We start from the raw sequence: 72,089 nt of genomic DNA on the forward strand, positions 1-72,089 counted from the left end.
TTGAAGGTTAGTGCTCATCTCACTAATATACCATTTCCTAACCTTTCTCAAGAAATGTTTTAATGAGTCACTCACATAAAAGTTACCCCCATTAGACTGAACTACACAATCGGTTTGTGTAAAAAGTCACAGGGATGAATACACCTATGTGAGCATCCTTTGCCCCCCAAACTGGCAGCTTGTCTGATGCAATTGCCTGTGGGCCTGTGACATCTTATGGCGAGCGTCAGATTAGCTGCTGAAGTCCCCTCTTTCTGCTTTTGAGGCTCAATACTGTAGTTGGTTTCATCCATTTTCAGTTGCGACGAGGCATGCATTCCTTAGGAGAAAAGGTTGCTTCTCCCTGTTCCTATTTAATTCTTTGCCTACTTTAAGTTGCCTGCAAGATGATGTGCTGTTGCCCCTCAGTGCAATATAGAATATTCTTTATCAATCAACAATAATATGCACAATGTTTTGTGGGTTGTCATGACGGGACTTTGGGATCTTGCTAGCATTGTCTTCCATCTTCTTCACAGGGTTTTTTCTGCTGTTGCAGACTCTCAGGTAGTCTTTATCTTTCTGAATACAGTAGGGCACTTTGTCAAAATATTTTCTTTTAATTTTACATGAAAAGAAGGCCAGGGAAAAAAGGATGTTGCTATTTATGCCTATGGAGAAAATAAAGTCCAGGAAGCTAGTGCTCACAGGCCAGATGAATTTGTTGGCCCTCTTTGAGACACACTTGGATAGACGCATTGGGGTCCACTTTGACACATACAAGAGGCATTCAGCATTTATTGCACTATCATTGTTAAAATGATCCCCTTCAGAAATATCTTTACTGTAGGCTATTAATGGGAGGGGGGGGCTCCTAAAACAATGGAGCTTTATCCTTGCCACCTTCATAAACACTCAATTGTAGCATTATGCAAAGCCTTAAACTATAGTTGAGCATGCATGGAATGAATACGTGGCCCCCTGACTGAATACAAGCTATAAGTGAATTGAAGAAGTTTGTTGATGTCACAAACCATGTAAACTTGGCTCATGAGATTTACGGACTGAATCAAACTCATAGGATTAAACTACTGACTTGATAATTAACCTGGGATTCAATTCTGTTGTGTGTGATATTAAGCAAATAACCATAGCCTGTTTAAATGAGTTTGCATGCTCTCTTCCATGCCTGGGAGCCCGGTGAAACATTTCCAAGAGCTATCTTTTGCCCACATAGGAGAAAGCTTGAGGGGAAATGAGAACACCATCTGCCAAGGTTTTACTCACAATCATTTCACATATGTGTAAAATACAGCATTGCAGAGCCTTCGAACACAAGAAGTAATGCTTGCACACATTGCAGTAGCAAAAACAGAGCAGAATGATGGTCTTGTGACCTGAGACTTGATTGACCTGGGTTTAGTTCCTGGTATTATCTACCTATGTGACCTTGATTGAATCAATTAATCTCTGTGTTCTGTTCCTTTGCTTTTTCTTGTTTCTTCAGTTTATAAACTCTCTGAGGCAGGGATATCTCTTACCAGATATTTATGTATTGCCTAGGACAAGGGAGCTCTGATTTTGGTTGCAACCTTTAGGTGTTAGTGTAATATATACAATAATAATAAAAGAAATGGAAGACAAGTGGCTACAGGAAAAGGTGTGTACACGACAGGGTCAGCTCTATTAGTCTTCAAAGGGAAGGCTGGCACATTCTCTGGTGTTTGGGTTGAGTGGGCTGTCAGCCTTGTGCTGCAATATACATTTAGATGTTATCTGCTAAGATCTTTGTCTTGGGCCATGCACAATTCCACACGTGTGACACCGTTATTGCCGCATAAACCAAGTCCAGCATTTCAAAGCAACCCGTCTTATCTGAAGAAAGAAGATAACGAGCTGGGATTGAAATTCTTCCAAGACTTTGAAATTCTGCTTCACGCTGCTGTAGTACAGACTCACAGCCAGGATCAGCACTAAACAAAGCGAAATCCACAGGAGCAAGGGCAATCCAGCTGATGGCCTGTCATGTGCTGGGAGAGGTTGGGGAGAGAAAAGAAAGAAGCATTATTTTAGTGTTGTCTGCAACAGCTCCCAAATTTGACCCCCCACTGCTGCCTTTGTCCTGGTTTTCTGGAAACAGCAGGTTAAGCAGTGCCCTGGTTGTGAGTGCTTCTATATGCATCAGTTAAATGGCAGCGAGTCACACCTCCCTACAGAGGCTACTGAATATAAAAGATGTAATCTAATGGAGCATTACAAGGGTTTAATTATCTACAATAAGAACAGGATTACCATAGTTAATGCATGTTCTCAAATTTCCTCACAGCAATTATTTTTTATACATTTAAGCAAAACACTAGGTTAAATACTAGAGAATATTAAGCAACCACGACTAATTATTTAATGCTCACAAATGTTCCATAAAGAGAGAGGAAGTAGATTACTTGCCTTTTCCCTGTAACATTAACTTGTTACAGGTCTTGCTAATTAAAATAAGAAGGAGATGAGGATGTGTCAACTGAGCAGCGCATTTACAATGCTTTCACAGGGCCAGTCTGTCTCTCAATGTTAAACTTGCTAATCACACTGGAATGTTCACTGTGCTTAATCATAAAAAGGAATATATTGTAAACATTTCTTCTTGCTTGTAAAAATAATCTGAGACATTTCAGATCACAGGGGGTCAGGCATACTACGAAATCATTGGGCTACATTTTACAGCTTGGGTGCCATTCTGCTGTCTATTATAGCCGGGTTATGCCATTGCAACGTTCTCAAAGGGTTTGGTCAGGAATAACAGGGGCAAATAGATATTTAGATATGAGAATGCACCTTTAGTGAATCTTTCTGTTACCCTGTCATGATGCGAGAAATTAGCCAGTTTTTAGGGTCCTGCCGGTTATTTCCACTAAGATGAGAAATTGATGATGGAACCAGATATTTCTTTGGGGCAATCCTGTTTATTTAAGAATATACAAAGTCCAGTTTCCCTGAACACAGCAGGAGATAATTTCTTTGCTTCTAGTTCTAAGCCTCTTTTCTACAGCACTCTGCCCAAAAAGCTCTCTCACCCCTTTCTCAGGGCCACATCCCTAGTGCTTGTTCTGCTGTCCCCTTGGGTTTCTTCTCCTTCTCTATGTCTGGTATATGGTGTTTCTCTCTTACACAGGCACACAAGCCACCAATCACTGCCCCAGCACCTACATTTGCTATATCAGTCAGGCAAACTCCTTGGGGTCACATAGTTCAACTTCTACTCAAGCCTTGCCATGTGGCTGTGTTCTGGGTGGTTCTGTTGTTTCCACTTTCTGGTTCCAAAAAGGAGCTCATTTGTTTTGTACACTTATCCTGAGTGACACCCACCAGTTTCAATGAAGTTTAACCTCACCCATAACTTTTCCATGGTGTATCCTATCACTACCATGACAACAGCTCAGGAACTAATGGGGGCATAACCCCCTTCCATCCAACCAGTTGGGGGCCATTGGGCATAATTGCTTTCCTTCCAACCAGTTGGGGGCTAATAAGAGAGGTGGCATCACAGCATTCCTATCCCACTGGAAGATACACCCAGATAGAAGGAATTCTACACTGGCCAGTTAAGCTGGCACTACAGCAACTTTGCACCACTAGTCTAAGGGCTAGGATCTGGCATCAAGTGTCTAGAGTTCCCCGACTTCTGAGGATAGGTGCTTCTCATTGCTTAAGACACCTGTGCAATAGATTTGCACTGTGCTCCTGCGCTGTATCCCACCTGGAGGAATAGGCTGCCATAAAAAGGATGGAGAAAAGTTGTTCTCTCTTGCCACAGAGGGCAGGACAATATGGGTTCAAACTACAGCATAGCCGATTTAGGTTAAATCTCCGGGAAAAACTGCCCATCTGTAAAAAGAGTGGGACAATGGAACAAACTAGCTAGAGAAGAAGAAGCTCCTTCACTGGAGGCTTTCAAAAGGAGGCTGGATAACCATCTGTCTGGTATGGTTTAGACACACTGAATCCTGGATTTTGGCATTACGACCCTTGGAGTCCTTTCTAACCATATGGTTCTATGATTCTAGAGAGCAGCACAACAAAGTGGGAAGGAATTGTGCATGCTCCCTGCTGCAGCACGGGTCAGTGCAGCGTATGCAGGTCATGCTGTGTATGGCGGAGGTTCTCAGCAGTAAAAGGAAGCTGAGAACACAGACACGGGCAGTGATTTAAAGTAGATCAGAACAAGAGGGGGATCTGGCCAGTTCTGTTGGGTGGTTATCACAGGTGTTGACGTTAGGTGGCAGATCCTCAGCTGGTGTAATTTGGTTGAATTACCTTGAATGCGGGATTGTTACTATTCTACATGTCGGCATTTCTATGGTGGGCATCTGGGTAAACTCTGCCTGCCTGACAAGCTGAGACTTGCAATGCCCCAGTGGATCAGAGAAGGGTCAGCCTCATGATACAGGCAAAGAAACAGGCACACCAGGATTAGAGCTAGACTCTAACCATACAGTCTTCTTTGAGTAAGGGGCAATGCATAGGGTACTTCCCAGCTCCTCCCCACTGCTCTGGGGTAGGAGTAAGTTACTTCACACCCTCTCCTGGAACAGCTCATTACTCCCTGTGTGCCTGGTCATCTACTGTGGATGGCAGGTTGTGGGGGCTGTCTTGCTACTTCCCATCCCTTTCCCTGACTCCCCTGATCATTTGCCAATGACAGGGAGTACGGGGCTCTCCTCATTGCAGCCAGAGTTGTAGTCTGAGCAATGGAGTAAGCCAGAGGGCATGTTATTCCTGTCTTCTTCTCTGCACTGAAATTACAAAAGCTTATATGTAGCAACTAAATTAGGTTTATTTAAAGATTACAGCATTCTAATGACAGAAATCAGGGCCTGGTGACCACTGCAGCCTGCCGCTCACCTGGTTGTATCCCTGCAGCCCAGAGCCCCATCCTTCACTATCAAAGGTGACCCCTTTCTGCCTCTGCAGCCGCACCCCATATCCTGCCACAACAGCAGCTGCACCAGCCTCCCTCTCCTTTCCTTGCCCAGCCGAATAAGAGCTGTGGCAATCTACTCACACAGAAACCTGTGATATATTTCCACTCTCTTAATTCCCAGGCTTGTGTTTAGCCACAAACCATCCATCTTTTACCCCTAAACAGCATATATGAGCTATTTCTGAGAGCGTAATGGGTGTTCTGTTGGTCTGCATGGTCATTGCAGTCAGTATTATTTTATAAAGCACTCCAAGTATTAAATGTGCTCTCGAAAACCAAATTCATGCCTGAATAAAAAGCGAGAGTGTGCAACTATTTGCCTGGCATATGCACATAATCAATAAGAAGATAAAGATGTGGTGTGTATTGTTATGGGTAAAGGACTGACATTAGCTGTAGCGTATTTAAATTAGCTTCTATTACCAACCCTGGAATACATAGCAGTCAATTAAGCTGTCATACAGATGTACATAAAGGAAGGTAAAAGTCATAAAATCAAGCAACAAGCACATAATAATGTATCAAAAAGTGTGCGGGGAGAAGGTAGAATGTTAATAGCAATCATTTGAAAGCTCACCAGAAGCCAAATCGATGCTCTATAATAGAGTTGGGTGAATTATTTGCAGCAAATAATTTCTTCATTTGAATGTAGCCCTTCTTTCTGCTTGCAGATTATCTGTGAATAGGCTTCGATTTTTATTAATTTGTCTGTTATTTGGAATTATTCTACAAAAGGTTTATGTGAACGTATTTTAGCCTGTGGATTGCTCACCAGCTCTTTCCAGTGAAACTATGTGCTGTTCGATATTTCCAATGTGTGATTTGTCTCTCGAATCACCTGATATTGTTCCTTGTTCTTAACTGGGTGACAGACTTCAATAAAAAGGTCACAGTTAGTCTTATAGTAGTGAAAATGATTTGGGAACTGATCGTGTGAATTGAGAATCACATTTTGATTCAGGCCTTTTTATTCCCTCTCCTCTGACATTCTTGCAGAGGGTTTATAAATCACACAAACGTTGCTCTCTGCATGGTTTACAAGGGATTCACACTTCAGATATAAATGTAGATATTTGTTAGTCCCCATTCATGGTGGAAATGCTCACTCCCTGCTTATAAAGTTTCAATGAGGGAACAGAAAAAATTACAGTTGAGGATATGTCTGTACTTTGAGCTCGGGGAGTAATTCCCCACTCAAGGAGGCATACCCATGTGCTTGAACTAGTGTGCTAAGAATAAAGCATTGCTACAGGGGACATGTGAAGTGGGAAGGGCTACGCCCCTGTCTGAGATGCTAGGCATGTACTCAGGTCAGCTAGCCTTTCCTGCCGTTCACTCTATTTGTAGCATGGTAGCTCGATTAGAGCTAGCGCTGGTATGTCTTCTGTAGCTGGGAATAACCACCACCAGCCTGAGATCAACAATCAGATCCTATGAATAATGAACAGTGCACAGGTATAGTGGAAGTGAATTCTGATAATTGAAAACAACCTTCAGGCTTAACGATGTTTGTTGTACAATTGCAAATAAATTCTTTTAAAAAATCAGTCTGCTCATGTCTAATTTGGAAACAGAAAAAAGGGCTAAATTCTTCAACTGGTTGGTGAAACTTCAAAGGAGTTATTTTCCATCAGCATATGTAGTTCAGTTTAAATCAAAAAGCTTGGTGAAAATAGGTACATTTTTCCAGAATTTTGTTGTTAAAAATGAAAAAAGAAAGTCATTTTTGAATGAAATGTTTCAATTTTTTGTTTTGAAATTAAATTCTCATTTCAAAACAGTTTATTTTGTATTATTATCATCTATACAACAGAAGAAGTTTAAAGTGGGATTTGACAACTAGACATTCTGAGTTTGTTGAAACACAACATTTCGAACAACTCAGAATGAATTTTTTTTCTGGAATTTTCCTTCATGGAGAATTATGTACCGGGTAATTTTCAGTTTTCACTGCAATTTGTAACCAAGCCAGATTTCAAAATTGAAAAATCCTTTGTGTAGTGGAACTTCCGTCCTCCACACGGCTCCGTTAACCCTATTAGCTGAACTGTTTGTTACAAATAATAAAGAGGCAGCTGGTCTGTGATAGAGGTACAAGACTGGCTCACAGAAGCTCAGGATTCAATTCCTGGCTTTGATACAGATGTTCTGCGTGACTGGGGGCAAATCACTCGTAACCAGCTCAGCTGATTTAGACCAGCTGAGGATCTGATGCAGCATGTCGATGAGTCTCAGGTCCTCATCTGTAAAATGGGGATACTAATCCTTTCTTCTCCCTTTTTTTCTAACTTGTCTATTTAGACCATGGGCTCTTCAGAACAGGAAGATCTGTAACTAGGTATGTGTACAGCACCTGGCACAGTGGGTCCCAGTGAGGGTTGCCAACTTCCTAATTGCACAAAACTGAACATCCTTGCCCTGCCCTCTTCCCCATTTCAATCCTCTGCCCCATCCCTTCTCTGAGGCCCTGCCCCTAGTCGCTCCATCCCCCCTCCTTCTGTTGCTGGCTCTCCCCCTCCCTCCCTCACTCATTTTCACCAGACTGGGACAGGTGCTTGGGCTGCAGGAGGGGGTGTGGGCTCCGGGGTGGGGCCAGAAATGAGGGGTTCAGAGTGTGGGAGGGGGCTGAGGCAGGGGGTTGGGGTGCAGGAGGGGGCTCAGGCCTGGAGCAGGGGGTTGGGATGTGCGAGGTGATGTGGGTTCTGGCTGGGGGTGCAGGCTCTGGGGTGGGACCAGGGATGAAGGGATGTGGGTGCGGGCGCCGAGAGGGAGTTTGGGTATGGGAGGGAGCTCAGGGCTGGGGCAGGAGCTTGGGATGGCGAGGGGGGATGCAGGCTCCAGCTGGGATGCAGGCTCTGGAGTGGGACCAGGGATGAGGGGTTTAGGGTGCAGGAGGGGGTTCAGGCCTGGGGCAAGGAGTTGGGGTCTGGGAGGGGGTGTGGGCGGCACTTACCTTGGGGGGCTTCCTGGAACCAGTGACATGTCCCTCTGGCTCCTAGGTGGAGGCGCGGCCAGGCGGCTCTGTGTGGTGCATGCTCGCTGCCTCCGCCCATAGGCACAGCTCCCATTGGCTGTGGTTCCTGGCCAATGGGAGCTGCAGAGCTTGCACTCGGGACAGGGGCAGCACATAAAGCCCCCCAAGCCATCCCTCCGCCTTGGAGCCGAGGAGCATGTCACCGCTTCCGGGGAGCCACACGGAGCCGGGTAGGGAGTCTGCCAGTCCCACCAATAAGACTTTTATTGGCCCAGTCTGCAGTGCTGACAGGAGCCACCAGGGTCCCTTTTTGACCAGGCGTTCTGATCGAAAACCAGACTCCTAGCAACCCTAGTCCCAGTCTTGGTTTTGGGAGGGCCTCCAGATCTTCCTGTAATATAGTCAATAACACTTGCACACAGATTTCCTGGAGTGTTTCTGCAACTTTTGTTTGCCTTGAATATTCTTGCACACACAAGAAGAGAAAACAGATTATTTTAATTATTTCCTCCACATCACCACTGTGTTAATGAACTGCATATTCACCACGGGTAGAAGTCAGCCGAGAGAACGTCAGCTTAGCTTACGGGGGCTTCACTTTCCCTATCTCCGTGAAAAACCTGGACCCATTTTATTGCCATAAAATGTATTAATTATGTTTAAATTAAACCTGGCTCCAGGGACTGAATTCTTGTTTTCTCTATTTGTCTTACCTTCTGTTGGTTTAAAATACTGGAGCAGAACTGATCACATATTGTGCTTCATGCACACACAAAACCACTGACAGCATGAAACAATTCCTATTCATGGAGTATCGCTGCACAATTAATCGCAGCAGCAGGTAGGCAATCTCAGGGTAGTGCCAGGGATGGCCCACAGTTATAATGTAAAACTTCAACTTACCAACTCTGTAGTCCCAGCAGGAAATGTCTAGAAAAGAGAATGAAAATGTTCTTACACGCTAACAAAGGCTGCCTCAGGGTAGCAGAGTGAAATAGGAGCTAGGAGGCCTGATGAGAATCTGGGCCCTCTGGCCCACTAAGTGAAAGTTGCTACCTAAAAATGGCAAGTGTGAAAAGGTAGAAGCATTTCAGGAAGAAATGGAAAACAGACAGTGATGGAGCAGGAATGTAAGAACCAGCGACTGCTGCTGTTGTGATTGGGAAGAGAGGTTTTGTAGCTGTTGCCAAGAAGGAACGCCTCATCTGAATAATTTCCAACATGAGAATGAGACAGACCAGCAGGCTGAGGTAGGAAGTTAAGTTTAAAACAAACACTATTGTAACATGGATTCCTCATCTAACAATACCCCGGAATGGTGCCTATTTGGCAAGGAGAGCTCGAGTACAACCCAGCATGAAAATACAGCGAATGGAAAAATGTCAGTGGCGCCAACAAGCTTTTGCTTACCAGCCTCTAACTGAATTGTATTAATAGCACTGTATGGACAAGCAGCAAGGGAGGCTTAATCACAGGCTGTTTGCAATAAAGAAAATTAGTTATGGCTCTTGAAGCGAAAGACTGGGAATTTTTCATGTCTTAAAAAAACCTGGGGCTGATTCTCCTCTCAATTACACTTCATTGTGAGTCAGGAGTAATACGATGGGATAGTTTGCAGCAAGGGAGATTTAGGTTAGATATCAGGGAAAACCTTCCAACAATAGGGATAGTTAAGCCCTGGACCAGGTTACCTAGGAGGTTGTGGAATCCCTGACAGAACAGAATAAACAAACACCTCTCAGGGATGGGCTAGGTATACCTAATCCTGCCTCAGAGCAGGGAGGACAGACTAGAATCAGCGGTTCTCAAACTTTTGTACTGGTGACCCCTTTCACATAGCAAGCTTCGGAGTGTGACCCCCCCTATAAATTAAAAACACTTTAAATATATTTAACACCATTATAAATGCTGGAGGCAAAGCGGGGTTTGGGGTGGAGGCTGACAGCTCACGACCCTCCATGTAATAATCTTGCGACTCCCCCCTGAGGGGTCCCGACCCCCAGTTTGAGAACCCCTGGACTAGATAACCTCTTGAGGTTCCTTCTAGTCCTACATTTCTAGGATTCAGTGGAAACCAGCATAAGCAATAATATTTACAAATTCATGGATGACAGGAGAGGTCCTGGAAGACTGGAGAAGGGCTAATGTAGTGTCCATCTTTAAAAAAGGAGAAAGGGAAAGGAGGAGCTGGGGAACTATAGATCAGTCAGCCTAATTTTGATATCTGGGAAGCTACTACAGCATGTAGAAAATATTCAATTTGTGAATACCTGGATGATGAAAGGGTAATTACTAGCAACCAGTATTGATTTACCAACAACAAATCATGCCAAGCCAGCTTGATTTCCTTCGATAGGGTAACTGGTTTGGTGGACAGGGGGAAGCAGTGGACATAATATACCTGGACTTCAGCAAGACTTTTGACACAGTTCCACATGACATTCTGATAAGTAAGCTGGAGAAATGCCGGCTTGTCAGAACTTCCATTAAGTGGACACATAATTGGTTAAGCAATTGCAAACAAAGAGTAACTATTAATGGAATGATGTCAGATTGGAGGGAGGTCTCAAGTGGGGCTCCACAGGGATCTGTTTTGAGTCCAGTGTTGTTTAATATCATTATTAATTACTTGGATGTAGATAGAGAGAGCAAACTGATCCAATCTGCACATGACACAAAGCTGGGGGAGTTGCCAACACTTTAGAGGATGGAGCTAAAATTCAGAGGAATCTTGATAAATTGGAGAACTGGGCTATGGACAACAAAATGAAATTCAACAAAGACAAATATAAGGTGCTACACTTAGGGAAGAAAAAAACAAATGCACAAATACAGAATGAGGGAAAGCTGGTTTAACAGCAGCACATCTGGGAGTTCTGGTGGATTACAACCTCAACATGAGTCTGCAATGAGATAACGTTGGGAAAAAAAAAAGCAAATGTAGTTTTAGGTTGAATTAACAGAGGCATAGCATGTAAGTCACAGGAGGTGACAGTACCAGTCTACTCAGCATGGGTTAGGCCTCAGCTGGAATAATGTGTTCAGTTTTGCTCATCAATGTATAGAAAGGATGTAGAGAAACTGGAAATGATCCAGAGGCGAGTGACAAAGATGATCAAAGGGATGGAATGCAAGCCATACAAACAAAGGCTGAAAGAACTGGATATGTTTACTTTGGAAAAGAGGAGATTAAGGGGAACATGATAGTGGTCTTCAGATACTTGAAATGCTGCCATAAAAATGGAGAACAGTTTTCTCTTGTCACAGATGGCAGAACAAGAGGCAATGGATTCAAACTACAGCATAGCAGATTTAGATTAAATCTCAGGGTAAACTTCCTAACTGTAAGAACAGTAAGACAATGGAACAGACCGCCTAGGGAGGTTGTGGAAGGGCCTTCATTGGAGGTTTTCAAAAGGAGGTTGGAGAGCCATCTGTCTTTAGACACAACAAACCCTGCATTTTGGCAGGGAGTTAGACTGGGTGACCTTTCTGGTCCCTTCTAACCCTGTGGTTCTATGGTTCTAAATGAGAGGAGAATCAGATCCTTTATAATTCCATTCCACATCTCCCAACTTGCACTAGAGAGAGATTCTTGCACTTGTTACTGTTGATATGGACATAAATGCTGGGAGTGAGATGTGGAAGAATAATTTCTCCTCAGACATGTGGTGGTAAGCATGCAAGCAGACATCCACAGAATTTAGGGTCAACTTACTGGATCCTTTCATGTGCCAAATTCTGAATGACTAGAAAGGCCCACAGATAACGTGATCCTGGCCAAAGTCCATTGAAGTCCCTGGCTAAATCCCTTTTGCTTCAGAGTGACATAAACAGCACATAAATCTGTCCTAAAGGGCCACCACCTCCATCCCTGGTCCACAGAGGGGGTGTTCTGGGATGGGATGAGATGGGGTGAAAAGGGACATGACCAGAACCTATTGCTCTGTCAATCATGAGCTGTTAGAATGCTCCTTTAGGGGACTGTTCCAGGAGGTCAGTGAAAATAGCTGTGTGGTTGTTTTAACTTGTGCCAGGGCCTATTTTGCCACTAGGGAAGGCAGAAAGGTGGATCACATCCACCTGTGCTGAAGACTGAGCTGAAGGATTGTACCCCAAGAAACTGGCCCGATTTACACAGATAACACAATGAATTGTGGTAACAGACATTGGAGAGGAGGGGGATCTGAAAAGATGTGGAAACACTGGAAAGAGAATGCCACTCTTGGGAGAGTATAAATAGTTTAAATATCTTAAACATACCATATCCAGTGATCTCTGGCTCACGAAATCGAACCCTTCTCTCTGCTTTTCGCTTTTCACTCACAGCTTGGTTCACGGGTGGCCTTTTTCTCAGTATCGAAGGCGGACATTTACTACAATTCGTCTAGATAATTGATCAAAGCACAAAATGCCATTGTTCAAACTGGAGTAATGCCTTTTGAATGAAAGCTTTGAACTTGCTTTGGTTATATAGTATTTGTATGGTGTCCTTCAAAAGACATGATCTGAAACACACTTGTTGCAACATTGTTGAGACTCAGATCATTGCAGTATTTACAGTGAAGTAACACTGTGCTTGCTTTCAGAGTCATAGATCTGGAGTTCACTAGAACTTGTCATCACCAGAAGGCATGACAGAACAGAACTTGGTTAAAACATAAAAATGCAAGAATTGTTATTTTTGGAACAAACTGATTTAATTCAAAAAGGGATTTTTCTTAATCTGAAAGTACGTGGCGCTTAAAAAAGCGGCATAGTCCTAATAGGATAGAAAAAACACAAACACGATATCAAATATTATAGGGATGTCTTCCAAACTATTCTTCCAAGTTAAGCAGTTCCATGGTGGATGAGCACATATCATTGTAGCGACTGGTATGACACACTAGTCTCATGTTTGTGTATCATCCTGATGTGTATGTTATGGTAACTCATATGCTTCTTAAAACTTAGATATACTTATATTGTCTTTCTCACTTTTGCTTGAAAACAACATTCAATCTTAGATCATAGAATCAGATTATTATGGATCCTGCGGGCAAACGACAAACAAAATAAAATTAAAAATCCCTGTTTCCTCTTAAAAATGAACTTTATCATGATGTGGTCAAAGTCTATAAGTGAGTCCCAGGCAGATGAGTTAAGAACTGTGCACTGCACACATGCACCCAGTGAAAGTGGGCAAAGCAGACGTACCATTCTATATTTTGACAAGGCCTAACTGTGGTGATGGGAGTTTTCCCTGCTACATTATTACTTTGTGATCGAAATCCAGTGATGAGGATAAATATATCTGCTCACAGGTGTCCATCCTCCCTCCCTGGACAACCTGCTGGGCACGGTGAAGGTAGCGCCTACCACAATGGGGTCCTGGTCTATGACTAGGGCTCTTAGGGTCTATGGTAACACTAATAAAAATTAATATTGGTTGATGCTGTTTCCACTGTTGTAACCTCCCTCTCCTGTTTCATCACTTTGGCCTCTCCATCTTATGTTCCTTTCATCCCCATCAACCCACTCTGTTCTATCCCCTCTTCTTTCCCTAGTTTAATCTTTCTACTCCTTACTGCCTGTTCCTTCTGCCCATTCACACAGATCAAATGCCTCTCACCCACCCAACTACACACACGTATCAGGCTGCAGACACTGGATTAAGACATACTACATCATGTGCAGGGCTGTGCCAACTGCCCTCCCAGCTAACTCTGTCTCCCAAAGTAGAGGGGACATGTATCACACCAGGCTTCACTGGCTTCCACTTCAATCAAAATCCCATATCAACAAATGGAAAAAGACAAACTCTGTATGTGTGAACATATATGGGTAGAGTTCAGCATCCCTGTCCAAACTGCACAAATCAGGGGAACAATGTTCATGTGGAATGATTCTTTTGGGGGCTAGAAAGGAGGGGAAAAAGGGCTATAAACTTGCAACCAAATCTTGCCACCAAGTCTTTAATCAGGCCTAACTCAGGTCTTGATTCAGCAAAGCACTTAAGTGCATATTTAATTCCCTGTGATGTCAGGAGGACTTGTGCGGAATTAATACTTGAGTAAGGTCTATGATAGGACCTCAGGATTGGACACCAGGGCATATCATTCCGGACATGAATCTACCCTTGGATCATACCAGGATCTAGGGAAAAGTCCTATTCACATTATGGGGAGGGAATAATAAAATAAGGGGTCATGATCTGAATGGGCTAAAGATAAAATGTAGAAGTGTTACCTAGAGAAGATCCTTCTCATAGGCTCATAGGAATCACCATATCCGATCAGACTAGTGGTCCATCTAGTTCAATAGCCTGACTGTGACAGTGGCCACTACCGGATGCTTCTGAGGAAGATCCAAGAAATCCAGCAGTAGGAATAATCTTCACACAGGGGAAAATCTCACAGATTCATAAATGTTAAGACCAGAAGGAACAAGCCTGATATGCAGGCAGTCAGACTGGATGATCATAATGGTCTTCCTCCTGCATAACACAGGCCATAGAGCCTAGCAATTCCTGCATAAAGCCCATAACTTCTGTTTGAGCTACAGCCTCTCTTTCAGAAAAGTATCAAGACTTGATTTAAAGACTTCAAATGATCTAGACTACACATCATCTCTAGGTAAATTGTTCCAATAGTTTTCTTCCCACCCTTCATTTGTCAGACTAACTTAAGTCCTGAAGCATGAAGGCTCATATGTATTTTCCAAAATTCTTGAAGTTTTTTCCCCCACAATCTTTTCTATTATAACTGTGCATGTTCTTGGTGACTATATAAATGTCCAGTCCTTTCTTTGGAATCTTGCTGAGCAAATGGCCTCAGAGATCTATCACAGCAATGAGTTCCACTGAATAGATATGAATATGAAAAAGTATTTCCTTTTATCAGTTTTAAACTCACTGCCCTTCTACTTCATTGCATGTTCTCCAAGAGAACCACCAGCAAGTGATAGACATGCAGGAAAAGTGGCTGGAGTAGGTAATAAGTGAATTTAAGATAAGTATGGACATATCCAACAATTCTACTTTAGTGATATTATTGGATAGGCAACTGAAAAGTGAGGTTTTTCTGCTAAAGGGAAAGGAGTTAGATGGATTAGATCACAGACAAATGTTTCTACATCCATGTATGTAAATGAGGCTGTGTTTTTCATAATGATAGTTGCATTTCTATGATCATTTTGGGCTTTCTTTTTAGAAACCATTCCCAATCTCAAACTCTTGCAAATAGCTCAGCTCTTAATCTTCCTTCTGTTGATAATATGTGGGCGAAAGTCATCAGGAAATGATATAGCTGTAGTGGGATCACATATATCTCTCTCCAATACAGTTATGGCCTCACTTTACACGTTCCATTATTATAGTAATAAAGTGGGATTTTAACATTAGAATTTTCTACAGATATTATAATAAAATCATTGATAGAATTTTAGTTGGGAAGAGATGTGATTCACTCTCAAAGGAGCTTTAACAGCCCCTTGTCAAACCGTGAAGGCCAGTCATAATTAAATATACATTTTTCCATCAAAAACCCCAGTGCTGATCATTGAAATATGATATTTTATTGTTTTACTGCATAAATAGCATAAGCAAAGCTTAGTGTTTTGTTTTCCCGGGGCTATTTATCCATGATGGCATGCCTACCTAGTCTGCTTTTCTGCTCTTCCATAGGACTTGGTGAAATCCCCACAAATGCTCCTTAAACATGGGGCAAATGTATTACCGCGTGGGATGAGTGGGCTTAGTTCTGCTATCATTTACACTGTTTTGATAACGAATCTCAACAGGGGAGAATGGGGCATATGTTGTCCTCTTGTTACCCACCTCACCAACTGGGAGAAGAAGAACAGCCTCTGTGGAGCTGCTATTCGCCTTTCTGCACATTGTAGCAGGCAAGAGTGGGAAATGGACAGAGTCTTGGCCCTCTCCATCCAATGCACTGGCCAGCGTGAATGAGCCGACATACCAGGTGAAGAAATCTGTGCTGGGGCTAGGGCTGGTGTTCACATTTTTCACTGAAGATAAAGCTCTGTTGACATGCACCAGCTGAGGACCTGCCAAATGTCTGCACCATTCATATAACTATAAACCGTGGGCTAAAAGCATGACAGTGTAATGAACTTTGCTTTTCACTTGCAGACAGGAAAGCAGCATTCAGATTAGGATGGCAGCTAGTTTTTGATAAACTGGGATTCTCCACTGTAAGCTGCATGTAAATAGAGCAGTTTGAAGTAACTCAACTATTCACCTTACCTTCTCCTTCCTGTGCATTGGAGAGACTGAAGACTCTTCCTCATGCTGCAACAGGCTAACAGCTGCCGGGCTTCTAAAACTCTGGCAATCCACTCTCTGATGCCTCTTGCAAGGATTTCACTGTGTCTGGAAGTCCTCAACTGCGCTGTGTCAACACATTCTTTAGTGGGGGAAATTTCTTTCTTATAACTGTTCATATGAGACCCTATGCAGGCAGGTTGCTGAGGGCTTCCTGGTTCAAGGGCCCTCAATTACCAGGCACTTCCTTGGGAGATGAAGTTACCCAGGAGCTCCCTGGAGGCCCTCAGCACATCTGAGGATCTAGTATGTAGGATTTTTACATGAAATTTTAACAGATGCCCAAATCAGTATGAAGCCATATGGCTAGGGTCTGACTTGAGGCACAGCCCTGAACAAGGAAGGGTGCATAAGCTGCATTGTCCCAGAAGTACTACATCACAATTCCTTCCTTGGTTCCTCCTTGCCCCAAACAGATAGTAATTTGCTGCTGGTCTATACCAGCACCCATATGCTGACTAAGCTACTCTGCTCAGCAAGTACGGAGGTGAAGCCAAATAGCCACCCATTCCCCACCCACCTGCCCCAGGATGGTAATAAGCAGGGGAATATCCTCTCTTACCTCTATACCCCTATACTAATGTAGCCCATGTAGATGTGTAAGGGTGGGGTATCTTTTATTCCAGCTTATTCTCGTGCACAGCTGCATAGGTCAAGCCGCAATCTAGCCGTAGACATTAGAACTGTGGGTAATGATTTCTTTCCCCATCAAAAAATTCAGTGAAAACAAAACTCTTTTCATTATTTACAAAATTTGTTTTTGATTTTTTGTGTGGGGGGGGTGTCTTCAAAAAAGTTAAAACTAAACATTTTTTGGTTTTCAGTAAATGAAAACTGACAGTTTTAGGTTGGGAGGAAAAGGTTTTAATGTTCTCAAAAAATGAAAAAGCAATAACCAGTTTGACCCCCCCCCTTCAATTTTAACAAAAAGAAATTTTATTGGCAACAATAAAGCAACAATTTACTTGAAAAGCCATTGTCCATCAAAAAAAATAGTATGGTTGCAAAATTGCCAATCAGCTCTAAGAAAGGATCATTTAAAATTGCCACTTTAACTATTCACCTTTAGATGCTTATAACATGGACAGCAATAGTTGTAAATGTTTGAATAAGCAAGTGCTTACCTCAGCCCTCACATTCCAGCATGAAAAAATGCTATAAGCTCAAACTTTATAACAGCGACTGATCCATTCCCGTGAAGTGTTTTTGATTGCAGATTAGTCACCTAAAATCGCATATACATTAAGAATCAAACAGTTTAATGTACGATATGAAGGATTTCACTAAAATAACTGCAGTGGACGTTTAAGGTGATACTAAGAGAAGAAGTGAGTGTTACCATACTGAGATAGATTACTCCGTAAAGGTCTGGAGTGTCTTCTCCAACCTCATTGTCCTATTTTAAGTTATTTCCTATCAAAGCGGTGATCTCATTTCACTCAACATATATCAGAAGTAAAACTGGACAAATAATTACTAACGAATAATTTGTCTGATGAATTTCATCTCTTTTTCACTTTGCTAATTGTCTATGAACAGATAGTGATTTTTGTAAACATATCATTATTCATATGTAAACAATGGATAATTTCTGGGACTAATTCTATGTCTGTAGATTGCTGCAAGCCGTTTGTTGCAAGTATTCAACGGTCAAAAACTAACCATGTTTTTAAAACAAAACAAAAATATTGTTAGCCAGTGGTTGAGGACTTTAGGCCAATTTCTATAGTGAAGTTGTAATCATTAAAGCCAACACATCCTCCACAAGTTACCATGACTATTTCCTATCTTAAACAGAGGGGAAAACTATGGCATCGCAGAGAGCACTGTGTTGGCAAATGCTGGCTTTAAGGGCTTGCATTGTGTATGCAAATATGTGTCTTTACAAGAAAAGGGAATTTAGGTGTCAGCAGAAAAACATGGAAAAAAAACAACAACCCCAAACCCTCATGATCGACTTCCCAGTGAATAAACATGAACGGCCTACACAAAAGGACTGATTGCACATACAATACTTTCCTGCAATATCCCAATGGAAGATGTCTAGGAAATAAACATAACACAATAAAACAATTTTACGCTCAGAGGATAGCAGTGTAACGGTATGAACTCTTTTTCCATTTCCTCCAGCAGGAATAAATATTTTAGACAAGCAAAGTACTTTGTAAATGATGCCTTTGTGGGGATTCATCTGGCCTGGTTCAATTATTTCGAAACCTAGCAATTTTCTCATATCATTGAATCTGGTTTTATTGCAAATAGGGTCATAGAAATAGTCACACATTGCGATAATGGACTTAGTTTATCTTAACTATTAACACTTCCAATAGGTTTACACACACGTACATATACAATATTTATGTACATGCACAGTGCATATATATTAATAATGAAGTAACTTTATCTTGAACAATCTGAAAACAAAATCACGTAATAGCATACAGCAAGGGGTGCAGTTGTAACTGGAAGCTGCAGATCAGTATAACAAAACAGAAAGGTGATTAATTAGAAGGGAGTCTTCCATATCTCCTCCAACTTCCTGAGTGTCAACCGATCCTTCGTTCAGTATTCCACCATTAGTGGTTCTGTGTACATGCCATTAATAATTTAGCCATGCAGCTGTAGGCCGCAAGATGAGTTTTCGTGATGGTCAAGTGTGATTTTCCACCGTCACGTAATACATCAGAAAAATATTAATTCCCCAGAGCACATAATTAACACTGAAAGGTGTACTATCCCCTTTTTGGCTCTGGAGAAACAAATTCACTGCTGAAAGATATCCACACAGCAGGACAATGGAATACAGCCTAGCTCTTACTTGTAATATCTATCAGAAGGGAAGTCCTGCAAAAATCATGTTACTGTGAAAATCATTCACAAGGGGAATTTTTGTGACAAGAAGGGTGAAGATTAGTGTTTCTTTTGACAGTTGTTTCAGGGTGCAGGCATTTTCATGGAGTGTTTTGGTTATTTTTAAAAAGTGTAATGGAAGCCATGCAATTACCAATGGTCTGATAACATTTAAAACTGTGTTAGTGTGAGTCCAACGTCACAGAAAGACCTCAGCTTTCATTTATTTCAGAGCATGTATTTCTTAATTCTGTTGATACCTACAGACCCATTGTATCATGAGGCCAATTGTCCATAGTAAAGGAAAATAGAAAGAAAAGAAACATGCTACAATATTTCTATTGCTATCCATGAGGGTCACTCATACTCATGCCTGGGAGCCATGCACTTTTCATGCTCCATATTACTAATCTGCTGTGAAAGTTTTCATTGATGACACAGAGCTATGTACTGTCCTTTGATCATATCTGCAACTCCCTTCAATGTCAGTAGGAATTCACCTGTGCACTGAAGGCGTCTATCAGCTGCTGTTTGCAAATATTAGAATAAACATTGCAATATCAAAAATAGTTATAGATCTGGTACAATACAGCAGAAGTTGCTTGATGAAGACACAACACTGGCTCTGGCACTGTATACACCAGGCAGTTCTAAAGCAAAATTCTCCTCCTTGATCCACAGTGCTAATTTATAATCACGTACTGCATGTTCTGAATAGAACTTTCCTATGAGCAAATTCTGGGAAGAATATGCAACAGGACCATGCATTGTGGGTAGGCTGCCTACACTGCAGCTCAGAATGGAGAATTTGCCCTGTAACAGGGTATTACCAACTCTACACTGGGGAGGCAAGGGTTAAACAGCTGTTCTGAGCCCAAGGGGCCACACCCCTCACCTCTGCATTTAAAAGGGTGTGACTCAGATCAGTCTGGGCTGACAGCAGAGGAGAGCAGTTGGGCGCAGCAGCCTCCTGCTGGGAAGCCGCCAAGGCTCCAGGCCACCAGGACCGAACCTCATAGCAAAGCCACTGCAAGCTGGCCAACCCTGAGACTCACCAGGGCTAGCGGGAGAGATGCTGGGGACAGATCAGAGGGGAATACACGAGGATCCCATGTCTGTTCCATGATGATGCCAGAGGCACTGGAGCAAGGATAGGAAGTGACCCAGGGAGAGTGCTTTGGGGTATCAGGCCCTGAGTCCTGGATGATGGCTACTGTTTCTAAGGGCCCTGGGTTGGAACCTGGTGAAGTAGGATAGGTTCAGGTTCCCCTACTCACCCCCACTCTCACAAGTAGATGATGCTACACCTGAACCGTAGCTGTTAGGTGGAGTGGCCTCTGGATTCTCACCATAGGCAGTGCTACCTTGAGCTGTAATGGACAGAGAAATTGATCCTTGGACTTTTGCTATTAGGCATCACACCTTGGATTACCACCATTAGGTGGTACTGCCAGCCTGGAGCACAGTCAAGCCCTGACATGCCCCTTTAGGATCTGGCAGGAAATAATTTTACTTTTTTAGATGAGACTGGGCCAAATTCATCCATGATGTAACTCAATTGACATATAAAGGGGTTTGATCTGACTCCATTTCTTACCATTACGCCTTCTCGCTCATGCTTCTTTCTGGGTAGATAGTAAAACTGTGTATTCAGGATGATGTATAGTACATATATATTAGAATATCTGTGCCACTGAAACAAACTTTCTTAGACACAAAATGTTTTTGGCACATCTATTTGATAATTAAACTCTTGGAATCATAATCAACCTCTTATCTGTGACCCCCAGTGCATTTTGAGATAAAAATGTCCCATAAACCATTAGATTTATTTCACTTGATGTTTTCCCCTCCATTCTGTTTATCCTGCCACTGGGATCTAAAATGTAAAGTATGTATTGATTAAATAAGAGTTACCAAGTAGCCAAATGCTAATATCAGCTCTCTGCTCATTGCTTCCATATCGGTCAGTCTTACTGATCTGAATGTTGCAGCTGAACAGAGCTTAAAGCTGGCTGGAGAGGGCATTCAGAGTGACCTTTCATCTCTCAGTTGGTGTACATTAGGGGTTATTTTAGTGCTAAAGCAATTTCTCTTTAAAGAATCCTGGATTGTTGTTAACTGCAGTAGTACTAGCAGCAATCGTACTAAACAGAATGATCTTGCTGACTTGAGATAAAATAAGAGGAGACAAAGAGCATGGAAAGAAAAACCTTGGAAATTGCAAATGTACTTGTCATAGAAATGTAGGGCTGGAAGGGACTTGAGAGGTCACCTAATCCAACCCTCTGCGCTGAGGCAGGACCAAGTAAACCTAGACCATCCCTGACAGGTAACTGTTTAATCTGTTCTTAAAAACCTCCAGTGATGGGGATTCCACAACCTACCTTGGAAGCCTAGTCCAGAGTTTAACTACCCTTATTTTTTCCCTAACATCTAACCTAAAATTTCCCTTGCTGCAGATTAAGCCCATTACTTCTTGCCCTACCTTCACTGTACACGGTTCTCTTTATAAACAGCCCTTACCATACTTGGAGACTATTATCAGGTCCCTGCCCTTAGTCTTCTTTTCTCAAGACTAAACATGCCCAGTTTTTTAATCTTTCCACACGGGTCAAGTGTTGTTGCTCTCCTCTGGACTCTCGCCAATTTGTCCACCTCTTTCCTAAAGTGTGGCACCCGCAACTAGACACAGCGCTCCCAGCTGAGGTCTTCCCAGCACCAAGTAGAGTGGGACAATGACCTCCTGTGCCTTAAATACGACACTCCTGTAAATATACACTAGAATGGATGGAGTGTATTATTTTAAGGGAGTTCAAGTTGAGTGGCAATTGCTTTTTATTCTTTGTTTTATAAAACTAATTTCCTCACATGAAATTCAGTTTAATTAAAATGTACATTAATATTGCTGCAGGAAATAATCTGAAACAAAGGGATTAAGGTCTTGAGCTAAATCCTGTGGAAATCAAAGGACTCTGATTGACCTCCAAGGACCTTGGATCAGGCCCTACATGGATTTGAGAAACGTGGAAACCATTAATGCCCAAACAGATTCTACAGATGATAGAGGACAACCAATTGGACGTGAGATTTGCAAAGTGATATAGAAATAAAAAAGGCCAATGGCATTTTCAGCTGTATAGTCAAAGACATCACAGCATGGACTGAGTTGATGCTATAACTCTCTATATGGCGCTGATGCTGAAACATGGCATTCAGGTTTGAGCACCTCGTGGAAGAGAGGTTAGAGAAGAGTAAGACAACGATGAGGGCAATGGAGGGATTGATGTCTGAGAAAAGGTGGAATGAGTGAAATACATATAACATGCATAAGAGTGAGGTGCATGTTAACAATCTACACGTATCTGAACTCTGTACAGACCATGAGCCAAGTTCTGCCCTCACTCACGGCCAATTTACACTCCTGTGATTCCATTAAAGTCAAGAGTTTTTCTGCATTTACACTGTGGTAACTGAGATCAGAATCTTACCCCCCACGATGGAGAGGGATGACCAGAGCGGCACAGAGGGAAATAACTAGGAGTAATGGGGAACATTTTCAAAATCGCCCATGTGGTTTAGGAGCATGAGTCCCATTCACTTTTCATTTTACCCAATGAGAATAAATTAAGAAAGGGAAATTTTAGGAGCCACATTAGGGAACACTTTCTGGCAGTGAGATGTATAAAACTCTTGAGCAGTCTCCTCTAGGGAATGGTGGAAGCCATGCTGCTAATGCCCTTTAAAACTAGACTGGACTAAACACCAGCAATGCACTGCGTTGGGTGTGTGATGGAGAGGATGAGCTAATATGGCTAGAGGGGTTTTTTGGACAGAATCCCAGATGTTCTCTGACCCCGTGGCAGCACTCTGGCTACCTCGGAATTCCTTGGCAAGGGGAAATCTGTAGGTAGCGTTGCTGCAGTCTATCACCCTCAGTTACACCTAGGGTGACCACATGTCCTGATTTTATAGGACAGTCCCAATTTTGGAGTCTTTTTCTTATACAGGCTCTTATTACCTCCCACCCCCATCCTGATTTTTTCATATTTGCGGTCTGGTCACCCTAGTTATACCCCATCATGCAGGGGGCATTTCTAAGAGAAATGAGGTGAGGCTGGAGCGCTGCTGTGTTCCACCTACTCACAGCTGTTGGAATGGCCCCTTGGGGCAGTGGGCAGCCAGGGAAAAACTGGAGTACCGTTTGTGCCACTCTAACTTACACTAAGGGCCAAAGAAACCCAACAGAGCTCCCAGAATCAGGGAGCTGAGGAGGTGGGGTAAACCACTTTTTTCCATCAAACCCTGCTCCTGTGCCAAGCACAACTTTGCCAGAACTGTGAATCTGGGCCTCTCTAACATCTGTGTTGTTCTGTTCCCGCCTAGACAGTCACTAGCATTGGAAACTGCAAACATGTATTTTTCTTGTGCTACTTTATCATCGGCCATATGGCTAATGTCAATGCTGGGAAATAAGACATCGCTTTTCAGTGATAAGATGTCGTGTTAGCTTTCCTGACGGACACCTGCTGTTCCAAAGCAAAGAGCTGTTCCTGTGGGATCCTGCGTGACTGATTTCCAGGAGAGTTACCTTATGTTTGACCGAGATAAATTTCTATCAAGAAACCCTTTTGGGCTATGTTTTCAAGAGATCAAATTAACGGTATGCACTGAGGGTCCGATTCTGCGAGTGCTCCACAGGCAGGGAGTTGTGTGTGTAACACTGGCAGGATTGAGCCCCTGCTATGTTAGTCGATGTAACTGATTCGATCTGCTTAATTTGGCAATAAACCGATTTGCACACATGGGTTGGGCCAAATGCTGTTCTTAGTTACACCCAGGCAATTCTCCTGAAGTCAGTGGAAATTAGTGAGGGCGTGAGAGCAGAATTTGGCTCTCTACATTCAAGAGAACTCCTGAAGCTTCATGCAACATATTTTTATGGACAAAATATGATCAATTCCAAAAGTGAGGTGGGAAGTTACTTTCCAGATAACGGGCACGATCCCTCATTTTCTTTTCTTTAAAATCTTCTGCAATATGATGGAAAGTGACTGACTGCAATGCTGAAACCCTGCACAGGGTGCACTCTTGTGCCAAGTGGCTAAAGGGTGTCTCTGCTGTTTCATTTGCTATACTACGGAGCCTCCCAAAAGTAGTTGTCCTTGCTCCTCTCCTCTCACGTGGTTATTACCACTGATCAGCTGCCAGCATTTTAAGAATGGGCTATCTCAAAAGCTTTCTATCTCAGCAATACACATAACATTCCCTGGATGAGATACCCCTTCCCCCCAACACTCAAAATATCCATCAGTTCCACACTCTCCTCTTTCCTCCTTAAATCTATGAATTCCATACTCTTTCCCTCCCAAATCCAGCTGCTCCTCTAGATGGACATGTACCCCCCCTTCAAGCCCAGTACCTCTTCACTCATCCTATTCCCCCTCCCCAGCATCTCTGAGGCTCTTCTAGGTGACTTCCTAGCTTGACAGCTGTTTCTCTCAGCAGCAGTAGTGGTGGCAGGTGACTTGTCTGCAGACTCTGTTGGCAGTGGTAAGGGCACGCAAGTTGTCCAGCTGTCTCTGGCTGTGGGGTTGTGTGGGGTGTAGGTCCGTGCTGGCTGTGGGTTAGGTGGTCAATTGGGGAATGACCCCACTTTTGGTTCTTGAGGTGGGCAAGTCTCCCTTGACTGCTGGATGTCTCCATTAGCTAGGGTGGGGGAAGAGCTCTCAGCAGGCGGGCTGGGGGGCGGGCAGTGAAACTAGTGAGTAGGAGGAACAGGACTCCCAGATCCAATACTGTACCAGCTCTTCAGACACTGGGAAGGCAGTGACTAGCTTGGGGGCAGCCGCAATGGTTGAATGGAGGACTTAGCAGTTGCCAAGCCAGTGAAAGGCAAGATGCTCAAAGGACTGTGGGGCCCCGCTGCTCCTTACTGTTGCATCAAAAAGGAGCAGCATTCATTCCTCCCAACACTTGTTTCTGACTGGATCATATGCTCAGCCTCAAAAAGACGACCACACCCTGTTGGTCATGCCCATGCTCTCAAGAGAGTACTAGGGGCCAACTTGTTGGCTCTGATATCATTCCTTAGTGCCATGGAGTGGTGAAAAGGGACCTTAAATGAGACCAAAAAAGGCTGATGAGGGTTCTCCTAGTATAAAGGACACATCTGGCTTTATTCCACATGCTTCTGTTTGCCAGGAGTTGGGGTAGGAAGGCATTGTGGCAGGAGCAGGAGAGGGCAAGGCAAGACCAGAAAGGGGTGGAGCCAGAGTGCATGGCGTTTTGTTCGATCCTCAGCCAGCAAAAGGAACTGCCCCAACTGGGATGCTGTAAAGCAGCCCTTTGGTTGCTCTTAGTTACACAAGAGCTAATGTTGACCTCTGGTGGCCCCAAGATCAGTGGAGTGGAAAGGTATCTGAAGACCAAGTACCCTTCCACCTCTCAGATGCACCCAGCACAAGATCTCTGTAGCTAAGCTTATGTTCCTAGGGGTATATCCTACTGCCTGAGTGTTTTGGTAATAAGTAACTATCTATTAGAAGACAAACTAGAGAAAAACCCACATGTAAACAAACCCCCCACTATTGAAATCTTTGCTTTAGTTATGCCAAAAATATACCAAGTAAATTGTCTGAGATGCATTTTAAAATAATATTCCTGTATTTATGAGCCCTCACAAACCCCCTTTATTCCAAACTCTTAGCATTTGAGTAAGAATAGCAATTGGATGGTGGGGCACTCTGATTACAGGCAAATGGAGGATAGTTATTGTGTCTGGAAATGGCACCGTGATCATGACAGGCAACTTTCCAACAACACACGTTGCTAAACTGCTCAGACTTTTTTTTCTGTACAAAGTGTGACACTGGGGATCTGAAATATTATTAACCCTATTGCTACCATCAACACTGCAAACTGCAATTTAAAGGCTGGATTTTACACGTTTTTTCAGACAGATTAATAAACCCTCAAAACAGTTTTTTACAAGGAAAACAATAATATGTTAGTGTCCATAAGACCTGATAGAGATTGAGACCCTACAGCACTGGGTGCAGTATAAACACAGATAAAGACAGTTCCTTCCCTGGAGAATCTATAAACTAAAGGAGCTATGCTGAGTGACACCAGCTGAGGAGGTGGCCTTTGGTGTTAATAGAAGACTGAATAATACCGAATAATAAACTAAGAAGCTACAGCATTTTACAGATCCAAGTTAAGCAGCTTTAAGAGCAAGATGTTCATTGCAATGACCCATGCAGGCAAGAATACAAAATCTGTTTAGACATACCTGTTGCTCATGATGAAAAGTGGAGGCAGCATCTCATAGTGGCACGTCTAGCTTGGGAGGCCTGCTCAGAAAAATCCTTCATCAGAACAGCAGCTGTCTCCTTCCTTTGTGCAAATTTCTTTAAAGCTGTCAAAGATCCTGTAATCAGACTAGGTCATCAAACCCAGGCCTTATGAGGACTGGAAATAAGATCCAGAGATGAGCATTCAGCTGCATGGGCAAGGTCTAAAACACTACAGTTTCCAATGAAATTAAAATAAGGGACTTTAATTGCTGTGAGAGAAAAGCAAAGCCATAATTGGAAGATCTTTCAAAATACCTCCTGAAATGATGCTAGCTGCAAGGCAGGAATCTATGTGCCACCTAACAGAATCTGATAGCAGACCAAAACACTTACTGCAAATACAACGTAGTTAACTACTGGAGCATTTATCTATGTGATTTCAGGAAGTAAAGGCAAATTGTAATCTAGATTTCACCACACAGTTGAGTAGTTTTATTACTTGATTAAATAAAAGGGTAATAAGGTAATAAAAACGGATTCTTTTTCTTCTCCGTCTAAAAGCCTGAAACTGCAGTCAATATGTTTAATAATTTGTAGAAGATTGGAAATAAAGCAATATAATTTGCTTATTTGCCACTGGGAAGTGAAAGTATGATTTTAGTGCCACATTGGTGTATAGGCCTGTGCTAGCACTTTTGCCGTTTGAATAAACCATTTGGTATAAAGAAAGAGAAAATGGACCAAATTCCTCCCTGGGGTAATATTTATTGACTTCCTAGGAGTCAGGAGTTACACCTGGGATGAAAGTGATCTGGTGTGAATAAAGCCATTCTTGAATACAATTAAAGGGACCAGTGCCACTTTATATCAACTGAGACTCTTACCCAAAGTATCTGAGTTTTGGTGACAGGGATGAATCTCAGTTGAGTAACCGTGGTTCAGCGAATGGGCCCAAATGCGTCCTTGTTGCAATTCCATTGTTATAGATGGAGATACAGCAGTGTTTGATTTCAATCTATTTCTGCTTTGTAGGATTTTAAAACCAAAGCATCCTAATTTGTGGTTCAGATCCTTGGTTTGTGATAGAAAAATGAAGTACAGCACAGAACGCCCTAACTTTCAGCCTTGTGTCTTGTGTAGCTGGGTTTACAGCTAGGTAGGGCAAACCACACAGCTTCCCGTCCATCGGAATATGGACATTCTAAAAGGACAGATGCTGATGACACCGTAACAACTTCGAGTGAAATGATTCTGAAGGCACTAGGCTTCTCCTGTGGGCAATGGGCAGTGGTGCTGCAGCCTGCCTATGAATAACACAACTGCAAGTATTTAAACATTGGGAGATGCAGAGGGCTTGGAAAAAAAAGGAACGATTAGGTAAAATATCCAGCATGAACTTCTAAATAGAATAGGTGGGAGGAGAGGCTGCCAAGGCACGTAAGCAAGTGGAGCCATGTGTCCCAGGGTGGCTATGGAATGCCTGAAGCAATTAGAGAGATTCCAGTGAAGAATGACATGAGGACTGTGGGTGCTGGCAGGTATTATGAGGTAACAGGAGGCACAAGAATGCTCGCGGAGGATGACTCATGAGAAGATTGCCAGTAGCATTAACAATAACAATTAATAATTATTAATAACCATTAATAATTTCCACTTATCTGGCTGCCTTCATCTAAAGCTCTGGTGTGCTTTACCACGCTGTATACAAGCTGTTCCTTCCATTTTACAGAAGAAAGGTAGAGGCATTGGGCTGTTTAAGTGACTTCCCAAGACCATACAGCAAATCAGTGGCTGAGCAGGGAATGGAACCCACATCTCCTGACTACTTGTCCTCACCTCTTACAAATACACCCAGCACTCGTTGCGGAGGATTGGTTATATCTACCACTCCTCATATGAGCACAAGGCAAATGAGTTTTACATACTGTGTAGCTCAATGATATCTGGGGAGAGACTATTATGCCTGATCTAAGTTTAAAACTGAGGACCATGTTGCCATAAATCCTCAAGCACACTGAGATGGCATGTGGACACCTTTGCGGTCAGGGATAGCAAAGCACAGAGGCGGTAACAGAGAGGTGGATCTCAGCATATATAAAGTCATGTACTTGCCTGAGCCCTCCTGCACAGCAACACCCGTCAGAGGCACTGCACGCAAATGAGCCGCAGTGCTTTCTCATCTGTTTATACTGGTGAAGGATGTTTAACAGTCCTGTCAATTGTCTGAAGATCAAGTGGAAAACTGCAGTGCCAGAAAACTAAAAAGGCAGAGCCAATGCAATAAACACAAGGCTCTCTTGACTTTTCCAGGTGTCTAATTATATACATTCAAAATGTCCAGACTACTAAAACCTTAAAGTTGCTTTTTCCTTCCTCCCAGGGTTCAGTCTTCAGCTGATAAAAATATCTTCATTCTCTAGTTCAACAGCCCCTGTGCCACAGGAAGATTTATTTATTCATTCCTGAATTGAATTTGGCAGCATCCAACATTTCCAAAGCTATAATTATAGCATCTCGCAGTAATAGAAATAGCAATGACCCTCACCACAGTACTGACCTGCCTGCTTTACAACTCTCCTAATCTGTCATGCACACCAGCTCTTCACAGAAACAAAACAACTGCGCAGTGGGGAGAGGCTGAAGCTGACATTTTGCATTCTGGCTGTGTGCTCCTGGCCTATAGCTAGTGTCTGATGTATACACGGCTCTTCTGTAGCCCCTTTGGTTACCACACGTCATGCCTTCTTCTGTACGGTGCCAGCAGTGTTTGAATTCAGCTGCCAAAGCAGTGGAGGGGGAAAGAGCACTTTCATTTATTCTGACATTCCATCATCCTTGAACTAGCAGGGCTCAGCCCTGGCGTGGTTCCATGCCCGACTGGGAGAATAGCTGCACTATATGAACTATATAGCACACGAGGGAGGAGAGGAAGGGGGGAGAGGAATGTGTGAAACTTGTCTCTCGTGTCAATGTTTTATTCAGTTTTGATTAAGGTGAATTTCTAGCCAGATCATGAACTATGGCACAGCTCGGTTGTCAGGGGAGAGTCGAGACCCCAGCATCAATTAGAGCAGCTAGGAGGGTTGCTCTAATTTATGCTGATTGTCTATGGACCCAAGAGGCCATTTCAGCAGCCAGGGATCACTGGGCATAAGAAAGCCCTGGTCACATCCCATTGTCCCCAACCCTCTGCACCCCGACCCAGACTCTATGCTGGCAGCATAGAGCCATAAGAGCTGTTACAGTGCTAGTCTACCAACCAAGGATTCCCACATGCTGGAGGATTCCTGGAGTGGCTGGCTAAACTAGTTTTTAAGCAACTTTGAGCTGATGGAATAGTTCAAAGCTGTTCCAAATGTACTGGAGAATGGGACTCCATGAGTTTCATTTAGAGAAACCTAAACCACAAAGAAAATCTCAGCTCAAACATCTAGCTTTCACCAAAGCATTTTTCACACAGTTTCGGCCAAACCATCGATTTCACACACAACTTCGCCCAACTGTTATATCATAAAGCTGGCTGACAAATTTTGAGTTGTGAAATTTCAACAAATATGAATCAAAAAAAGATTTTCACCAAAATATTCATGAGATGTTATTTGTTTTGGATTTTTGTTGTTGTTGCTAGATCCATCATTTATTTCTTGTATGGACAAAACCAAAACCACCCTTGACTTCAATGGCGTAACTCCTGATTTACACTGATTGTAGGCGAGAGTAGACTGAAGCCTAGAGGGAAGAAATGATCCCCACCTTTGTTAGAAAATCACCTGAACAAACAGATTTTACCAGCTGTTGCTTAAGCCAGGTTTTGTTCTTTGTAAAGGGATTAGCTAACTGGGGGGAGGGATAGCTCAGTAGTTTGAGCATTGGCCTACTAAACTTAGGGTGGGTTGTGAGTTCAATCCTTAAGGGGGCCACTTAGGAATCTGGGGCAAAAAATTGGTCCTGCTAGCAAAGGCAGGGGTCTGGACTCAATGACCTTTCAAGGTCCCTTCCAGTTCTAGGAGATTGGTATATCTCCTATTATTATTATTTTTTTTTAAAAGCTGGAAAATCAAATAATGTTAATTTCCATTAATTGGCAAAAATCAGATTAGCAATGGATCCGCAGCTAACTGAATTGAATACACCTAAAATACAACTTAAAAAAAATAAAAAATAGCTTGATGAAAGTAAGTAAAATATGCAGTGATTCTGTCCCATGTGAGACTGATTGTTACTACCAATAATATATCAGAGGGGTAGCCGTGTTAGTCTGGATCTGTAAAAGCAGCAAAGAATCCTGTGGCACCTTATAGACTAACAGATGTTTTGGAGCATGAGCTTTCGTGGGTGAATACCCACTTCGTCGGATGCAAGTAGTGGAAATTTCCAGGGGCAGGTATATATATAGAAGCAAGCTAGAGATAACGAGGTTAACAAGGTTGTATTCACCCATGAAAGCTCATGCTCCAAAACGTCTGTTAGTCTATAAGGTGCCACAGAATTCTTTGCTGCTTTTACCAATAATATAGTTCATTCCACTGAAATTTTTTAAGATTAGATTTGTCATCATTTCTTCAAGAAATGTCAGCTCGGTCAAAGCATTTGAGGCCAGGAGGAAAAGTAGAACAGTGTTTTTAAAAGAGTACTTGAAAAAGGAGTGATTTTATAGTACTCTGTTAAGATGGAAGGATCTGTGGGTAAAACTCATTGCTGGTGAAACAGGCATGGGAAACCCCCAATAGTTAGGCAAGCAGAGAGCTCGGCATACTGTGTTGCTGCTCAATTCTGTGTTCTTTGGAACTTGTTCTCCTAACCTTCTCCTCTCCCCTTTAAGTTCTCTGGGGCAGAGGTGCTCATCTTTGTCTATACAGTCATGAGCCTTGATGGAGACACCTGATGTAGTAATAGTAATGACAACAACAATGGTGATGATGCCAGATTCTGAACTCTGATTGCATTTGCATAAATCCATTGAAGCCACTGGAATTATTCTGGATTTACACCAGTGTAAATGAGATCAGACCCAGCCTCACTAACTTCAAAGTGAGTTGAGCCTGCTCTTCCAGGGTTGAACATAGACTCACATCTTTATATTTTTTGCTGTTATCTCAAAGAGTTTGTTTTGAATATAAAAGTATCTGTTTTACCCTTTTCCAGGTTCTCTTCATTTACCAAAATGTACTGTAGGTTTTCTTCTCTGTGTGTCAAAGCTTTTACATTTTCCAGCAGTGGCTTGTATTTAGCCCTGGTTAAGAATAGGTTGCCAAGTGGATAAAGCAGATTTCTGATTTATGGGGGGAGAGTGCATTGTCGGTAAATTCAAGAGACTAAATCTGCCATGGAGAGGACTTCTTTTGTTTCCATAATCAAGTCAGCTATTATGTCCTGTCAAACATTCCAAGGGGTGCTTTTGCTCCAGGCACCTGGGGTAATAACTCAGTTCAAGAAATTCCCTGAATGCTAAAGTCTTCATCTTGAAATGCTTTCAGCTCATGTACCAAACTCAACATGCAGCAGAGGGAGAGAGAGATTTTGAGTTAAATCTTTGTCCCTGCTTGTCAACTGGGGTCCCCGTTCTGCAATAGGCTATGAGGTATTCCCATGGAGGTCTCATTGGAGGGTGTTCTCCCAACACTAGTGATGGTGGTTACTGGATGATGTTGTGTCATCTTAGCTCAGCATTTTCCTCTAGTGACCCATTGTCACACATAAACATAACTTTGCAATGTCACAGCATTCTTAGGACTATTTTGTGGCTTTCCAAGACATATTCCCTGTCCTATGGCATCACAAGGGAGCCTGAAAGGGTGTTTCTCCTTTCTCCATTTACTCCCTACCCTTTCCTGGATGATGGGATGGAGAGGTGGATTCTCTCTATCTCCCTCCCTCCCCCTCATGGCTGCCATGATGTAGCTTGTTGGTGTCCTCAGTCCATTTGCTCAGTGTTACCCACACTGCCTTCTCAAACATCCCACGAAGCATGAGGAGTCCCTCCGTGATTAGAGCTCCTATCCTTCTTCCTGAAATCAGGTGAGTGATCTGTGCTTCCTCCAAACCCATCAGCTCCTACAGAGCCAAATGTGATGCCCAAAAGAACCACAATATGTCACTAGAGTTACACATCACTGTTATACAGAGCTATTGGATTGTGGGCCGGATTCTATGGTTTCTATGGAGCTATGTCAATTTATATCAACTGTGGATTTGGCCCTGTGTTTTTAATGGTCCGTTTGTTGACAGTTTCATTATTTTATGAAGTCAGTGGGAGTTAATGTGGAAGGAGAATAGGGAAGAAAAATGTCTCTAATCAGTAGATTAGAATATCTCTCTTCAGGACATTTCTTGGTACCCAATTATTGCTTCTGTGTTGTGCATATTTTGCCCCTATTACATTGGCCTGTGACAACCAACATCCAGTCCCCAAATGCATGTTAACCAATGCACATTTTAACCAGGCATTATCTGGATTAATCCAGATAGACTGATCAAGACTGCCAAGATCTCTCAGGCCGGAGATGAGTTGAGGGGGAAAACGTAAGGACGTTACCCAGGATCTCTTCTAGCTCATAGTTCAACAACCAAATGGAATTCAACATTTCAGAATGATTTGTAAAACGTGTGCAGGATTTATAGATCAATAGTGACCCGCTCTTGAGATCTCTGACTGAGGCTGGCTGGCTAGAGCATACGCAGAATAAACCGGCTACAGAATATGCTCTCTAATGATTCCCACAGAGCTGCCAGCAATTTGTGAATAAATATGTCTGTTGGGTGTGGGAATAAAATAAAACAATGGGCTGGCAATGGGTGGCAATTTAAAATATAACAGACTATTGCTTATATTTATAACATCAGAGGCTCATCACTCAAATAGCACGATCAACCCAAGCCAGAGTTTTGGGATTACTGAGCCATCCATAGAGCTCACCTTGCTCTCTGGGAAACTCGTTCACTGTATCGGGTTTCATTATTTAAATAAACTTGATAACGTCAGGTGTGTCTGGTTTCCTCTAATCAATGCGTTTTCCATCCCCATGAAAAAAATATGCAGGCTACGCTTCATCTTATGTACCTCACAAGTGGGGCAGGTACATTATAATGTAGTAACGTACAACTGCCCACTACATTGCACGGAGTGTAATTTATTTCATTATTTTGCCCCTTTGTTTTCAGTTGTGGTGTATTGCTGATTCTTTTCACCACTGAGTTTGGAATTAAAATATGTTTATTCCCTATAAATAGGGCCCTACCAAATTCATGGCTATGAAAAATGCATCAGGAACCATGAAAATCTGGTCTCCCCCCGTGAAATTTGGTCTTTTGTGTGCTTTTACCCTATACAATACAGATTTCATGGGGGAGACCAGTGTTTCTCAAATTGGGGGTCCTGACCCAAAAGAGAGTTGCAGGGGGGTTGCCAGGTTACTTATGCGCTGCCTTCAGAGCTGGGCGGCTGGTGCATGGTGGCTGTGGGCCGGGCGCCCAGCTCTGAAGGCAGCGCCCCACCAGCAGCAGCTCAGAAGTAAGGGTGACAATATTATACCGTGCCACCCTTACTTCTGCGCTGCTGCCTTCAGAGCTGGGCAGCCAGAGAGTGGTGGCTGCTGACTGAGAGCCCAGCTCTGCAGGCAGCAGTTCTGCCTACAGATCTGGGGTTCCAGCCAGCAGCCACCACCCTCCAGTCGCCCAGCTCTGAAGGCAGTGCAGAAGTAAGGGCGACCCCCCTGCAACTCTCTTGTGGGTCAGGACCTCCAATTTGAGAAACGCTGGTCTCCCCCATGAAATCCCTATAGTATAGGGTAAAAGCACACAAAAGTCCAGACTGTCCCTCTTTGTACAGTAATGTCAGTGTGGTATTGTTATTTATTGCTGTTATTGTTATCATAATGCCTAGACGCTCCAGTCATGCACCAGGACCCCATTGTGCAGGGTACTGTACAAATACAGAACAAAGGGATAGTCCCTGCCTCAAGCTTGCAGTCTAAATATAAGACCATACAATAGATGGATTCAGACAGACTGATGGAGGGTACAAGGAAACAATATTGGTCAGTATAGTAGGCAGTGGTCTCAGCACACTGACAACTTAACAGTTGTCAAGGTTTTTTTGCAGGTCTCACAGCAAAGAAGAGATCTGAAGGGGGACAATGTGGTAGCTTTGAAGATGATTATGGGAAGCTCCTACCAAGCATAAGGGGTGGCATGGGAGAAAGCGCTTGTTTGAAAATGCAATGAATGGGCAATGGAAGCTAGCATCGGCTGTTCAGAAATGGGAGCCAACCTTTTTGATACTGAATGAGAGATGATAGGTAGGGTGAGGGGTAGGTCATGAAGGGCCTTCAAAGTGAAGATAAGTATCTTATGTTTCATTTGATAGAGAAGGGGGAGCCAGTGGAGGGATGCTGTGGACGTCCGGTGTCGCGGCTCGGCCCTCTCAGGCACAGCTGGGAACCAGGGCGCCTCACTAAAGACAGCAAGTAGGTCAGGGTCCAGACCCTTGAGCAGGGGTTGAGCAAACAAGTAGTCTATAAGCCCAGGCCCTGGGTCAGGGCAGAGCAATCAGCAGTTTAGAGCTCAGACCCTTCAGCAGGGGTTGAGCAAACAAATAGTCTACAAGAAAAACCTCCTCAGGCCAGCGAGAGGGGGAGTCTGCCACCCGCGGAAGGGTGGCAGCGGGGACACAGGCCCTCCCACTCCACTGTGTCCCAGCCCGGGGCCCTAACAGCGGCAGGCAGTCTGCTGCTGGGTCGGTGGGGATCCTGGCCGCAACACACTGACATTGGTTCGGGGTCCCGTGGAGCCAGACTAGTGTCGGCTACCCCCGGGCCACTTCCAATCTCCCCCTCTCTGGGTACCTGTGTCTTGCTGGCGTCCTCCGGTGGGTCCCAGACCATGGGTTCCTCAGGATACCGGGCACGGGGAAGCTCAGGCAGTTCCTCTGGATACTGGGCACAGGGAAACTCAGGCAGTTCCTCAGGATACTGGGCACGGGGAAGCTCAGGCCGGGTGGGAGCTCGGCCACCGGCGTCTGTTCTCTTCGGTGACCGGGGACCAAGTGAGCGCCGGGGCTGGGCTTTTATACTTCCTGTCCCGCCCCTGGACTTCACTTTGGCGGTGTCTGAGGCTCGGCCCTCTCAAGCGCAGCTAGGACCCAGGGCGCCTCACTACAGATGCAAAGAGAGGGGTGATATGGTCAGAATGACGGGCTAGGAAAACGGTCTTTGTAGCAGCATTGTGAATGGATATGAGTGGGGCAAGACTGCATTCATCAAACCTGGAGAAAAGGCCTTGTTTTACAACCTAGTGCTGCTTTTATACCAGTGCAGCTGCAATGTCTTTAATGGAGTTACTCCCAACATACCTCTTATATGTCCCTCCTTTGGAGGGGCAGCATTCATTTTCATCCCAAAATTACCTATGTTCCACACACATTTGGTGCTGTTTGATTTTTTTAAATTATGGACATCAGAAATCAAGAAGCATGAAGTTGAGCTTTGTCGCCCATAGGGCAAGCTTGCCTATTATATTCACTGGCTTGCTATTTAGCTGCTTTCATCATATTTAGCCATAACACAAGAAACCAACAGGCCTGTATTCTGTAAGATATTACCTGAAACATAAATTAGCATAAGTGCCATTAAGTAGGCCATAACCCTTGGCATAGATTAACGGCTACCTTTAGATTTTGGGAACTAAGGAGAGTTTGTTCAATGGTAGGAGTTAGAATGTGCTACCGTAAGGAACATGGAAGTAATAACCATGAATCCACTTAAGGGTGATGGATATGATAATGAGCTGAAATGGTAGTTGCATGTATTAATACACTAACCTATAGAAGAAGGCCACCTCAACTTTAGTAGGATGAGGAAATACAAATAAGGAAAGGGGGAAAACCCCTACTAAATATGCATTAGATATAGTGGCATCAGCAGATTATAATAGTTGCATCCCAGCCTGTGGGCAGTAGGAGAGAGAGATGTAGCCCTTGGAAGATGCCATCATGGTGGCCACTGGTGATGAGGAGAAAAGTGATGGTGCTGAGGAAGATAATGGCTAACTTTTCAGGTTGTTCTGCAAGGGATGATGTCCAGATTTACAGTCTGTAGTCTCTCTATTCACCTTACTGAGTTAGGCTGTTTGTGATTTTCTTAAATGTATTGATAAACTGTATGTAAATATAGAAGAGTTCCTATAGTGTGAGTGTTGCAACCATGCACATCGAGGTTCCCAACTACATAGTAATTTTAATAATACTGGCCCTGATCTTGGGACAAGAATCTGTCAACCCTCAAAGTGATAACCGGGTATTCTTCAGTAATCAGTATAATTAATATAATCAGGCTACAGCTTATAGAAAGATACACTAAAGGAACAGGTTCCCCAGAATTTTAATTTTCCTGTATGAACGATTTTTCTGGTGCTCCCCTTTCTGAGTCTTTGTCACACAATGCCATATTTGGGCCTTTGCATGTTGTTGAGAGGTATGACTCCCAAATTACACTGGTGGAAGTGAGAACAGAATCATGCCCTCTGTTTGATGCATTATGGATTCACCAGTATGTTCCAGCTGCTTTACTCCACTTCACTGGTGCAAAGCAGCTGTAAATCCCGCTTCACTAGGTAGTTACACTGGCCCTATGGCTGTGTGGCACCAATGCTGCTAGAACCTACTGATGACTCTAGTCCTGCACACAAATATATATGTGAGGGGTCTGATTCTGATCTCACACTGGTGTAATTCTATCGACTGCACTGGACTTATTCCTGATTTACACTAGGGTACATGAGATGAGATTCTGGCCCAAAATGCTTATAGTTTTTTTTTCTTCTTTTTTTCTCATTTCATATCAGCACAAATCCTTTTCCTTCAGGCACAAGTTTTCTCTCTCTCTCTCTTCCCCCACCCCCTTTTATAGAGGTGATAATTACTCTACTTCTATTATGAATAAACATTGAAAGGAATCAGATATTCAGGAACTAGATCTCTTGCATGTTCTGATGGTAGGGGAAAGGTCCGGTCTTTTACGTGCCTGTAAAGCACCCACGCACCCCTCTAGCACCATAGGCATAAGAATGAATAGATATTAAATTAAAATAATATTAAAAAAACCTCATAGCCTGAAGCATCATCCTGTGCTGAATTATCAGGGTTTTCAGTGATGTTACTGTGCTGTGAGGAAAAAGGGGTGTTCAGATGGAATGTACAATGCTATTATTTGTTGGGATCTATCAATGGGCTTGACCCTGTACAGATACCAAGGAAGACACAGTCTCTGCCTCAAGAAGCTGGTAATATAAATAATTCCTCAGACCCAGTTCTATCACGGAACCTTCAAGTAGTCAAAATATATGTGGGCTTGGAAGAGACAAATTTGAAAGGATAGTGCCTATGGTCCTTTTGCTTTAACCAATCTTGAATTATTACTCAGGATGCAACCTACAGTGTGGAGGAAAATTATTCTAGACCCTTCTATTGTAGTGTTCTTATAGTTCTCTCTAAAGCATCTGGTACTGCCCAATGTCAGAGACATGACAGTGGACTAGATGGACATTGGATCTGATTGCATGAGTGTGTAGCAGGGAGAGATACAGTCCAAAAGGAATGAGAGGAGAGACAAGAATAGGAGAATTACAAACAAACAAAACAGTGAAAGGTTAGGGGGGGTGGTTGTTGTTTTTTTTTTTTAGTTGGTGAATTTATTGTGTCCACTTTTGAAAGAGAAATTGTAACTCTTTCAATAGGAACGTTCATTTCCCAAAGACATAGGTTCAGAATTCCTTTCTTTCCTAACCTCCGGGATTAGAGCTGGTCGAAACTCGGAATTTCTGACATTTCATAATTTCCTGTGGCATAGATAGCCTGATGCCACCTGCAACACTCGTGCTAGGATGGCTCATGCTGATGTTCATGGATACTTCATGGTCCTTTCCATAGGCTCAGATAGAAGTTGAGTTTATTGCTTGTTTGATATGGTGCTTTGCATTTGACCTCTGTATCTATAAAAACACGACAAGGCTCAGGATATGTTCACTTTGTTTATTCTTTATGTGAGTTGTGATTGGCTGTTTGGGGGGCTTGGCATTTAAAATTTCTCTGTGACCCAGAAATTCTCTCATCAACCCTTTTATTACACATCAAGCAACTGCAACTAAAGATCCCTCCATTTTGTTTTACTCTGTAAACAAATGTTTAGAAGTTTAATTAGGAAACAAAACATATATTCAACCTTCGGCAGGCAAGGAGTAAACTGTATTTCAGTTTCTTTGCATGCCATTGGTACAGTGGCAGCAGCTGACTTTGTCAGCATGTTGCAGCTCTGGTGGCAATTAGCCCGTAGTTTTCTCAATTAATAAATATGAAACAGCAGGCAATCAGCACAATGCGACTAGTGATACTGTACATATAACATGGTGGCTGTCACTATACTTATGTCTGTAAACCTACACACAAATGAATCATGCCTAAATGAAAATGGCTATGCGAAGAAAGCACCTGTCCTTGATTTATGTTTGATTTTTATGCCTTTTATTTCAAACTTCCCATTAAATGCTTTTGCATGCTGTGTGAATTACACCAAACTCATCAATACAGACTTCTCGAAGAGCAATCTGGAGCCCATCTGGTGGAAAGGTGGGGTGGTACATGGATCAGGCACTACAGGTCTCAAGGCTAGGCCTGGGGGATTGTTGAGTAGGAGGCTTACTCTTTGCACCACCATACTATGGGGCCAGGATAGCTGATACCCTGCAAACAGGGGTTACACTCACTGACTCAGCAGGATCAGGTGACTAGCAGCCAACTGTTGATTGGTCACCTCCTAGCATAAAGCCTCTTGTTCCTGCCACACCCTTCTGTGAGCAGCTAGTTGCTAGGTGTGCTGCTGACTACACCCCTAAGACCAAGTTCCTGCCTCCTTACCACCCCTTGTTCCTTTTGCCTCACCTTGTTCCTACTCCTTCATCCTGACTCCAGCTTTGATTTGTGGTATGACTTCTGGCACCGATTGTGGCTTAACCCTTGCCGTGGCTTCTATTACTCTATTTTGACCCTTGGGTTCTACCTCTGACCCCAGCTGTGACCCTGGGTGTGACTCCCACCCCAAACTCTAATCTGGGCTTTGACCATTAGGTCAGTCTGTCCCTGTACGGGCCCTGACAATAAGCAGGACAGTGGTTTAAACCATGTATCATTATAGATATGCAATGAAAACTGAGGCACAAATGTCAAACATAGGAAATTGCCTAAAAACCCAAGAGCCAGATCCTGGTCCAATAATCTGATCCACTCAATGTGCAGTGGCAGTCAACCATTAGGAAAGGGGTAGATAATAAGACAGAAAATATCATGTTGCCTCTATATAAATCTATGGTACACCCACATCTTGAATACTGCATGCAGATGTGGTCGCCCCATCTCGAAAAAGAGATATTGTAATTAGAAAAGGTACAGAAAAGGGCAACAAAAATGAGTAGGGGTATGGAGCAGCTTCCATATAAGGAGAGATTAATAGGATTGGGACTTTTCAGCTTGGAAAAAAGATGACTAAGGGGGGATATGATAGAGGTCTATAAAATCACGACTGGTGTGGAGAAAGTAAATAAAGAAGTGTTATTTACTCCTCATAACACACAACTATGGGTCACCAAATGAAATTAATAGGCAGCAGGTTTAAAACAAACAAAAGGAAGTATTTTTTTCACACAACACAGTCATCCTGTGGAACTCCTAGCTAGGGGATGTTGTGAAGGCCAAGACTGTAACAGGGTTCAAAAAAGAACTAGATAAGTTCATGGAGGATAGATCCATGAATCGTTATTAGCCAGAATGGCCAGAGATGGTGCCCCTAGCCTTTTTTTTTTGCCAGAAGCAGGGAATGGATCACTTGATGATTACCTGTTCTGTTCATTCCCTTTGAAACACCTGACATTGGCCACTGTTGGAAGACAGGATACTGGGCTAGATGGATCTTTGGTCTGACCCAGGATGGCCGTTCTTATGTTCTTATCCTTCTACAGAGACGTGGAAGAGGATACTGGCCATATCTTCCTTTCTGGGGATTTCTTCAGCATTGGGAAAACTGCCAGCAGGTATAATGCTGGTACAGTGAGCTCTTAGACCACAGTGTGGCACAACCAATGCAAATAGCACTCGAGGTGGGGGATGGCTGGGGTCTATGTTACTAGATACATGAAGCCCCTCACTCATGTGCAAAGTGGGAAATGGTTTTCCCCTCTGATGACACTTTTTTAGATTTTGGAAATGTTTCTGTAATGCCGACAGACCCCCCCATCGGCAGATGGGATCGAACTTGGGGCCTCTGGAGCTTAGTGCATGAGCCTCTACCACATGATGTAAAAGCCCACTCACTGTTAGCTAAGGCTGTAGAGCAAACTCATTAATCTCTCTCTCTAAGTGGTCTCAGTGCCACTAGATAGGACAGAACACCACACCCAGCAGGTGTGTGCGTTACATACTTACCCTGGCCGAGAAAGTACATCCTGAGCTTCAGAGACTTCCCAGTTGAAATCCCAGACAAGCCCCCACTTGTAACACCAACAGACCCCAGTCGACAGCGGGCAGGATTGAACTGGGGACCTCTGGAGCTTAGTATATGAGCTAAAAGCCAACAGGCTGTTAGCTAAGGCTGTAGAGCAGATTCATTTTATCTCTCTTTCTAAGTAGTGTGTGGTGTGTGGGTTACATTTCTGGTTCCACTTTGGGACTACCGTGAGACCTTTCAATGTTTTTTGCAAAAAACTGAGCGCAAGAGCCCACATGCCTCAGAACCGCCAATTGCCCAGTGGTTAGGACACTGACATGGGAAATGTGGGTAAAAGTGTCTGTTCCAAATTAGACAGAGCAGAAACTGGAATGTAGTTCTCCCACATTCGAGGTGAGCGCCCTGACCATTCACTCTCTCTAGTTTTGACCTGAAATTACATCCTTGACCTGAGAACGTTTTGCTGAAACAGACTCTTTCCCTCAGAAAAGTCTCAGTTTTGACAAGTTGGCATTTTCCAACCAAAAATGGTTTCTTTGAAAAATGCCCAACCATCCCTAGATGTGGTGCCTAGCCCTTGACCAGGAGTACGTATGCAGCCTTTAGGTCTGTGACAGGCTGTCTACGGGTTCACGGATGTTTCACAATGCTGCCAACCAGCGGCACGTTCAACACCATGCAAACCGAGGCTGGTCAATGCGAGAGAACGTTCTCTTTGTAACGTGTTGTTAATGCCCAAGCTGAGCATCAGAAGTGCCTTGAGAGATACTTACTTGTTAGCTTGATTTTGACAAACTCGGTCCTCTAATGCTGTTCCGCAGACAGTTCAACGGCTCCACACACTAATTCTTCCTGACACCTGGCTTTCTTCGGGGAATTCAAACTGCAATGAAACTTGAAGGGAGCTTGTAGAGCTTTGTTGAACCGATTTGCAAATTATCATTTTATAAACTGGAACAGAAGGGATATAAACCTGAATGGGGACCTTTATCTTTACGTTTACCTAGAGCAGCCCGGCGAAACGATAGCCAGGCACAGATTGGTCTGCAGTATGCAGCATGGGAAGATCATTGTAGTTCACTCTCTCTTACCTGAGAGGTTTTACTTCAAGATAAGTAAAAACAGGCATTAGACAAAACTAATACAGTTCTGCATGTAGTTTTGGATTGAAGAAGGATAAGCTAAGGATACATGATCCACACAAGACAATTGCAAAGATACTAACATGATTACTGATCCGGAAGGAAGGGAAACTATACAGGGAAAAGTTGCATGAGCTTACTTATACAGAAAAATGTCTCCATGTTCCTGGCAACTCAGATTAGGTCAAGGCACTAGCTAAAAGACAATCAAATTGTGGACTAAACCAATACAAATTATTTGCTTTCTGGGGGCAGGAAACATTCATAGTTTTATGGATTCATCGATTTTAAGAATCATTACATCAGCCAGTCTGAACTCTTGTGTAACACAGGCCATAGAATTTCACCCAGTTTCTGTGTTTGATTAAAACATAGTTTCCAGAAAGGCCATCTGAACCTCATTCACAACAGAAGATAATTGAAAAGTCTGAGGCCTGGTCTACACTGGAGGGGGTGATCGATCTAAGTTACGCAACTTCAGCTACGTAAATAATGTAGCTGAAATTGAGGTACTTAGATCTACTCACTGCGGTGTCTTCACTGTGGTGAGTCAACTGCTGACATTCCCCCGTTGACTCCTCCTGCGCCTCTCACTGAGGTGGAGTACCGGAGTCGACGGGAGAGCGCTCGAGGGTCATTGACCCCCATGTAATGCACAACTGGCTTTCTCGAGCTTTGCACGGGTGCTACTGACTACACAAAACGTGACACATTGGAGAACAAGGCCCGAAGTCCATAAGGGTCAGTCACAGTCCCACAGGCCATTAATTCTCTGGCCATTTATCTCACGTCCAGCGTAATGTTCATTTACAAATTAAGCTCCCAATGTACTCCATACAACTGAATGTATGCCATTACTAGTGCCGTTACTGTGTAAACTTCCCCACAACACTTTGCCAGTTCACCTCATTTTTGACCAGCTGCACCTGGCTTTTGCAGTCCTTGACCTTCCTTGAGCAGAGACTGGGGATTTTGCGGAAGTGTTTTTTGTGAGCTTGACAAACTGTGTCTCTCAGGAGACCACCAGACTCATTTTCATTTGCAACCTTAGCCATAAAGTAGAATGAATACATAGAAATGGAGCATAGTTACCCATTACTTAGACCCAACAGTATCACTGCTTTATCCATAGCTTACTGCTGGCTGTTCCCCTTTCTCTGACGATTCCCCTCTACCTGCAATCCCTGGAGCCTGCTATATCCAGTATGGTGATCCTTTCTGGGGGCCACAGTTGGAACAGCAAACACCTGGCAGATGTTCTAGAGAGCAGGAATGCAGTGAATCTTCTGTTCTGCGCAGACCTTTTATGTATCCCGATGGGACTTTCAATCAATGTTCACTTTTAATGAGCCTAATTATATATATCTCTCCAGTGCAGGATTATGAGGATTTGAAAAGAGGGTCAATTAGTAATGATTCTACCGGTGGTTGCTGCTACCTGAAACTTTAATGAAGATTTATTGAATTAACAGCACAGGGTTTTGTAATAATCCAAAATTCATACACACAGTTAATTGGAGTTGGTGGCCGTAAATTCAACAACTGGTGGAGTTTCTGATGTCTTATGCAAACAATAGTGATCAGCTATATAGGCCCAGAATATTTAGCCAGAACTTTGTTGTCTGTATCCTCATGCTGTGGAAAAGCTTTATGTTTGATATGCCTCTTCTAAGCTCTTTTCAGTGAGGGGCTGCTTATATTTAACAAGGGCCTCCCACAAAATGTTTTTCTTTAGCCTGTTATAAACCCTTCACAGTATGGGTGCATGTGCATGCAGAGAGTACTTGGGAACTGATTTGAGAATTGATTCACTTTTTTCAAATCAATTTTTTCAAACTAGTACAATAAATTAATGCAAAGACAAAGCCAAGTCATCTTATCTATTCTAATGAAGTCACTCAAGCATTAAGAGGAAAATGTCATCCCACTACTTACGGGAAGAATATTCATAGAACAAATTGGCCCATTAATTACATCTGTTCTGCACATTTCATCATCTTAAACAATATAGATCAATCAAGGAGCCCAAATCTTATTATGATATTCAAGACAATATTAAAATAACATGCTTGGGACAGACTCTCAACTGGTGTGAATTTTCACCAGCTGAGAATTTGGCCCCAAATATCAAGGAAAAATACAAGCACCTACCATTATTTCATGCATTTTATCCAATTTTAAACTCTCCATCAGGAATGTACATTAAGGGCTAGTTTCTCCACTCCTGGTGAGCTGTACTCAGCAAAAATCTTGATAGGAGAGTCAGAGGAAAAGGTGGAGTCATGTCCTGCCCCTGGGGTTGGACCAGGGTTTTGGAAAATCCTTGGCATAATTTATCCTGGGTGCTCATGGCTGCAAGGAACTATTCTGCATCTGAGGATTGCTAGGATAGGGAGAGGAAGGATTTTCCCATTATTACAGTGCTAGTCTGGTGTTGGAAGATTCAGATTCAGTTCCCTGCTGTGCCAAAGACTTTCTCTATGACCTTGTGCAAGTTACTTGTCTGTCTGTGCCTCCATACCCATCTGTAAAATGGGCATAAGAGCACAGCCCTATCTCACAGGGGTCTTATGAGGATAAACACATTCATGATTATGAGGTGCTCAGATACTACTGTAATAGGGTTTACATAAGTACCTAAAGACAGAGGTAGTGACACCCCTGTCTTGACTTCAGTGGCTAAAAAAGGGGCTATGACAGCTCTGCATCATTGCAGGATTCCTCTAGGTGGGAATTATGGCTGTTTTACTTTGCAGGTCTGAGGATCTGGCCATCCAGACCTATCACCAGTTCCATTTTTGCAGAAAATATCAGTTATCTGCTCTGGATCATTTGTTTTACCTCTGAGCCCAAATGTTCTCGTAAGTGTAACACAGGAATGAGGCAACTCTACTTGTGGAACAAACTCATATTAAGTGCACATACAGTAGGCATATTTATACATGAGGTTCCTTTATATGGCACTGTGCATTTTGATAGTATATGTTAAGGGCACTGATCTAGCACAGAGTTCCCCTAGTATAGTGTGAGGTAGGGAGGTGGGGTGAGGACTTTGAAGGGAATTCCAGGAGGATCCTCTCTGGGAAATTGTTTGAAAACACTAGCTGTGTTGGTGCAATCTGGTCCATTTGCTAAGGCAAAAGAATTTGCCCTTCTGATGGTGTTCTTGGGCTTGATCCTGTGAGGTGCTGTGGAAGCTGAGTGCCTCATCAGATTGGACCCTTTATGAACTTCAAAGATAATCATCTTTCACAGGGATGATGCAGCAGCATCCATAGAGGGTGGTGAACTCTACCAGGGACAGGGAAATCACTCTGATCACGGCAGAATTATAGCCAGGGACACCCAGGAGGCACCTACCTCACATCGCGGTCGCTCTTGTTTCCTCAGTTTTCTTCCAACCTCTCACTAGCTCAACCTTTGTGCCCACCATTTAAAAAAGGCTTCATCTGAATAGGTTTAGATTTCCTCAGGTTCACATGTTCCCAAGTAGAGCTTGACACTGGAGAGAACGATTCTACAAAAAGCAAGAACACGCCTTGTAAAATAATGATGATAATTGGTAATAATCCCCATGGGTATTATGTCCTCAGAAGACTTGTCCATTTCAACTGGGAACATTGTTGGGGGATAAGAGACATTGTAATTGGAATCACAGAGGGCCAGATTCTGCTACCCTTGATTTCTACTTAAGCTAGGGAGGATGGTCTAGTGGTTAAGGCAATGGCCTGAAAATTGGAACTGAGGGTCAATTGCCAGCTCTGACACAGACTTCATATGTGACTTTGGGCCAGTTACTTAGCCTCTCTGTTCTTCTGTTCTACGGGGGAATAATAGCATTGCCCTACCTCACAGGGATGTGAGAATACGTCCATTAAAGATCCTGAGCTGTTCTGATATTACAGTGATGAAAGCTATACAAGTGCACAGATATATAGATGTGGTACTACCTGACATGGGTAAGGAGAGCGGAATCTGGCCCTGATCGACTGCCTTTTGTCTTGCAATATGGTACATTATTTGTGATGTTCAAACAGTAGAGAAGACAAAGTCTGCCATGGTGTTAGATATTTTCCAATTTAATTTTGATGAGAGAGGAAGGATGATTCAGTGAGTAGGACACTCATTTAGGATGTAGGGAGACCCAGGTTCAAGTCCCTGCTCTGCTACATAACTTCCCGTGTGACCTGGGGCAACTCACTTAACCTCTGTCTGCCTCAGTTCTCAGCTGTAAAATGGGGATAAGAGCATTTCCCTGCCTCACAGGGGTGTTGTGAGAATAAATACATCAAGGTGCTCAGATGCTATGGAAACGGAAGCCATATAAGTATCTAAGAGAGTTAGCGCATCAAAAGCTGGGTTGTTACTTCTAGCACAATGATGTCTGGATTATACAGTGCAAAGAGTATGAGTTATGACCAGTCTTAGTGCATAAGCGATAGCTGCCCATTAGAAATGTTAATCTATGCTCTTTTTATCAATTTCTTTCAGCGCTAAACAGGGCCGGCTCCAGCTTTCTTGCCGCCCCAAGCGGTGAAGAAAAAAAAAAAAAGATAAAGCCGTGATCGGCAGCACTTTGGTGGCAGCTCTACCGAGCCAATTCATTCTTCTGTGGCATTTTGTCGGCAGGGCCTTCCCTCCGAGAGGGACTGAGGGACTTGCCGCCGAAGATCTGTACGTGACGCCCCTTTGTATTGGCCGCCCCAAGCACCTGCTTCCTTTGCTGGTGCCTGGAGCCGGACCTGGCACTAACGAGAGGACTTGCTATTATCTGCAGGTGACATGGTCCTCTGACCTAATTTGCTGGGGCTTAAGCTCTCTCATGGGTCTGTGAGATCTGTAGTACTTACCAGCACAGTAGAAACCACTGACAGGTTGCAAGGGTTTTTTTTTTTTTTTTTAGACATTCATAGGTTCATAGACTTTAAGGCCAGAACAGGCCATTAGATGCTAGTCTAACTCCCTGTATAACACAGACCCTTAAATTTCACCCACTATACTGAGCCCAATAATTTGTGTTTGGCTAAAGCATATCACCCAGAAAGGCAACCAGTCTTGATCTGAAGACTGAGAGAGATGGAGACTACCACTTCCCTTGGTTGGTTGTTTCACTGGTTAATTACCCTCATTATTAAAAATAGTGTGTTATTTCCAATTTGAATTTGTCTGTCTTCAGCTTCTACGTTCCATGTATATTCTATGTTCAGGCTTGTAAGGCTTTGGGATCACATATATCACTGTTACAAGTGGGAGGATCTAGGTTTAAGTTTACATTTGATGTTCATCTAGCTGTAGTCTTAGAGTCACTAGTAATCCATGGCACACTTCCTGGTCACTTGGTGCTGGTTCCTCTTAGTTTCTAGCTGCCAACTTGAGTTAAAAGAAGCTAAAAGTACATCAAATGCTTTCCTAATGTTGCTTTTCCCTGGAGGAAGTTGTAACTGCCACAGGGATGTTACTCAATGATGGGAAAGGAAATGGCCATAACACAGTGTCTCTATTAAAAAGTGGTGCATGCTATGGAAAGTGTGTGAGAACTCTTCATTTAGTACATTTTCTGTGCTCAGAAAAGAGAACCATGACCCCATGACCATGGAAGAGAAAACCTTTCCCATTGCTCAGTAGCTGTGATTAAGATGCTAATGAGTGTGTGTGCAGGAGGGTGTCTTTGTGTACGTAGCAGTTTTTTGTTCTTTTAAAGGAAACTAGACAAACAAACTGACCTCGTCAAAGTGGTTGGAAGCCTGCAAGAAAGTACTTCAGAGTGGCCTCAACTCCCCTCCCTGGTGATTGGCTGCTACTGCAATCCCTTACTTATTTCCATGGTCAGGATTTGGGGCTGTAGCTGTTACAGGTCTACATTATTTTCAGCTGGATATTACTGGAAAAAATATTGGACTTTTTTGTGTGCAAATATATAAAACTAAAAATAAAGCTACTTCTTGCGGTGAATGAGGTTTAGCTAAATATAATGATGCATTTCTGTTAAGATCTCTATTAATAAAAGGCACTAATATTAAACCCTTCCACAATGAAAGAGTTTTCATTGCTTCCAATGCAGATACAGTAGCCACATGCAGAAAAGAACAGTTATTTAAGCAAGTTTAAACTAGCTGAAAAAATGAAATTAAAAATTAACCTTTCTATAGCATAATCAATAAATTGTTGGGCTGTTGATTAATCATAGTTAACTCACGCGATTAACAAAAAATAATTAATCGTGATTAAAAAAAATCAGTCACAATCAATCGCACTGTTAAAAGAATACCAATTGAAATTTATTAAATATTTTTGGATGTTTTTTCTACATTTTCAAATATATTGATTTCTAGTACAACACAGAATACAAAGTGTACAGTGCTCACTTCATATTATTATTTTTTATTACAAATATTTGCACTGTAAAAATGATAAAAGAAATAGTATTTTTCAAATTGGATCCAAAAGTCTGTTTCTTTAGTATTTATTTTCAGGATTGGTCTTTCAAGACAAACACTGTTTGTCTGAGTGTTATCCTACGTCTGAGCAGAGGACCTATGCACTGCCTTTGCACCTCTTAACCCTGGGCACTTAAGTGGGGGGTGTGGATAGGTGTCTGCTAGGAGTGGATTTCACGCCAAAATTAAGGTGACTAAGGCCAGGTCTACACTATCACTTATGTTGGCAAAACACCCCCCTGAGCGACATAAGTTTCACTGACATAAGTAGTCGTGTGCACAGTGCTATGTTGGTGGGAAAGCTTCTCGTTGGAGGTGCTTTAATTATGTCAACAGGACAGCTCTCTCCCCTCGCATAGAACGGCTACACAAGAGATCTTACAGTGGCGCAGCTGCATCGGTACAGTTGTAAGGTCTCTAGGGGAGACACAGCCTTAGAAATAGATTTTTTCATAAAGCTCAGTGGCATTGTTCTTTCAGTAAAAGCGTCCTGCCCCTTAAAGAAGTGCAAAGTACGAGCTAACTCATGGCTTTGCCCCAAGTAAGGGGCAGGTGGCGTTTTGCTGCCCTAAAAACAATCTTGGGGTGGTTACTTGGAAGGGAACTATCCAGCACCAGGTCTATTCTCGGCACAGTGTATGTCCCCCATACTGCTGGTGCACCTGTTCTAGCTTATGCATTTGGAGAGGAGCTAAGATTCTGCCTGTTCCTACATGCTCCGTCCAGATCATATGCATGTTGTGAGGCTCTAATGTCCCCCAAAAGTTGCTTTCCCTGCAGTAGTATGGGCCGTTCAGGCAGGGAATAAAGGCATGTAAGTTAAGCACGTGCTTAAGTGCTATGCTGGATCAGGGCCAGAGTGATCAGCACCTTTCCACGCTGTTGATATAATGGATGTATACAGATTCCAAAGCTCATTCCCAGATCTATCTATCTATCTAGATCTGTGAATAAACTCTGAAAGCTACTTATCCCACCCCCCATTTATCTGTGAATAATCTTTGGAAACTAACATCTTTGCCATTATTTCTTGGCATTAGATCCATGCTTCTGGCGCTAGTGGTTAAAGAGCCATGGCTAGAGATTTACTGCCATGTTTTACTTTAACCTGCTGTTCAAGGCTACGGTGATTGAACATTGGCTTGTAACCCCACTGCCTATATTTCTTATGCCATTATAGCTTTTGCTGGTGGTATTTCCCTAATGTCCTGAGAACATGCATCATTTTCCCTGAGAAATAACCACCTGTTTACATATCTGTACTGAGAAATGGTATGATCTGACATTGCATTTAATCCCTAAGAGGGTGTTTAGTTATCTGATGTATAAGTAAAAGGAAAAGATCATGCATCACAATTCATGGTAGAGGGCCATTTACCAGTCAAAGAAACATTCATACTGAAAAATCAGCAGGATAGAAACAACAGCATTTTCATTTCTCTCTCACCCGCCCCCCCCCATTTATGGTAGTTACACAAATGAAAATGTCTCTCTGCTCTGCAAAGTAAACTCCCTAAATCAGCAAATCAAACTGAAATGTATTTCTATCTCTAGCTATAAATAAAAATAATGTCTGTGCTATCTGGGCTCATGAAGACGTGAAAGAGCCAGGAAGTAACTGCATGCTTGGCCTATGTCCTGGGAGGTATTGAGCTTCCTCAGCGCTTGCTAACGTTAACAAGAGTTGAAGGCACTTAGCGCCATGCAGGATTGGGTCCCTACAATATGATCCAGTGTCCACTCTGGTTTATGCAAGGACTTCCATTCACTTCTGTCAGTGCAGGATCTAGCCCAGAGAGCACACACTCAGTGGAAATTGCATGGTTTTGCTATTATATTAAGAGTGCGTAACAGGAAAGTGAAGCTGGCATTTTATGCCTGAAAGCCACAAGCACAGTGTCATCCTGCAAAATACCCATTATTGCTCGACACAGCTTTTGTGCGTGGTGGAAGGTTTCTGGTTTCTTCCTTAGTCAGTAACTCCCACTTCTCCAAAGGCATTATCTTATAGCACCTTCCCTCTGAACCAGGATATGTCTCCATCTAGAGCCTCAGAATGGCCACAAACCTCCAGGCTGGCTCTGGAGACACAGTTTTCTAACTATGTGGCCTATGGTTCCTTCTCCATAAACTTTTAAACCTAGAACACAGAGCTAGTACAGACGCTGACATCTTCCCATTGAAAGAAACCCTCACAGTGACACATTTATGAGTTTAAAATGATGATATTTTCATGTCTTTTATAAAAGGGGCTGAGCTGACAAATTAGAAGAAGCATTTTAACAAAATCAACCGGCTTCTCCTCCTAGGACTCTGGATTAGACTGGGAGAGTTTTCTTAAAAACAGTATTTATTAACTCGGGCTGGTCAAAATGTTTCTGTCTGAGCTAGTTTTTGACAGAAAATTGAGTTTTTGACTAAAAATGTTTGTGGAGTGTGGTATGTCGTTGCTCCATATTCATTAATAAATTATCCTTCCATGGAAATCAATAGGAGTTAGGTGCTTAAAGACCTTTCAGAAGCTGAGTCTCAGTTCCAAAGAGGAGTGTGCTCTTCACTCTCCTCCATCCTCATTATGAACCTTACTCAAAACCTATTGGCATCAAGGTGAGTCTTCCCAGTGGGCTTTGGGTCGGGCACTACAACACCAGTCCTGGGACTCAGACATAGTGATAATGAACATGATTGTAATGCAGTTAACTGTAGCCAAGGTATGAACGGATATCATAATACTAGGGGGAACATGTTGTAACGCAGAGTTAATAATGATCATGCGGTGAACTTGTTTTGACTGTAGGCAAATAAACTATATGTTGTGGACATGAGTTTAGTAAATTCCCATCTTAAAATCTTATGAGAGGTTCATGCCTTGATAAAAAATGTCCTCTGTAACCAAGCTGAAGTATGTTAATTGTATCATATTATCACCTGAGGATGGAGCAGTTTGTGAGTGTGACTATAGTTTGTGGGACTTTCTATTTTGCAAGAGACTGCATTAAAATGGTCCTTTGTGTAGGAAGTAGGATTCTTCCCTGTCACATTCTATTTCCATTTTTTATTAACAACAGAACTGATTTGATGTGCCAGGAGCTTTCCATCTGTATTTATGTTACAAAGCTTCTTAGGCTTTTCTGCCTCTTTAAGGAGTAAACTATCGTGTAGAAAACAGAGAAAAAGTAAATAAGGGGGAGGAGAGGGAATTCCATTAAAAATTAAACTTATACAAGAATTTCCTTCCCTACCATTTAGTCTTATCAATGATTGCATTTCTTTTCATAGTTCTTTTAAAACACATAAACAAAAGCTCTCTTTATAGGGCTCTGAAGCAATTACTAGGACATAACGGAAAAGATTCTCTCTCATCACAAGTTTATATGACCTTATGTGTCCTGCAGTCTTTACTCACACAAAAGTCCCAGTGAAGTAATGAAGTGAGACCACGGGCAGTTTGGTTGAGCCCACAGTGTACATATTTATATATATATAAAACCAAGTTGTAGCATGTTAATACAATCCACACACACATACATACAATCACCTAATAATGTGTGTGTGTGTGTGTGTGTGTGTGTGTGTGGATAAACACACACACACAAAATATTTCAAAAGAAAATGAGTAAGATTATCTGGGCCCCCCTTGTGTGGCTACACGTTATGAAAAAGGCTTTAATTATATAATCCCACACTATTTTTACCTCAGGATTCCTGCCTCATTTAGCGTGTACCAAGTGATAAAAGGTAATAATTGGAGATATACCAATCTCCTAGAACTGGAAGGGACCTCAAAAGGTCATCGAGTCCAGCCCCCTGCCTTCACTAGCAGGACCAATTTTTGCCCCAGATCCCTAAGTGGCCTCCTCAAGGATTGAACTCACAACCCTGGATTGAACTCACAACCCTTCAATATTATTTTTTCTCGTCATTGTTCAGTGTGTGGTCCCAGGCCTTGCTCACTGCACACTATTCAGACCCTCGTCTGAAGACAGAATTATTGATTTCCTCATGGGCTTTTCTATGGATCTCATCACTGTAGTATCTGAGCACTTCGCAAACACTAATGAGTTTATTTTCCTAACACCCATGTGAGGTGAAAGGGGTGATATTATTCCTCTTTGACAAATGGTGAACCAAGGCACAGAGAGATTAAGGACAAAAGTATCCACTAATTTTGAATGTCCAGTTTATGAAACCTAGGACTTGATTTTCCTGAGTGCTTAGCATTATATAGCACTTTCTATGTTCCTAGCAGAGCTCCCGCTGACTTCAGTTGCAGCTCTGAGTGTTCAGCACTTCTGTACATCAGACTCCACAGTCTCAAGCTGGGCACCCAGAAAATGAGAAATGCGCAGCTGGGGACCCACTTCTGAAAAGTTTGGCTTAAGACAAAGTGATTTGTCCGGCATCACATAGGATGGAACTCTGTGACAGAGGCAGGGACAGAATCCAGTTCTGCAGGGCAGCGTTCATTGAAGGAGACAAGCCCGTCTCTTCCTGTAGTTCCTTCAATGACTATGCACCTTCCATCTCATGCAGCAAACCAAGGAGGGGGTCAACAGACAAGACCTCCCTTTAGTACACAATCCTGACTCATCCCCGGGGCAGGACCATCCTGTGCACTGAATGAGGCAGAGGCCCTGTAGCAAAAATAGTATGGGGTCATGTAATTAAAGACTGGCTCCTCATCAGATAAGTCTCCCCTCTCCATCCCCTCTGCCTCAGAGCCTCCTGGTTTTCAGTCTCCCCCTGGCTCCCAATCCCAGTTTTCCTCTCCCACCCCCACCAAATTCCATTTCCAGTTACCCTGCCCCATCTGCTCCACCCCTCATGCTCCTTGTCTCCTTGCTGGAGACAATCTAGGCCTGTGGATTTCAGTTAATAGTTCCCTCTTCAATTCAGCCTTCCGTAGGGGGGAGCAGGGGAAAGAGGATTTGCATCTCCAAGGAAGAGGATAGGGATTCAGCCTCCGACATAATGAATGTGCTTTGCTCTGTGTGGCTTGCTGTGGATTGACTGGAGGCAAGAGGCTTCCTCACAGTGGCCCCTGGGCTCTGCTGCGCTGCCCTCGAGCACCCGGCAAGATCCTTGCTACTAGGAGCTGCCCTGACTATGGCTGCCCTGAGAAGACCTTATGATGTAGATCTGCACACATGTTATGGCAGACTTTTCTGCAGTAAATTTCACTGATATGGGTTTGGGGGTTGGGGAAAAACTTGTGTACCATTGCCAGCTCCTCCCACTTCCACCTTCCTTCCTTAACTCTCCCTGCTCAACCACTGGGCTCTCCATGGAACTTATTCCCCAAGGAGGCAGGAAGCCTGCTGTGGGGCTGATTTTCCCCACATTTGCTGCTTTCTTAGCCCACAATCATAGACTTTGTCTCACCCTCAGCATAGGGCAGAGGAGGGGACACAGTGCCTAAACTGAGTTAAAGTTAGGTTGCCATTCAGTCCTTGATTCATTCTGCTCTTCCTAGCTTTCTCCTAATGTAGTAAAAGAAGTCAAATAGTCACATGGCATACAAAACAGATACTTTATAACTTCTGTTTATGATAAAATTATTCGTAAAAAAATAAGACAAAAACAGTTTGGCAGAGAAAAATTCTTATTGTTTCCTGTATCATTCCTGATATTTCTTTCGATGTGTTGTATTTAGTGCTTTTATTAAAATATTTCTGTTACAATACTATTTTTAAAAGTATATTGTTTTTATTACACTATGATTTTTATAGTAACATCACTTCACATTCAGTGTCCATTTCCCTTATGAGTGAGTTGCTACTAAAATAGAATTGCTGTTACAATAGATATAATACCCTTGTAAGAAGTTTTTAGAGCCGTTCCTACTGCATATTCATTAAGGAAAAATCAGTAAATGGCATCAGAAAGTAACAAATCTGATCAAGAATGAGAAACATCTGTGATAAAAATGCAGAAGAGCAAGTAACCAAAGGTCCCTCGACCTGGTATCCAGAGAGGCAGAGGAATTCCAAGAGGCAGGAAATATGATAGGTAGATGGCAAAATAGACCATGAATATTGATCTAGTTCTTCTTGATGTTTTGAATAAGTTACAGAGGAGTAGGGGAGAGTAAGGATTCATACACCCCTTGCTAGTCATTTAAGGCCCACCTATGTTACCATTCTGGACACTTATGGTATATCCATGGTCTCCGTAGGGGTGGGGAGCACAGGGCCGCCCAGAGGATTCAGGGGGCCTGGGGTCTTTGGCGATGGGGGGCCCCCACCTCGGCGGTAATTTGGCAGCGGGGGGAGGGGTCCTTCCGCTCTGGGACCGGCTGCTGAAGTGCCCCGAATACCCGTGGCGGGGGCCCCCTGCCGCCGAAGACCCGGCACTTCGGCGGTGGGTCCCGGGGCAGAAGAACCCCCCGCCGCAGGTCTTTGGGGCACTTCAGCAGTGGGTCCTGGGGTGGAAGGACCCCCTGCCACCGAATTACCGCCCAAGACCTGGAGCGGAAGAAGCTCCGGGGGCCCAGGCCCACGAGAGTTTTCCGGGGTCCCCGGATCGAGTGAAGGACACCACTCCAGGTCCCTGAAAAACTCCTGTGGGGGCCCCTGTGGGGCCTGGGTCAAATTGCTCCATTTGCCCCCCCCCCCCAGGTGGCCCTGGGGGAGCAGGTGAAGTTATGGTTCTTCCTACCATCTCTCCGTTTTTTGGCTGGGGAGGAGCTATAAACTGGACTCTTCAGAAAGGTTGCAGATTACTTCAGTCCCATGGCAACAGGGGAGCCCTGGAAAGCACCATGTCAACAGCACAATCTGCTCCTGTTAAGTTAAAACTAGGGCCTTCTTTCTACCACACAAGATCAACTAAAAGATTGCAAAGACAAAGTCCTTTGTCCTCTTCCTTCCTATGTTGATGAGAGCCAGAGGTGGTAGCTTTGCAGTCATGGCGTCCATATTATTGTCTTTGCAAAACTCCCATTGCCTTCAGTGGGCTAAAATTTCACCCACTATCTTCATCCATGCTGGTGCTATGCCATGTGCACAAGTACCTGCTGGGATCTCCTCATTTCTTGCTGGGCTGTGGGGTCTGGTCACTCAGGTGCTAAGCTGTGGACACCCACATCACTGAAAATCAGACCATTTTTATTTAGGTGTGTGTATATGGATTTAAGCACCTAAGTTTAGGCACCCAGGTATTAAAGTCCTTGCCTAGCTTCTGCCATCACTCTGCACCAATTTTTTATTTTAAAAAACAATTGGTTACCTTAAAAGTTCTGAAAAATGGATTGGAGAAAATTTACTTGTGACATTCCTAGTGAGGAAAAAAAATCGTAATGTTCACATATCTCTCCTCTGTCTCTGGGTTATGAAACATATGCTAATCAACTACTTTATGGCAATTTATCTGCAGATTTGTATACACACAGTTGCAGCTTAAATATACATGTAAAGCATAGCTAGTTCCTCTACACTATAGCTGAGATTTATCTGAGGGAAGATCTTCAATTTCCAGAGTGTGAATTATAGTTTGAATTCTGAATCACAGAGTTTGTTGGGTTGATTAGCTCCCATATCCAAGGATAATACATTTTAATCTCAGCAGTACTCAGGTGGGGGATATGAATTTAAAAAAAAAAGCCATTTTGATGAATTCCTGTGATCTTATCTGTGTAAAGCATTTTCTCGTTGGCAGCGGAGAGTGTTTTTGCTTCAGAGGATAATATGGGAATTCAATCATTGTTTTCCAAACTACATATTATTTGCGAGAGTGTGGTCTGGGCGATTGCCTTTCTCAAGGAACAGAACAATATTTCAGCTAACAGGATGGAAATCAATAGTAAAAGATTAAAGCTCAAAGGCTGAACAAGTGCACAGCTTTAGTGACAGCAGCGGCTCTTTGAGCCAAAGGGAAGAGGAATGAAGAGAGATGCTACACTTAGTTCATTCCTTTTATTCCAGGAGGACAATGCTTTGTTCTTAGATTAGAAGGTCTTTGTCCTTACTCCCTTAAAAGTGCAAGATTTGGGGCTAACACCCGGGATCTGCTCAAGCTCCACTCAGGGCAGGATCCTGGAAGACGCAGGAACAAAGGGAGCTGTAACTCACTGCTGGGGCTGGCTGAGAACCACTTTGGGCCCCAGCATTATGTAGAGCAGCTTATTGCCTGCTCTAAATTGCTGCCAGGAACACTCCCATAGGGGAAGACAGGAATACAAGGCACTTTAGCCATACCACTTCCCACCCCTGCAACCTTTGGCCCGCCACAACCTCCCTGCCTCGACCTCTGCACTAGGATGGGCCAGGAGCAGATGGTGCAGAGCCAGAACAGCTTGCAGCAAGGAAATCCACAGCTGCTCTGTTAGGTCTGCTTTGGAATGACAGGATGGTGGAATCTGGCCATTGGCTTTCTTTTATACAGAGATATGGCTGTGAGGACTATGACGTGGGTTCCCATGCCTCAGCTGAACACTGACTACCAGGGCCGGCTCCAGACCCCAGCACGCCAAGCGTGCGCTTGGGGTGGCGTGCCGCGGGAAGGCGGCAGGCGGCTCCGGTGGACATCCCACAGGCGTGCCTGCGGAGGGTCCGTTGGTCCCGCGGCTTCGATGGAGCATCCGCAGGCACGTCTGCAGGAGGTCCACCGGAGCCGCGGGACCAGCGACCACCAGAGCGCCCCCCGCGGCGTGCCGCCCTGATTGGGGCGGCGCAATTCCTAGAGCCGCCCCTGCTGACTACACAGCTGGAGTCAGTCTGGCTCACCTGTGTGTTAGTATCGCTAAAATAGGTATTAGAGATATAAGAATGTGTTTAGACTTTATTGAATGCTTGGGAGTCGCTGCCTGCATTCAATAAGGACAAATGCAAAGTAATCCACTTACGAAAGGCACAATCAGTTGCACACATACAATGGGAAATGACTGCCTACGTATCATTCCAGTACTGCGGAAAGGGACCTGGGGTCATAGTGGACCATAAGCTAAATATGAGTCAACAGTGTAACACTGTTGCAAAAAAAAAAAGCGAACATCATTCTGGGACGTATTCGCAGTAAGCAAGACACGAGAAGTAATTCTTCCACTCTACTCTGCGCTGATTAGGCCTCTGTTGGAGTATTGCTTCCAGTTCTGGGCGCCACATTTCAGGAAAGATGTGGACAAAATGGAGAAAATCCAGAGAAGAGCAACAAAAATGATGGAAGATCTAGGAAACATGACCTATGAGGGAAGATTGACAAAACTGGGATTGTTTAGTCTGGAGAAGAGAAGACTGAGAGGGGACATGATAACAGTGTTCAAGTACATGAAAGGTTGTTACAAGGAGGAGGGAGAAGAATTGTTCTTCTTAACCTCTGAGGATAGGGCAAGAAGCAATGGGCTTAAATTGCAGCCAGGGAGGTTTAGGTTGGACATTAGGAAAAACTTCATAACTGTCAGGGTCAGGGGCGGCTCTAGGATTTGCGCCGCCCCAAGCAGGGCGGCATGCCGCGGGGGGCGCTCTGGCGGTCGCCGGTCCCGCGGCTCCGGTGGACCTCCCGGATGCTCCGCGGCTCAGCGGACCTCCGCAGGCACGTCTGAGAGAGGTCCACCGGAGCCGCGGGACCAGCGGACCCTCCGCAGGCACGTCTGCGGGAGGTCCACCGGAGCCGCCTGCCGCCCTCCTGCGGCACGCCGCCCCAAGCGCGTGCTTGGCGCGCTGGGGTCTGGAGCCAGCCCTGGTCAGGGTGGTTAAGCACTGGAATAAATTGTCAAGGGAGGTTGTGGAATTTCCATCATTGGAGATTTTTAAGAGCAGGTTAGACAAACCTGTTAGGAATGGTCTAATATTTAGTCCTGCGACGAGTGCTGGAGACTGGACTCAATGATCTCTCGAGGTCCCTTCCAGTCCTATGATTCTATGATTAATTTCTCTCATAACCTCTGTATCCCATATTGTAAGGTAATATTTGAGAAGTTGTATTTGTGAGCCTCTGTGACTATGTAAATTGCCATACAGGAGAGAGACATTAACTAGTGTGAAGTGCTGATCTCCCCAGAAGATATTGCATCCTGCCCGACACCAAATGGACTATTGTGGGGTGATAAAGAGGGCAAAATAAGTTTGTTGTTTTGCCTGGCCCGCCATGACGACGAGTCATTCAAGTGGAGTGCTCGTAACGCTGTTAACTCTGAAAGGACCCAAAATGGTTTACAAACCTTAGACTCAGTCACACAAAACACCCAGACTAGGCCCGGATACTAACTTTTAACTTCCATTGAAATCAATGGGAGTTAGGAGCCTAGGTTCCTTTGCGGATCTACGTCTTAGTATTAGATATCATGGTGACAGGTGGCTTAGAAGGATGAAAATGGAACTCAGCCCTTTCCTGTGACACAGCCTTTAGCAGAGAACAACTGACCTGACTATGACAATTTGCATCAGCTGAGATTCTGCCTCTGTGTGTGTGTGTGCGCGCGCGCTTGTTTGTGAGAATTTTGGCCAAGATCCTAACTCTATTAAATGTGCCATGGAATCCCAAGAGCTAGTTTCTTAAAAACACAAAAAATTGGCAAGACATTTATGAGAGCAATGACCATGTCTGCCTGCCCAAATCAGATAAATTTGGCTACAACCAGGAGTTTATGAGCCTTACACGGTTTTGGCATGTCCATTATCTATGCAATTTGCAGGCAGATTCGTAGTAAGTGAATCCAGAAATATGCACTGAATACAGTCTTGTCAACCCCAAGCATTCAGAAATCACGAGTCAGACCTTCGCCCTCAAAAAGCATGAGATTATTTTAAAAATATTTTGTAGGTTCTTTTCTTTGCCTTCTGTAGAGTTCACTTGTGTCATGTTTTACAACTTCTCTCTGCACTCATCAGTGCTAGAAACTTATTTTCAATTTAAAATTAAAGTTGCCATTCTTATGTAATCTCAGGAAACCAGGATCTGGGGCTTTAAGAAAAACATTAAGGGGGGAAATTCTGGCGCCACTGAAGTCAATGAGAGTTTTGCTTTTGACTTCAATGGAACAGGGTTTCACCTCAGGTAGTAACTGGGGGCATTCTGAACCAAAATTTCTGCACCAAAAAATTTAAAATTCTGCCCACAAGATTTTAAAATTCTGCAAAATTCTGCAAATGTTATTTGTCAAATGAATGTGGCGGCTCCATCATGGCATCGGGGAGGCCATTGGCTGCACAGAGGTGGGAGATGACTCTTAAGCCCCTCCCGCACCCCAGGACATGGACTCAGTGGTGAGGCTGCACCCAGCCCTGACACAGTGCAAGACCCACCCCAGAAACACTCCATGGCCCTGCCTTCCATGCCAGGTGCACTGGGGTGGCAGGTAGGATCAGCAAGGCAGGATCCAAATGCGGAGATTAGTGGGGGGCGGGATCAATGTATGGATTGAGAGGGTTCTGTGTGGGGCAGCTCAGCGTGGGATCTGGGTGTGGAGGGGATCTGGATGCAAAGGGGCTTGTTGGGGGTTCTGGATGCAATGGTAATTGGACTTTGCAGGGGGGTCTAGGTGAAGATGGTTGGGGCTCAGTGGGGGCAGGTCTGAGTGTGGGGAGGATAGAGGTCAGCAGGGGGGTCTGGGTGTGGGGTGATCAGTGGGAGGTGCAGATGCTGGAGGAGTGGGGCTCAGTGGGGTGGGGATCAAGGTGCAACTGGTTGGGGCTCGGTGGGGTGGGGATCCAGGTGCGAGTGGCTCATCGGGGTGGTCCAGGTGCAGTGAGAGTGAAGCTCATGGGGGGGAGGGGTTGGGTGTGTGAGAGGGATGAGGCTTCATGGAAGGGCTTGGTATGAAGGGATCTGGATGCACAAGGGTTGGGCGGATGGGGGAGCAGCTCCCTGTACAGGGATACACCCCACACACAGCTGAGGAGTGATGGGTGGAGGAAACAGGGGGAAGGGAGTTTGCAGAGCTTCCTGCAACCGGGGGAGAAATCTGGGGATGGGTGTGACCCAGCCCTGGATCCTATGCAGGGGAAGAGGAAGTCCCGTGCTCCCCAGTCCAGCCTGGACTAGCAGATGAGCCAGGCACAGGGTAGGAGCCACCAGCCAGGTCTTTCCCAGTCCTGCCTCTTGCCCCACAGTGATTTACCTCTCTGTTGGCTGTCCTGCACACCCAGAACATACTGCTGGGGAGAGTCACAGGACCGCTCTTGTGGCTTCCCTTTGCTTCTCTGTCAGAAAATCATTTTTCTGCAGGGAAGCAAAGAAATCTGCAGGGCACATAAATTCTGTGCATGCGCAGTGGCACAGAATTCCCCCAGAAGTAGACAGTGTGAAACTCATGACAAAATCATGAGAGTTGGTAATATTGTGAAGATGAAACAAAATGTCCAGCTCATTGTTGAAAAGTTAGAGTGAAACACAGTGGAGAATTGCTCTTCAGCAAAGGACACATCCATCTCCCAGCGGAGATGTTCAGAGACCTACAGACAAGCAGGTATTTTCTGTTCCAAAACCTCCTCTCACAACAGCTCAATCTGGGACACTTCCTCAGATTTGTCACATGAAAAGAATGAGGCAGGTGTGGGAATCTCCGTCACATGCTCTGCAGTAAAGACAGATGAAAAGAATTCATGTAGCTTCTCCTCAATTGTCTTGTCTTCCTGGAGTGCTCCTTTAGCACACTGATTGTCCAGTGGTCCCACCAGAGGTGAAAGTAAGCTGGTCCGGTCCGGTGTACCAGTAAAAGCCAGTACACAGCTGACTGTACTGGCAGGGCTGCGCTATTGAGACGCCTGATACTAACAAACTTGGGAATATTGGCGGAGGGTACCTATGACTTTCTGGATATATGTGTTCTAACAACTGTAGGGGAAATGTATGAGATCCCTACATCATATGACACAAATAACATCTGTAGCACAGCACAGTTAAATGCACTTTCATGCAGTTTCCTTCTAACTAAATAATACCTGTATTTAGTAACTGAGCGACAGTGGCTGATTCACCACCTTTCTTGGGCAACAGCCCAGGAGCTATTGAGGGATACATGCAGCAACTCAAAGAACCAAACATGCCACTGGTATTTATTAACATAACACTGTACATCAAAACAGTCTGCATGTCTGATGGCTTGTCTTAAAATTATTGGCTCATTCATCTCAGCCATATTAAGCGGGATACATTTATCAAGGTCACATAAATAGAGATACATATGCACTTTGGTTAGCCATTGGTTACATATGGGTAGCATGCCTCTGGCAATCCTTCCTTTCAAATTAATACACACTCCCTTGGCATCACCCTGAGCACCTTACAAGAATATTGCAGCAATTCTGATTCCTCAGAGGTAGACATAAAGTGATACAAAAAGAGAGATAAAATAAGACATAAATGTGCTTAGGGATACAGGTTCAAAAAGAAAAGAAGGTGGGTCGGGGGACAGGCTGAAATATAAGAACATATGGTGTACTCACCAATTTTCAGCACAGGGGCCATCTTTTGGTTATGTGTGTATGTAATAATGTAGACTGTGAGAGAAAAATTATCTAATGTAAAAGCCAATAAGAACATACTGTATATGTAGACACATATATGGTATAGATGTTGTTATTAGAGGCAGTTGGCTCTGATGAAATATTTTTCGGACTTTACCGATTCATTGAAATCTAAACATTCTCCAGAGATGGTTTGATTTTGATGACGTTCTGTCAGAACACAGGCACAGGTCTGTTGGAAACCTACCTGGTTTCCTGCTAGCTTGCCTGCCTAGCTCCTTGGCATCCTGCCTACTAAATTGCCTCAGAGTTGGAGACTCCACGGTCTATGGCTCTGGGGAAGCCCCTCCAGGCGGATGGTTCTAAAGCCAGGGCTCCATTCCTTTTTGGGGAGAATTCTGAAAATTTTAATCAGACCAAACCCAAATTTCAGAACGTCCCTCTTTTCCCTTCCCTTCCCATGACAAATGTTATAAGGAAAAAGGAACTCACAATGGCCTTACACTTCCTCTTCTCGATTGAAATTTCAGTTTGAGTTGATTCAGAATTTCTAAATTTCCTTTGTTTCAAAATAGAAATGTCCATATTTTTTCCCTCTAAACAGTTTTCAGTTCAAAACTGTCTGACCTTTTTCATTTCATGGGAAATTTCAAATTTCCCACCAAATTGATAGTCCATTTTTTGACCCGCTCTACTCACAAGCAGTAAATTACACAGGGTTCACTAAAGAAAAGTAAATGAAAATGTTACACTTCAGTCCCATCCCCGTCCTATATAGTGATGGGCACTGTATAAAGACCCATCAGAAAGAAATAGACAAACAAATGTAGTGCCACACATCATTAGGTATTGTATAGAGAATATTTTGGAAATATTTCCCTTGGCATTTTCGGACACATTTTCATCGAAGCTATGTTTCAAATCCATCCAACTGTGAACCTGGTTTGACTTACCGTCTATAGTCCTTGGATGACAAAAAAGTTAGAATACATGTTAAAAGCCTTTGTAAGTTGTCAGAGAGAGATTTTCCATAAATCAGTGTTGTAGCTTCAAGGTCTGAGAACTAGTGAACCTCTAGAGCCTGCTAGAAATATCATTAGAAATCTTGGTTTCCTAGCTCCTCAGTGGGATAAGACAGGTGTTTCTAGCTCTGATGGGTCAAGATACTGAACCTTAAACTACACACTGGTCCCTGGCTGGGTATTGCCAGTCCTATGCCTTAGGTCAGGGTAACTTTGGAGATAAAAATTGAACATTTGCTTATATACACTTGCTCACAAACACATAGTGAGATGGTCACTTGGGAAATCTCCCCTGCCACTTGCTGCAAGGATCCAGTGCCTGAAGGAATGCAACATCTCCTGCTAGCAGTGGGACCCCATGGCCACACACAGGAACTTTTGAATGCATTGTTTAGATGTACTTTCATGTACAGTTCATGTAGAATCATTGGAAATCCACATGAAGGTCTTGAAGCAGAGTACCCGTCTGAGCATTTAGAGTCAAGAAGCAAATTGTGCGTGTATGGGATGGGAGACAAGGGAAATTCGTAGGCTTATCCCTTACAAATAAATCACGGTACATATAATATGGAGTGGGAAAGAGTACACCATGCTGGAATATTGTGTCTTAGTGTGGCTGGAGAGCTGAATGTTAGATCCCTGTTATAAAGATGAGGGTGATGGATGAGCAATGCATTCAAAAGTTCCACTGGGATGAGAACTCTGTGTGTGGCCATGCGGTCCCACTGCTAGAAGGGGATATTGCAAGGGTCCAAGGGTCAGTCCTAGGACCAATCCTATTCAATTTATTCATAAATGATCTGGAGAAAGGGGTAAACAGTGAGGTGGCAAAGTTTGCAGATGATGATACTAAACTCAAGATAGAGAAGAAAGCAGATGAAGAAGAAAAGAAAAAAAAAAAAAAACAAAAGTGATTGGGCAACAAATGGCAAAAAAATGTAATGTGATGGATAAATGTAAATAATAATGCACAAAAAAAACCCCAACTATACATACAACATGATGGGGGGCTAATTTAGCTAATACAACGAGTCAGAAAAAAGATCTTGGAGTTATTTATCTGGATAGTTCTCTGAGATCCACGCAGTGCAGTGCAAAAGCAAAAAAAAAAAGGAAACAGGATGTTAAGGAAAAAGGAAAAGAGATAGAGAATATGAGAATATATATATATTATATAATATAATCCAACGCCCGCATCTCGAATACTGTGTACAGATGGTCTCTCTCTCAAAAAAAAAAAAAGAATAGCACTAGAAAGGAAAAGAAAGAAAAAAATAAAATAATGATTAGGGGGAAGAGAGAAGGTGAGGAAAGAGGAAAAAGGGAAAAGAGAAGACTAAGGGGGACATGATAGAGGTATATAAAATCATGAGTGATGTTGAGAAAGTGGATAAGAAAAGTTATTTTATTTATTTAATAACAGAACAACTAGGGGTCACCAAATGAAATTAATAGGCAGCAGGTAAAAAAAAAAAAAAAAGTTCTTCTTTCTTCACGCCAGTCAACTTCAACTTGTGGACTAGAAGGAGGAAGGGGGAAGGGGGCTAGACTATTAATAATGTTTAAAAAGGACTGGATAAATTTCTGGGCTAAGTCCATAAATGGCTTAGCCAGGATGATGGGTAATGGTGTCCCTAGCCTCTGTTGTCTGGAGAGAGGATGATGATGGAGAGAGAGAGAGAGATCATTGATCATTGCCTGTTTTCCTCAGGGGCACCTGGCTGGCTGCTGTTGGCACTGTTGGATGGAGATACTGGGGGGAGAGATGGACTGACTGTGTCTGACCTTTTCTTTTTTTATGTTCTTATGCATTCCTTCGGGTATTGGCTCCTTGCATCAAACTGTAGGGGGGAATTGGAGGCATTACCCACGTGACCATGTCGAGATCTCCACAGACCACGATTCATCAGGCTGGTGCCTATTTTCAGTTTCCTTTTGCTTTTCTGTGACAAGTGAAATTAAAAGAGCAATTCTGCGCTATGCTGGGCCTCCCCAGTGTAGCTGTGAGTAAATGACAAGTACAATTGTAGCCCCTGCACACAGTAAGTAGGCCTATGGGAATAAGAAATATTACAGCACGAAAATGCAAGTCTACTGCGGTCCCACAAACGTGGAACAATCTCATATCATGTTATCAGATATCTAGTATCTTGCCAAATTACAGCCAATTCCCACCTGTCTCAAATCAGACAGCTGCTCACTGTACCTAGAACACTGTCATCTACTAGTAGATGGGGCGGTGACTGGATGTGACAGAGACCTAGAATCCTTTTGAGATTTGTGTTGTCTGTTCACTGGCTGTCAACCAATAGCGACTCTCTCATTATTATTCTGTCTTTCTAAAGCTCTGGATCTTCTTCAAAGCCTAACCATAGATCTGGATGGAAAAAAGAGGCCAGTTCTGACATTTCTACATTTGTTTTCACCCCAAACTGAGACAAAAATTCAAAACATCAAATGTTTTGCAAAATGAAAGGGCAATACATTTTTTTCACTGATTTTCACCAGTGTTTTTACTAGGGTGGATTGAAAAACTTCAACAACAAAGGACAAATATTTCACAATGACTTTTCTGCAAAATTTATCCCATTTTTTCAGCCTGCTACAGATCTATGGAAAAAAAAATCTGAATTTCAAAAATTTCCTATGAAAAAAGAACAAAAATGTCATGAAAATGTTTGTAAAAAATTTCCTTCTCTTCCAACCAGCTCTAAGGGCATAATATTCATATGTCACTAAGGAGCCGAAATTCAATTTTCAAAAGTGAGTGAGGCTTTTTGGAACCTAATTCTCATGTCAATGGGAGTTAGGTGCCTAGGCACTTTTGAATAGCCCAATAGGTGCCTATTTGCATCTTTAGGCACCTACATACCTTTAAAAATCATCCCTAAATGACACAAAAATTGTGGAAGGATAGTCACTGATTCAGAGTGATCTCTTGGTAAACTGGGTGCAAGCAAACAATATGCATTTTAATATGGCTAAATGTAAATGTATTCGCCCAATGCACACAGAATGTAGGCCATATTTACAGGTGGCCTAGGAAGCAGTGATTCTGAGATCTATTTTTGGGTCATGGTGGTTAATCAGCTAAACATGAGCTCCTAGTGTGATGCTGTGGCCCAAAGAACTAATGTGATCCTGGGATGCATAAACAGGGGAAACTTGAGTAGGAGTAGAGGTTATTTTACATCTATATTTTGCACTGGTGCGACTGCTGCTGGTTCTGGTGTCCACAGTTCAAGAAGGATGTTGATAAATTGGGGAGGGTTGAGAGAAGAGCCACAAGAATGATTTAAGGATTAGAACACATGCCTTATAGTGAAAGACTCAAAGAGCTCAAGCTAGTTAGTTTAACAAAGGAGAATGTGAAAGGGTGTCTTGATTACAGTCTATAAGTATCTACATGGGGAATAAATATTTAATAATGGGCTTTTCAATCTGGCAGAGAAAGGTAGAACACGATCCAGTGGCTGGAAGTTGAAGCTAGACAAATTCAGACTGGAATCAGGTGTACATTTTTAACAGTAATTAACCACTGGAACAATTTTCCAAGGGTCCTGGTGGATTCTCCATCATTGACAATTTTTAAATCAAGATGTTTTTCCATAAGATCTGCTGTAGGGATTATTTTTGGGAAGTTCTCTGGCCTGTGTTATACAGAAGGTCTGACTAGATGATCACAAGTGGTCCCTGCTGGCCTTGGAATCTGTGAATGTCATTCATTTGACCCTGTCCTTGTAAGACACCTTCTCATAAGCTGCTGAACAGTAGGTTCTGCAACAGAATCCCTCTTCAGCTCACATATGTCTGAGGTCCTTTATTATTTTTTTTTTCATAGCTGAGTGGATGATACTGTTTTCTCTCTTCATTTGCCAAGTGTGAGCTATGGCCTTCGTTTAATTGCCTAGGATTTGTACACCGAGGAGCAGATTGTGCTGTGCCCAGGTATCTTATGCTGGAATATACTTCTGACAAGCATTTTTAAGATAAGTATAATGCAGTTCGCTGGATGGGCTGTCCCCTCTCAAGTTATCACCCTTCTCTCTCCCCCTCTGTTCAAATCATACGCAGGATGAGAGAGAGAGTAGATTGAGTGCCCCAGTCATTCTTTGGGAATAATGTTAAGAATGTGCAGTTCTTCCTTATTTCCACTCTAGATTTTCTGAGCAGCTCAGCTGTGGCTCCTTTCTCACTAATCACAACCTGAAGAAAATGAATCTGCTAGTGTGTGCTGTGTTCTATGTTCCACACAGGCACATTTCAGAATCCTGCACGACACCTTGTGCTTTCTGCCCCCCTGCTCTTCTCCCCCACCCCTACCCAGGATGACATTGAACAGCAGTGGTTGTAGGAGTTGAAGATGAAGCACAAACAACAGACTCTCACATCTAATTTTCCCTCCATGACTACATAGAAAGGTTTATTCTGAGAGAGACACCTCCCAACGCTGGCATGCTCCTCTGACTTCCACTGATGCAATCAAATGACCTGTGGGCTTTGGATCAGGCTCTTAGTTCGATTCCTGGAGCTGTGAGGAGAAAGGTCATTCCGTTGTGCAAAGGATTTTGCTATTTTGAAATGTGGGTTTGTTCCAGTTTAGAACACAACTCCCCCAAATTTTGAAATGCTCTGTGAAAAGGAATGGAGCCGTGGCCCTGGGACAGTCGATCTGGCAGAGTGTCTCAGAACCATGGACCCTGGAAGCCCTAGGGTCTCCTGCTCAGAGGCAGTCCAGCTGGTGGGCTGCCCCAGAGTCATAAACCCTCAAAGCGCATGGATCCCCAGGCCCCTGAGTTTCAGATCCTGGAAGTCCAGACTCTCCAGTAGCCCACCAGGCAGGCTGCCGAGGAGGCTGAATGGGCAAGCTGGCATGAAACCAGCCAGGAGTTTCATCAGACAGTCTTTGTGAAATGATTTGATTTAGCGGAATCATCAAATGCCAATGAAAAACTGCACTGTAGGAGCTTCTCCAATCAGCTCTTCAGTTCCTAAATGGATCAAAATCATCTCCTTTTTGATTGTTTGTAGTTGGTGCAGTGATGCCAAGCTGCCATTTTCTGATATTTTAAGCTGTAACCTCATGGGAACTTCACATGACATTTTTGGGGCCATTATTAATTAACTAATTCATTCATTATCACTCTTTATTTGACTAGTGGGCTCAGGTTTCATACTGGGTGCCTAAAGTTAGGCTTCACAGATGTAGCGTGCACTGACATAGCACTATGCTATGTATGCTAGCCTATGGTAGGAGGGAGTGCATAAGTCACACCCCTACCCACCTGCTTGCTTTGGGGCATCAAAAGATAGTAATAAGGTAATAATTGGAGATATACCAATCTCCTAGAACTGGAAGGGACCTTGAAAGGTCATCGAGTCCAGCCCCCTGCCTTCACTAGCAGGACCAATTTTTGCCCCAGATCCCTAAGTGGCCCCCTCAAGGATTGAACTCACAACCCTGGGTTTAGTAGGCCAATGCCAGGCATTGCTGGCTAGCTTCACCCTTTTGAACAGCTGGGGTTGGGGGAGACTCCCATAGATGTTAACTGAGTGTATATCTTTTCTTTAGAATAACATTTAGAAGGGAAGAGGGAGGTGGGGAACCTCATCGTAAGGATCTCTGTTAAGAACTGTCAGAGGCAGCCATTTGCAATGCACAACCAGTTTTATTTGACCTACAAAACCCAGTATCTATGATGCTGGAACCCACAGGGAACAAACTGGGGAAATCCACAGTTAAACGCACAAGGTATTGCAGCTTGAGCTAAAGCTCTCTAATTAGGGATAAAGCAGACTCGTATCCCCTGTGGATCAGACACAGATGAGGAGCTGTAACACACTCACCCTTTATATTCCTGAGCACCATCTACTTGCATTTTATGTATTAACTAACTGTTAACATGCCATATGTCTACACTACAAGCAACCACAGCAGCTAAGTTTTTGGTGTAGACTAGGCCATATATATAGATACAGAACATTTCTGTAACAATCTCATTCTTTCTGAAATTATATGTGTTTTAGCAGAGCTGGGCAGGCACTGGATTTTCCATTTTTGGGGAAATTCCATGATTTTGAATTTCCTGTCCCCTAGAAACCCTAGAAATTTCTTGTGAAATGATTTTTTTAAAGGCTCTGGGACATCAAAAATTTTGTTTTGATAAAGATCAAAATATTTCATTCTGATTTTGACCATTTAAAACTTTTTATATATATATATAAAACACAATGAAATTCATTTCAACAAGTCCTTTGAAACAAACAGTTGAAAGGGTCCATTCTGAAAATGTCAAAATAGGGTATTTCAACATTGCTGAACTGTCTCTTTTCATTTTGTCGAGACAAAATTTTGTCAAAATCAACACATTTTTGAAATTTTATATATATATATATATAAAAGGTCAATGAAAAACTTCCAACCAGCTCTAGTTTTTAGAATAATATCTCTAGAGATGTATGTGATTCCTGTAGCACCCTAGTGATTTCATCCCTATTCAGTTCTAGAGGCTGTTACCTGAAATGAGATTAGATAGACAAGGTGGGTGAGGTAATATCTTTTATTGGACCAACTTCTGTTGGCGAAACAGAAAAGCTTTCGAGTTACAGAGAGCTCTTCTTCGAGTTTGGGTATGTCTGCACAGCAGTTTAAAACCTGTGGCTGGCCTGTGCGAGCTGACTTGCGCTTGCGGGGCTCTGGCTGAGAGGCTGTTTAATTGTGGCTCGAGCCTGGGCTGTAGGAGTCTGTGAGATGGCAGGGTCCCAGAGCTCAGGCTGCAGTCTGAGCCCTAATGCCTACACTGCAATTAAAACAGTCTCTTAGCCCAAGTCCCATGAACATGAGTCAACGGGGTGTCTAACTGCAGTGTAGACATACCCAGTGTGTCAGTTAAATACAAAGTGGAACAGATTGTTTAGCATAAGGAGTTAACACGTTGTTAGGATGAAGGGGGCAGTTAACACCTCTGCAGTCATAGGACAAAGAAGGGTTCCTGGTTAATAGATTGTGGTAAAGATCCATAAATCTTTAGTGTCTTTATTGAGTCTGTGATTTTTAGTGTCTAACAAAGTTATACATATAAGTTCCCAGGCTCATCTTTTGAAGGTGTTGTGCAGGTTTCCTTTGTGCATGAGGACTGAGAGGTCAGCTATAGAGTGATCATTTTGTGAAAAGTGTTCTCCCATGGATCATGTGATGTTTTGGTCTTTCATCATTTTTCTCGGGTGTCAGTTTTAAATCTTAACCACACAAAAGGAAAAATCCCCACCCTGCCCTAGTAGATAGAACTTGCTGATTGTTATCTAGGTTGATTTATTTGGAATTTGTAATTAAAATTAAAGTCATTTGGTATAAAACATATAGGATTCATTTCCTTTCATTTGGTACCTTAGGCTAATTGTCACATCCTGGGGTGAGCAAATGGCATTGTAATCACTTGGTATCTCATGCTGGTTTGATTAGAAGCTGATTGGAATTAGAAGGAAGAGAAGAAGCTTTGAAGATTTTTTCCCCCTTATCTTTAACTTCTTTTTGGTGCCAAATGGCTCTAAAATAATATTCAGAGTTTCCTCTTGTAGCATGGAATTTCCAGTGTCATTGCAATGAATAGATGACAGTATCTGAGGAGCCAAAGTGCTGTGCTTGTAGATCCTAGCTGGCACTGAGAAGTGCTGGGCAGCTCAGTTAAAAGATTGCACTGCTTAGCTCAGAATGTGCTCATGGGTCACACGGGTTTAGCAAATGAGTCGTGGTATTATTCTCTCCATCTTACTGCTGGGGAAACAGAGTACAGGGTGGTGAAGTGTCCCAGGTCACACAGGAAGTTTGTCTCAGGACCAGTAATAGGACTCTAGGGGCTTGATTCTCCTCTTACCGCCGTGTAAATTGGGAGTAGCTCCAGTGAAGTCACACAAGTTACACAGGGGTGAAAAGGTTGTGAGTCAGAGGGAAAGCAAACCCTTTTCTATTCTTTCCTATTCTTTAGCCACAGCTTTTCTGTCCCTTTTCCCTCCCTGCGGGGCTAAGTAGTGCTGGCAGATGAAGAGGGTGGTAGTAATCTGGAGTAGGCTCTGTGGCATGGAACTATCCAGCAGTGAATCCCTGGCCCCTATGTTGTCTGTGCCCTGCCTGCCATCTAGCTGCTGCACTTGTGTAGCTTCCACACCAACTCCTACATCAGTTCCAATTCCAGGGCTCACTCACAGCTGTGCAGAGCAGCCAGTGGCAACCTCTGCCACTTATAAGAACACACTGTGCCAGCTTAGCTGCTCACACTGCGACTCAGAAATCTCAGCGCTTTGTCTTGGAGAGCTGGCAGCAAATAAAGAAAGACATAAGGTGGGAAAAAAGAGATCAAGAGACAAGGCTGGGATGAAAGACAGAAAGAGAGGTGATAAAAAACGGGAAGGGCAAAAATGAGGGTCTGAGAAAAGAATTAACATCGATAGATGGCTGGGTAGGACACTCCTGGCCTCAGAGATGTATGCACAATTCACGGCAGTTTGTGAAAATTAAGGTGAGTGGTGAGACCGAGGGAGTTTGGCCCTTGAGTATAGATTTGGATCCTAACTGTGAAAGTAATCTCTCTCTGACAGAAATAAAGTTAAGGAAATTGAGACCAGGGCTGCATGTCTGCGAGTGACTGTATGAGAGACATGCAGAACTTTAAAGATATAATGAAACAGCTTTAAAATAGAATGTGATCTACACTGACTATTTGCTTTCTCTCAGTCTCCTTTTCCTTTAGCCTAAATGTATTTTATTTTTTTTACATTTCTCACTTTCCTCTTGCTCAATATTCACTGTATTATTCAGTCTCTTCTCCCTGCAGCTTAAGTGGTGCTTATTTTAAATGTGTATATAACCCGTCTTTCTCTCCCACAAAGTGTTGTCTCATATGTATGCTAACTCCCCAGTTCTGCCCAAGCCGTGAGATGTCATATTTCAGTTTCATTGCTGGTGCTGTCTACTCTCATGCAGCACTGAATCTCTGTCGGGCTGCCTGGGAGAGTTCAGATCAGGTGACCAGTCATTTCCACACTGCTCCCTTTTGCCAGTCCATCTGTTTTTTCTCTCCCCCTCTTCTGTTTCCTCATGTTGCCCCTTCTCCCTCTATTCTTTGCTGTGAATGAGATGAGCAGTGTAGGAAGTGCCTCAGTTTCCTAGCAGTGAGTCTTAATAAAAGAGCCAG

General features: G+C 43.3%; 1 protein-coding gene across 4 annotated transcripts; it reads right to left on the reverse strand.

The window, feature by feature from the left end:
* Positions 1-660: 660 nt before the first annotated feature.
* Positions 661-26,873, reverse strand: C4H14orf180 (chromosome 4 C14orf180 homolog). Of its 4 annotated transcripts, XR_005598049.1 has the most exons (7): positions 26,402-26,873; positions 17,382-17,482; positions 16,820-16,921; positions 16,180-16,339; positions 12,195-12,318; positions 8,835-8,861; positions 661-2,009 (listed from the first exon to the last, which is right to left on the reverse strand). XR_005598049.1 is itself a non-coding variant. In XM_039537412.1 (6 exons), the coding sequence occupies exons 3-6, from the start codon at positions 16,195-16,197 to the stop codon at positions 1,807-1,809; spliced, it is 372 nt and encodes a 123-aa protein (XP_039393346.1). In that variant the 5' UTR covers positions 16,198-16,319; positions 17,382-17,482; positions 26,402-26,873; the 3' UTR covers positions 661-1,806. The 4 variants fall into 4 exon arrangements, 2 of the variants coding, with proteins under 2 accessions (XP_039393346.1, XP_039393345.1); XR_005598050.1 differs by lacking the exon at positions 8,835-8,861; XM_039537412.1 differs by lacking the exon at positions 16,820-16,921 and having other exon boundaries at positions 16,180-16,319.
* Positions 26,874-72,089: the final 45,216 nt, after the last annotated feature.

The sequence above is a fragment of the Mauremys reevesii genome, linkage group 4, assembly GCF_016161935.1.
Source record: "Mauremys reevesii isolate NIE-2019 linkage group 4, ASM1616193v1, whole genome shotgun sequence".
Classification (NCBI taxonomy): domain Eukaryota; kingdom Metazoa; phylum Chordata; order Testudines; family Geoemydidae; genus Mauremys; species Mauremys reevesii.

What these genes read in the sequence shown, in the direction of transcription:
- C4H14orf180 (XM_039537412.1), bottom strand. An exon ending in GCCAGAGATCACTGGATATG is followed by an intron (nt 8,862 to 12,194) that starts GTATGTTTAAGA and finishes TCTCTTTTCTAG; the next exon opens with ACATTTCCTGCTGGGACTAC. An exon ending in CTGCTGGGACTACAGAGTTG is followed by an intron (nt 2,010 to 8,834) that starts GTAAGTTGAAGT and finishes AACCTCTCCCAG; the next exon opens with CACATGACAGGCCATCAGCT.